The sequence below is a fragment of the Carex rostrata genome, chromosome 3, assembly GCF_964058835.1.
Source record: "Carex rostrata chromosome 3, lpCarRost1.2, whole genome shotgun sequence".
In the NCBI taxonomy this organism is placed as follows: domain Eukaryota; kingdom Viridiplantae; phylum Streptophyta; class Magnoliopsida; order Poales; family Cyperaceae; genus Carex; species Carex rostrata.
This window is the reverse complement of record NC_135920.1, coordinates 15,743,904-15,815,992: the sequence shown is the minus strand read 5'-3', so window position 1 is coordinate 15,815,992 and position 72,089 is coordinate 15,743,904. Positions and strand designations below refer to the sequence as shown.

The window sequence follows — 72,089 nt, the reverse complement described above, 5'->3', positions numbered from 1 at the left end:
CCTTCAATTGGAGTGTTGTATACGGGTTGTAAATGCCCCATTATCTTGCAATCTAGAGACACGCCTAGAGTTCTCCAAATACCTTCAATTGAAATGTTGCATTAGGGTTGTAATTGCCATATTATCGTGACATATGTAGACACTACTAGAGTGCTCCAAACACCTTTAATTGGAGTGTTGTATTAGGGTTGAAAATGCTCTGTTACTTTGCCATATAGAGGCAATATTATAGTGGTCCAATCACCTTCAATTGGAGTGTTCTATACGGGTTGTAAATGCCCCATTATCTTGCAATCTAGGGACACTCCTAGAGTTCTCCAAACACATTCAATTGGAGTGTTGTATTAGGGTTATAAATGCCATCTATCTTGACATATGTAGACAGTACTAGGCTGCTGCAAACACCTTCAATTCGAATGTTGTATTTGGGTTGTAAATTCTCTATTATGTAGCCATAAAGAGGCAATATTAAAGTTCTCCAAGCACCTTTAATTGGAGTGTTGTTTTAGGGTTGTAAATGCCATATTATCTGGCCATCTGTAGACACTACTAGAATGCTCCAAACACTTTAAATTGGAGTGTTGTAGTCGGATAGTAAATTCTCTATTATGTAGCCATAAAGACGCATTATTAGAGTGCTCCAACTACCTCCAATTGGAGTGTTGAATTAGGTTTGTAAATGCCCCTTCTTCTTGCCATCTGGATAAACTACTAGAGTGCTCCAAACACCTTCAATTGGAGTGTTGTATTAGGGTTGTAAATGCTCTATTACTGTGCCATATAGAGGCAATATTAGAGTGCTCCTAGCACCTTCAATTGGAGTGTTGTATTAGGGTTGTAAATGGTCTATTATCTTGCCATATGGAGGCAATATTAGAGTGCTCCAAGCATCTTCAACTGGAGTGTTGTATACGGGTTTTAAATTCCCCATTATCTTGCAATCTAGGGACACTCCTAGAGTTCTCCAAATACCTTCAATTGGAGTGTTGCATTAGGGTTGTAATTGCCATATTATCTTGACATATGTAGACACTACTAGAGTGCTCCAAACGGCCCCCCCAAGCTTTGTTTGTTGGATAGGATATCCTTCAAGAACTTGGCATAAGTGGGCATTTGAGTTAGAGCTTCGGTGAATGGAATCGTGATGTGCAACCCTTTAAGAACTTCGGCGAATTGTATGTTTAGTCTGGTTTCAGCTAGTCTTTGAGGGAAGGGAACAGGTGGCTTGTATGGAGGTGATTTCTCAGTCTCCCCCTTTTTCTGATTCTTGGACCCTCCTGATGCGGGTCGCAGCTCTTGAATGCGGGTCGCTTCCATTGGATTTTCTATCAGTGACGTGGGTTTTGTTGATCCTATTCGACCAGGACTCACTTCTTCAGGGTTTAACGCGGGTCGCGTCAATGGAATGCGGGTCGCGTTAGATGGAATCTGCTCAGTTGGGTTGGTTGGTTCTTTGTATTGAGTCCCACTTCTCAAGGTGATTGCCTTTGCCTCTCCTCTGGGTTTGGTTCCGGTTAAGCAGGTAGCTTTCCAGGTTGGGGTTGGCTCGAGGCTACTATGTAACTCAACTGCTCAAGCAATTTGTTCTGAGTAGCTATTTGAGTGGACATAGATTGCATTTGATCCCACATAATTTGATTCATTTTCCCTTGCTCATGTGTGAAGTTTGTCGCATAGGGAGGCACATATGGTTTGGAAGGGCCAGCTTGAGGTACTCGATTGTTCTGATTGGGGAATGAAGCATTTTGGTAAAAGTTCCTGTTGTTGCCTCCTCCCGAAGAGTTGTTCCAATTGGTGTTGCTAGATGAAGGATTGTTGAGAGAGTTGTTATGGTTGGAAGGGTTGGTGAAAGAGGGTTTGGGAGCATTGTTGAATGGTGCAGGATTGTTTTGATTCCACTTCCAATTTTGTTGTTCAATAGGATCCTTGGAGTAAGAACGGTTGAAGGGAGGTTTCGGAAAGAAGGAAGGTTCATTGTTGATGGAGTTAACCTGGTCGATCTCCTCTTCAGCTTGCACCAATGAACATTGCTCATAAGCGTGCCTTTCATCACCAGACATGACACATGCTTGCGGCTGCTGCTCGACTGCTTTCACACTTAGCTTGTCCATTGCCCTTTGCATAGCATCCAACTTGGCGGTTAGAGCCGTGATTTGATCAACTTCATACTTGCCACCACCTCCTGGTCGGGTATTGTCTCGGCCAGACCATTGTTGATTCTGTGCCATGTTGTCAATCAGATGCATGGCTTCAAGAGGCTCCCTTGACATAAGCGCTCCACCTGCAACTGCATCAACAGAAGTGCGAGTGCTCTCAGTTAGGCCATCATAGAAGGTTTGAATCAACAACTAATCAGGAATACCATGGTGGGGACAAGAGTATTGCAATTCCCTAAACCTTTCCCATCCCTCATTGAGGGGTTCGTCAGACCTTTGCCTAAAACTGGTCAGTTGGTTCCTTACCTTGGCAGTTCTTTTGTGGGGGGGAAACCTAGTGAGAAAAAATTTAGATAACTCCCTCCAATTGGTAATAGAATCCCTTGGTAACGACCCTAACCATTTCTTGGCCTTGTCCCTAAGAGTAAAAGGAAATAAAGCAAGTTTTGTGTAATCAGTTGTTACCCCATTGGTCTTGATGGTTGTGATACATTCTAGGAAGGTTTGGAGATGAGCATGCGGATCCTCGTGATCCATGCCATTGAAGACATTCTGTTGAACCATGTTTACAACTCCTGGGTTGAAGTTCGGTTGCTGCCCAGGTATCCTTGGTAATCTGATTGCACCTCTGACATCCCCAGCCCTTGGTACATTGAACTCTCGCAAGGTCCTTGGCATGAAGACATCCATATCGTCGTCAGACTGGTCGGTCAGGACATCCCTTTCTCTAATTTCTCTTTCTCTGGCACCTGCTTCCCTATCTTCCCTGCTTGGATGCTCTGACATTGTCTCTGTCACGCGAGTCGCGTCCACCTCAATGCGGGTCTCGTCAAGTATGATGTTAGTCGCGTTGGCTTGGACCTTGGTCGCGTCCAGAGGTGGCTGAGCAGGATCAATGTCAGTTGGAGGAGTTTCGTCAAAAACTGGTCCTTTGCTCCTCAGGGAGTAGTTGCTTCTGGTCGTCAATTGATAGCTATCTGTAGAAGGAGGTAAGAATGCCAGTTTTGTAAATGAGAAAAGTAAAAGTAAGGATACAGATTAAAATCTAGATTAACTTGAATAAGCAAAAACCTAGAAAGGAAATAATAGCCGTCCCCGGCAACGGCGCCAAAAACTTGTTCGCACAAAAGTATGCTATACACAAAGTTTCAGGTATCGATCCTCAGGGACGGTACAATTCTATTCTAGATCACTACTTATCCCAGTTAAGTACTGGAAGTTACAAGTTTGGTTTGAATTCGTTTCAAGTTTCTAAATTCAATAACAGAAGATAACAGAAAATAAATGTTAGTTCAAATCGATTTTAAAATGGAGTTTCCAGGGTTTCAGATTTCATCCTCAACCTTGCCTCTCTGGACCTTCACGCGACTTGCATGCTTTCACATGCGACCTTTGTGATGCGACCCGCGTTGTCCTCAAGTGAATGCAGCATTGAACTCGTTTCTGAGTTATTCACTTGTGTAAGGATCTATTGACCATACCTAAAGTTCCTGAACATCAACTCTCGTTTATTGGCTTAATGAACCTAGTAAGGAATTACAATTTCACCTTCTTAGATCTACAACCTCAAACTTTCGTTTACTAGTATTCAATCTAAGTCATTTGTTCGGTTTGCTAAAGGTATCCACTATCTCTCAATAGATGGAAATCTCACCTCTCGGTTCAATTGATCTATCTTTTTAGATCTAAGATCTACCTCAAGTACTTGATCAAATTGCAAGAAATATCAAGGTCAAAGTATTAGAAGAGATGTAAGAAACATTCAACAATAGACAACAAGATTAAATCAAACAATCTCAATCAAGCAATGGAAGAATAATACTCAATCAAATGAACACAAGAACAACTCAAATTCAAATTCAATGCATTACAAACAAAGTTTTAGATTACATCAACCCTAAAAATAAGATAGATCTACTCAAGCATCATAAAGAAAAAAAATAAGAGAATAAATCATAATAAAACCGAAGAAGGAATTGGATCTAAGAAGAATCTTCCAATCTTCACTCCTCAGCTCCTCCTCTTTCTTGAACGACACTCCAAAGGCCTTGAGATTTGAATTCTTGAATTTCTCCCCCCCCCCCTTTTCCCACAGTGGCAGATGGTTGTGTATTTATAGCTTTCCAAAAACAAATACTTCAAATTTGGGCCTTTACTGGGCTTCATTGGGCTCCCGTTGTCTGCTCTGGAAAATCTGGACGCGAGTCGCGTCACCAGTGATGCGACCCGCATTGGAGCCTGTCTGATGCACCTCGCATCTTGTGGTAGCGCGACCTGCGTGATGCGACTCGCGTGGGCAGTGAAGCGGGTCGCGTCAAAGTTTCAGAATGCAAGCAACTTCCTTGATTTGGCCAGTTTGTCTGCAAAATAAAAATGAAAGCACAGCAGTACCACATTCTATTGATATTCAATTTAAAAGACGCTATTTGATGGTTTGAAATATAGATTTTGGTACGGGAATTGGTCAGAACAATAGATCAAATATGGTGACATCATATACGGGTTGTAAATGCCCCATTATCTTGCAATTTAGGGACACTCCTAGAGTTCTCCAACCACCTTCAATTGGAGTGTTGCATTAGGGTTGTAATTGCCATATTAACTTAACATATGTAGACACTACTAGAGTGCTCCAAACACCTTCAATTGGAGTGTTGTATTAGGGTTGTAAATGCTCTATTACTTTGCCATATAGAGGCAATATTAGAGTGCTCCAAGCACCTTCAATTGGAGTGTTTTATACGGGTTGTAAATGCTCCATTATCTTGCAATCTAGGGACACTCATAGAGTTCTACAAACACCTTCAATTGGAGTGTTGTATTAGGGTTATAAATGCCATATTATTGGAGTGTTGTATTAGGGTTGTAAATGCCCCATTATCTTACCATCTCGATAAATTACTAGAGTGCTCCAGACACCTTCAATTAGAGTGTTGTATTCGGGTTGTAAATGCTCTATTACTTTGCCATATAGAGGCAATATTAGAGTGCTCCTAGCACCTTCAATTGGAGTGTTGTATACGGGTTGTAAATGCCCCATTATCTTGCAATCTAGGGACACTCTTAGAGTTCTCCAAATACCTTCAATTGGAGTGTTGCATTAGGGTTGTAATTGCCATATTATCTTGACATATGTAGACACTACTATAGTGCTCCAAACACCTTCAATTGGAGTGTTGTATTCGGGAAGCAAATTGCTCTATTATCTTCCCATATCGAGGCAATATTAGAGTTCTCCAAACACTTTCAATTGGAGTGTTGTATTAGGGTTGTAAATGTCATATTATATTGTCATTTGGAGAAACTACTAGAGTGCTCCAAACACGTTCAATTGGATTTTTGTATTAGGGTTGTAAATGCCCCATTATCTTGTAATCTAGGGACACTCCTAGAGTTCTCCAAACACTTTCAATTGGAGTGTTGTATTAGGGTTGTAAATGTTGTATTATCTTCACATATGTAGACACTACTAGAGTGCTCTAAACACCTTCAACTGTAGTGTTGTATTCGGGTAGTAAATGCTCTATTATCTTGCCATATAGAGAAACTATTAGAGTTCTCCAAACACCTTCAATTGGAGTGTTGTATTAGGGTTATAAATGTCATATTATCTTGTCATCTGGAGAAACTACTAGAGTGCTCTAAACACAATTGGAGTGTTGTATTCGGGTAATAAATTCTCTATTATGTAGCTATCAAAAGGCAACATTAGATTGCTCCAAGCAATTTCAATTGGAGTGTTGTATTAGGGTTGTAAATGCCCCCATTATCTTGCCATTTGTATAAACTACAAGACTGCTCCAAACACCTTTAATTGGAGTGTTGTATTATGGTTGTAAATGCTCTATTACTTTGCCATATAGAGACAATATTAGATTGCACCAAGCACCTTCAATTGGAGTGTTGTATAAGGGTTGTAAATGTTTCATTATCTTGCAATATAGGGACACTCCTAGAGTTCTCCAAACACCTTAAATTGGAGTGTTGTATTAGAGTTGTCAATGCCATATTATCTTGACATATGTAGACACTACTAGAGTGCTCCAAACACCTTGAATTGGAGTGTTGTATTCGAGTAGCAAATGCTCTATTATCTTGCCATATAGAGACAATATTAGAGTTCTCCAAACACCTTCAATTGGAGTGTTGTATTGGGGTTGTAAATGCCCTATTATCTTGCCATCTGGAGAAACTACTAGAGTGCTCCAAACAAGTTTAATTGGAGTGTTGTATTATTGTTGTAAATGTGCCACTATCTTGCAATCTAGGGACAATCCTAGAGTTCTCCAAACACCTTCAATTGGAGTGTTGTATTAGGGTTGTAAATGCCCTCTTACTTTGCCATATAGAGGCAATATTAGAGGGCTCCAAGGACCTTCAATTGGAGTGTTGTATACGGGTTGTAAATGCCCCATTATCTTGCAATCTAGAGACACGCCTAGAGTTCTCCAAATACCTTCAATTGAAATGTTGCATTAGGGTTGTAATTGCCATATTATCGTGACATATGTAGACACTACTAGAGTGCTCCAAACACCTTCAATTGGAGTGTTGTATTAGGGTTGAAAATGCTCTGTTACTTTGCCATATAGAGGCAATATTATAGTGGTCCAATCACCTTCAATTGGAGTGTTCTATACGGGTTGTAAATGCCCCATTATCTTGCAATCTAGGGACACTCCTAGAGTTCTCCAAACACCTTCAATTGGAGTGTTGTATTAGGGTTATAAATGCCATCTATCTTGACATATGTAGACAGTACTAGGCTGCTGCAAACACCTTCAATTCGAATGTTGTATTCGGGTTGTAAATTCTCTATTATGTAGCCATAAAGAGGCAATATTAAAGTTCTCCAAGCACCTTTAATTGGAGTGTTGTTTTAGGGTTGTAAATGCCATATTATCTGGCCATCTGTAGACACTACTAGAATGCTCCAAACACTTTAAATTGGAGTGTTGTAGTCGGATAGTAAATTCTCTATTATGTAGCCATAAAGACGCATTATTAGAGTGCTCCAACTACCTCCAATTGGAGTGTTGAATTAGGTTTGTAAATGCCCCTTCTTCTTGCCATCTGGATAAACTACTAGAGTGCTCCAAACACCTTCAATTGGAGTGTTGTATTAGGGTTGTAAATGCTCTATTACTGTGCCATATAGAGGCAATATTAGAGTGCTCCTAGCACCTTCAATTGGAGTGTTGTATTAGGGTTGTAAATGGTCTATTATCTTGCCATATGGAGGCAATATTAGAGTGCTCCAAGCATCTTCAACTGGAGTGTTGTATACGGGTTTTAAATTCCCCATTATCTTGCAATCTAGGGACACTCCTAGAGTTCTCAAAATACCTTCAATTGGAGTGTTGCATTAGGTTTGTAATTGCCATATTATCGTGAAATATGTAGACACTACTAGAGTGCTCCAAACACCTTCAATTGGAGTGTTGTATTAGGGTTGAAAATGCTCTGTTACTTTGCCATATAGAGGCAATATTATAGTGCTCCAATCACCGTCAATTGGAGTGTTCTATATGGGTTGTACATGCCCCATTATCTTGCAATCTAGGGACACTCCTAGAGTTCTCCAAACACCTTCAATTGGAGTGTTGTATTAGGGTTATAAATGCCATATATCTTGACATATGTAGAAAGTACTAGGCTGCTCTAAACACCTTCAATTCGAATGTTGTATTCGGGTTGTAAATTCTCTATTATGTAGCCATAAAGAGGCAATATTAAAGTTCTCCAAGCACCTTTAATTGGAGTGTTGTTTTAGGGTTGTAAATGCCATATTATCTGGCCATCTGTAGACACTACTAGAATGCTCCAAACACTTTCAATTGGAGTGTTGTATTCGGATAGTAAATTCTCTATTATGTAGCCATAAAGAGGCAATATTAGAGTGCTCCAACTACCTCCAATTGGAGTGTTGAATTAGGTTTGTAAATGCCCCATTTTCTTGCCATCTGGATAAACTACTAGAGTGCTCCAAACACCTTCAATTGGAGTGTTGTATTAGGTTTTAAATGATCTATTACTTTGCCATATAGAGGCAATATTAGAGTGCTCCAAGCACCTTCAATTGGAGTGTTGTATACGGGTTGTAAATGCCCCATTATCTTGCAATCTAGGGACACTCCTAGAGTTCTCCAAATACCTTCAATTGGAGTGTTGTATTAGGGTTGTAAATGTTCTATTACTTTGTCATATAGAGGCAATATTAGAGTGCTCCAAGCACCATCAATCGGAGTGTTGTATACAGGTTGTAAATGCCCCATTATCTTGCAATCTAGGGTCACTCCTAGAGTTCTCAAAAGACCTTCAATAGGAGTGCTGTATTAGGTTTATAAATGCCATGTTATCTTAACATATGTAGACACTACTAGAGTGCTCCGAACACCTTCAATTCGAGTGTTGTATTCGGGTAGTAATTCTCTATTATGTAGCCATAAAGAGGCAATATTAAAGTGCTACAAACACGTTCAATTGGAGTGTTTTCTTAGGGTTGTAAATGCCATATTATGTTGATATATGTAGACACTACTAGAGTGCTCCTAACACCTTCAATTGGAGTGTTGTATTCGGGTTGAAAATGCTCTGTTACTTTGCCATATAGAGGCAATATTATAGTGGTCCAATCACCTTCAATTGGAGTGTTCTATACGGGTTGTAAATGCCCCATTATCTTGCAATCTAGGGACACTCCTAGAGTTCTCCAAACACCTTCAATTGGAGTGTTGTATTAGGGTTATAAATGCCATCTATCTTGACATATGTAGACAGTACTAGGCTGCTGCAAACACCTTCAATTCGAATGTTGTATTCGGGTTGTAAATTCTCTATTATGTAGCCATAAAGAGGCAATATTAAAGTTCTCCAAGCACCTTTAATTGGAGTGTTGTTTTAGGGTTGTAAATGCCATATTATCTGGCCATCTGTAGACACTACTAGAATGCTCCAAACACTTTAAATTGGAGTGTTGTAGTCGGATAGTAAATTCTCTATTATGTAGCCATAAAGACGCATTATTAGAGTGCTCCAACTACCTCCAATTGGAGTGTTGAATTAGGTTTGTAAATGCCCCTTCTTCTTGCCATCTGGATAAACTACTAGAGTGCTCCAAACACCTTCAATTGGAGTGTTGTATTAGGGTTGTAAATGCTCTATTACTGTGCCATATAGAGGCAATATTAGAGTGCTCCTAGCACCTTCAATTGGAGTGTTGTATTAGGGTTGTAAATGGTCTATTATCTTGCCATATGGAGGCAATATTAGAGTGCTCCAAGCATCTTCAACTGGAGTGTTGTATACGGGTTTTAAATTCCCCATTATCTTGCAATCTAGGGACACTCCTAGAGTTCTCAAAATACCTTCAATTGGAGTGTTGCATTAGGTTTGTAATTGCCATATTATCGTGAAATATGTAGACACTACTAGAGTGCTCCAAACACCTTCAATTGGAGTGTTGTATTAGGGTTGAAAATGCTCTGTTACTTTGCCATATAGAGGCAATATTATAGTGCTCCAATCACCGTCAATTGGAGTGTTCTATATGGGTTGTACATGCCCCATTATCTTGCAATCTAGGGACACTCCTAGAGTTCTCCAAACACCTTCAATTGGAGTGTTGTATTAGGGTTATAAATGCCATATATCTTGACATATGTAGAAAGTACTAGGCTGCTCTAAACACCTTCAATTCGAATGTTGTATTCGGGTTGTAAATTCTCTATTATGTAGCCATAAAGAGGCAATATTAAAGTTCTCCAAGCACCTTTAATTGGAGTGTTGTTTTAGGGTTGTAAATGCCATATTATCTGGCCATCTGTAGACACTACTAGAATGCTCCAAACACTTTCAATTGGAGTGTTGTATTCGGATAGTAAATTCTCTATTATGTAGCCATAAAGAGGCAATATTAGAGTGCTCCAACTACCTCCAATTGGAGTGTTGAATTAGGTTTGTAAATGCCCCATTTTCTTGCCATCTGGATAAACTACTAGAGTGCTCCAAACACCTTCAATTGGAGTGTTGTATTAGGTTTTAAATGATCTATTACTTTGCCATATAGAGGCAATATTAGAGTGCTCCAAGCACCTTCAATTGGAGTGTTGTATACGGGTTGTAAATGCCCCATTATCTTGCAATCTAGGGACACTCCTAGAGTTCTCCAAATACCTTCAATTGGAGTGTTGTATTAGGGTTGTAAATGTTCTATTACTTTGTCATATAGAGGCAATATTAGAGTGCTCCAAGCACCATCAATCGGAGTGTTGTATACAGGTTGTAAATGCCCCATTATCTTGCAATCTAGGGTCACTCCTAGAGTTCTCAAAAGACCTTCAATAGGAGTGCTGTATTAGGTTTATAAATGCCATGTTATCTTAACATATGTAGACACTACTAGAGTGCTCCGAACACCTTCAATTCGAGTGTTGTATTCGGGTAGTAATTCTCTATTATGTAGCCATAAAGAGGCAATATTAAAGTGCTACAAACACGTTCAATTGGAGTGTTTTCTTAGGGTTGTAAATGCCATATTATGTTGATATATGTAGACACTACTAGAGTGCTCCTAACACCTTCAATTGGAGTGTTGTATTCGGGTTGAAAATGCTCTGTTACTTTGCCATATAGAGGCAATATTATAGTGGTCCAATCACCTTCAATTGGAGTGTTCTATACGGGTTGTAAATGCCCCATTATCTTGCAATCTAGGGACACTCCTAGAGTTCTCCAAACACCTTCAATTGGAGTGTTGTATTAGGGTTATAAATGCCATCTATCTTGACATATGTAGACAGTACTAGGCTGCTGCAAACACCTTCAATTCGAATGTTGTATTCGGGTTGTAAATTCTCTATTATGTAGCCATAAAGAGGCAATATTAAAGTTCTCCAAGCACCTTTAATTGGAGTGTTGTTTTAGGGTTGTAAATGCCATATTATCTGGCCATCTGTAGACACTACTAGAATGCTCCAAACACTTTAAATTGGAGTGTTGTAGTCGGATAGTAAATTCTCTATTATGTAGCCATAAAGACGCATTATTAGAGTGCTCCAACTACCTCCAATTGGAGTGTTGAATTAGGTTTGTAAATGCCCCTTCTTCTTGCCATCTGGATAAACTACTAGAGTGCTCCAAACACCTTCAATTGGAGTGTTGTATTAGGGTTGTAAATGCTCTATTACTGTGCCATATAGAGGCAATATTAGAGTGCTCCTAGCACCTTCAATTGGAGTGTTGTATTAGGGTTGTAAATGGTCTATTATCTTGCCATATGGAGGCAATATTAGAGTGCTCCAAGCATCTTCAACTGGAGTGTTGTATACGGGTTTTAAATTCCCCATTATCTTGCAATCTAGGGACACTCCTAGAGTTCTCAAAATACCTTCAATTGGAGTGTTGCATTAGGTTTGTAATTGCCATATTATCGTGAAATATGTAGACACTACTAGAGTGCTCCAAACACCTTCAATTGGAGTGTTGTATTAGGGTTGAAAATGCTCTGTTACTTTGCCATATAGAGGCAATATTATAGTGCTCCAATCACCGTCAATTGGAGTGTTCTATATGGGTTGTACATGCCCCATTATCTTGCAATCTAGGGACACTCCTAGAGTTCTCCAAACACCTTCAATTGGAGTGTTGTATTAGGGTTATAAATGCCATATATCTTGACATATGTAGAAAGTACTAGGCTGCTCTAAACACCTTCAATTCGAATGTTGTATTCGGGTTGTAAATTCTCTATTATGTAGCCATAAAGAGGCAATATTAAAGTTCTCCAAGCACCTTTAATTGGAGTGTTGTTTTAGGGTTGTAAATGCCATATTATCTGGCCATCTGTAGACACTACTAGAATGCTCCAAACACTTTCAATTGGAGTGTTGTATTCGGATAGTAAATTCTCTATTATGTAGCCATAAAGAGGCAATATTAGAGTGCTCCAACTACCTCCAATTGGAGTGTTGAATTAGGTTTGTAAATGCCCCATTTTCTTGCCATCTGGATAAACTACTAGAGTGCTCCAAACACCTTCAATTGGAGTGTTGTATTAGGTTTTAAATGATCTATTACTTTGCCATATAGAGGCAATATTAGAGTGCTCCAAGCACCTTCAATTGGAGTGTTGTATACGGGTTGTAAATGCCCCATTATCTTGCAATCTAGGGACACTCCTAGAGTTCTCCAAATACCTTCAATTGGAGTGTTGTATTAGGGTTGTAAATGTTCTATTACTTTGTCATATAGAGGCAATATTAGAGTGCTCCAAGCACCATCAATCGGAGTGTTGTATACAGGTTGTAAATGCCCCATTATCTTGCAATCTAGGGTCACTCCTAGAGTTCTCAAAAGACCTTCAATAGGAGTGCTGTATTAGGTTTATAAATGCCATGTTATCTTAACATATGTAGACACTACTAGAGTGCTCCGAACACCTTCAATTCGAGTGTTGTATTCGGGTAGTAATTCTCTATTATGTAGCCATAAAGAGGCAATATTAAAGTGCTACAAACACGTTCAATTGGAGTGTTTTCTTAGGGTTGTAAATGCCATATTATGTTGATATATGTAGACACTACTAGAGTGCTCCTAACACCTTCAATTGGAGTGTTGTATTCGGGTTGAAAATGCTCTGTTACTTTGCCATATAGAGGCAATATTATAGTGGTCCAATCACCTTCAATTGGAGTGTTCTATACGGGTTGTAAATGCCCCATTATCTTGCAATCTAGGGACACTCCTAGAGTTCTCCAAACACCTTCAATTGGAGTGTTGTATTAGGGTTATAAATGCCATCTATCTTGACATATGTAGACAGTACTAGGCTGCTGCAAACACCTTCAATTCGAATGTTGTATTCGGGTTGTAAATTCTCTATTATGTAGCCATAAAGAGGCAATATTAAAGTTCTCCAAGCACCTTTAATTGGAGTGTTGTTTTAGGGTTGTAAATGCCATATTATCTGGCCATCTGTAGACACTACTAGAATGCTCCAAACACTTTAAATTGGAGTGTTGTAGTCGGATAGTAAATTCTCTATTATGTAGCCATAAAGACGCATTATTAGAGTGCTCCAACTACCTCCAATTGGAGTGTTGAATTAGGTTTGTAAATGCCCCTTCTTCTTGCCATCTGGATAAACTACTAGAGTGCTCCAAACACCTTCAATTGGAGTGTTGTATTAGGGTTGTAAATGCTCTATTACTGTGCCATATAGAGGCAATATTAGAGTGCTCCTAGCACCTTCAATTGGAGTGTTGTATTAGGGTTGTAAATGGTCTATTATCTTGCCATATGGAGGCAATATTAGAGTGCTCCAAGCATCTTCAACTGGAGTGTTGTATACGGGTTTTAAATTCCCCATTATCTTGCAATCTAGGGACACTCCTAGAGTTCTCAAAATACCTTCAATTGGAGTGTTGCATTAGGTTTGTAATTGCCATATTATCGTGAAATATGTAGACACTACTAGAGTGCTCCAAACACCTTCAATTGGAGTGTTGTATTAGGGTTGAAAATGCTCTGTTACTTTGCCATATAGAGGCAATATTATAGTGCTCCAATCACCGTCAATTGGAGTGTTCTATATGGGTTGTACATGCCCCATTATCTTGCAATCTAGGGACACTCCTAGAGTTCTCCAAACACCTTCAATTGGAGTGTTGTATTAGGGTTATAAATGCCATATATCTTGACATATGTAGAAAGTACTAGGCTGCTCTAAACACCTTCAATTCGAATGTTGTATTCGGGTTGTAAATTCTCTATTATGTAGCCATAAAGAGGCAATATTAAAGTTCTCCAAGCACCTTTAATTGGAGTGTTGTTTTAGGGTTGTAAATGCCATATTATCTGGCCATCTGTAGACACTACTAGAATGCTCCAAACACTTTCAATTGGAGTGTTGTATTCGGATAGTAAATTCTCTATTATGTAGCCATAAAGAGGCAATATTAGAGTGCTCCAACTACCTCCAATTGGAGTGTTGAATTAGGTTTGTAAATGCCCCATTTTCTTGCCATCTGGATAAACTACTAGAGTGCTCCAAACACCTTCAATTGGAGTGTTGTATTAGGTTTTAAATGATCTATTACTTTGCCATATAGAGGCAATATTAGAGTGCTCCAAGCACCTTCAATTGGAGTGTTGTATACGGGTTGTAAATGCCCCATTATCTTGCAATCTAGGGACACTCCTAGAGTTCTCCAAATACCTTCAATTGGAGTGTTGTATTAGGGTTGTAAATGTTCTATTACTTTGTCATATAGAGGCAATATTAGAGTGCTCCAAGCACCATCAATCGGAGTGTTGTATACAGGTTGTAAATGCCCCATTATCTTGCAATCTAGGGTCACTCCTAGAGTTCTCAAAAGACCTTCAATAGGAGTGCTGTATTAGGTTTATAAATGCCATGTTATCTTAACATATGTAGACACTACTAGAGTGCTCCGAACACCTTCAATTCGAGTGTTGTATTCGGGTAGTAATTCTCTATTATGTAGCCATAAAGAGGCAATATTAAAGTGCTACAAACACGTTCAATTGGAGTGTTTTCTTAGGGTTGTAAATGCCATATTATGTTGATATATGTAGACACTACTAGAGTGCTCCTAACACCTTCAATTGGAGTGTTGTATTCGGGTTGAAAATGCTCTGTTACTTTGCCATATAGAGGCAATATTATAGTGGTCCAATCACCTTCAATTGGAGTGTTCTATACGGGTTGTAAATGCCCCATTATCTTGCAATCTAGGGACACTCCTAGAGTTCTCCAAACACCTTCAATTGGAGTGTTGTATTAGGGTTATAAATGCCATCTATCTTGACATATGTAGACAGTACTAGGCTGCTGCAAACACCTTCAATTCGAATGTTGTATTCGGGTTGTAAATTCTCTATTATGTAGCCATAAAGAGGCAATATTAAAGTTCTCCAAGCACCTTTAATTGGAGTGTTGTTTTAGGGTTGTAAATGCCATATTATCTGGCCATCTGTAGACACTACTAGAATGCTCCAAACACTTTAAATTGGAGTGTTGTAGTCGGATAGTAAATTCTCTATTATGTAGCCATAAAGACGCATTATTAGAGTGCTCCAACTACCTCCAATTGGAGTGTTGAATTAGGTTTGTAAATGCCCCTTCTTCTTGCCATCTGGATAAACTACTAGAGTGCTCCAAACACCTTCAATTGGAGTGTTGTATTAGGGTTGTAAATGCTCTATTACTGTGCCATATAGAGGCAATATTAGAGTGCTCCTAGCACCTTCAATTGGAGTGTTGTATTAGGGTTGTAAATGGTCTATTATCTTGCCATATGGAGGCAATATTAGAGTGCTCCAAGCATCTTCAACTGGAGTGTTGTATACGGGTTTTAAATTCCCCATTATCTTGCAATCTAGGGACACTCCTAGAGTTCTCCAAATACCTTCAATTGGAGTGTTGCATTAGGGTTGTAATTGCCATATTATCTTGACATATGTAGACACTACTAGAGTGCTCCAAACGGCCCCCCCAAGCTTTGTTTGTTGGATAGGATATCCTTCAAGAACTTGGCATAAGTGGGCATTTGAGTTAGAGCTTCGGTGAATGGAATCGTGATGTGCAACCCTTTAAGAACTTCGGCGAATTGTATGTTTAGTCTGGTTTCAGCTAGTCTTTGAGGGAAGGGAACAGGTGGCTTGTATGGAGGTGATTTCTCAGTCTCCCCCTTTTTCTGATTCTTGGACCCTCCTGATGCGGGTCGCAGCTCTTGAATGCGGGTCGCTTCCATTGGATTTTCTATCAGTGACGTGGGTTTTGTTGATCCTATTCGACCAGGACTCACTTCTTCAGGGTTTAACGCGGGTCGCGTCAATGGAATGCGGGTCGCGTTAGATGGAATCTGCTCAGTTGGGTTGGTTGGTTCTTTGTATTGAGTCCCACTTCTCAAGGTGATTGCCTTTGCCTCTCCTCTGGGTTTGGTTCCGGTTAAGCAGGTAGCTTTCCAGGTTGGGGTTGGCTCGAGGCTACTATGTAACTCAACTGCTCAAGCAATTTGTTCTGAGTAGCTATTTGAGTGGACATAGATTGCATTTGATCCCACATAATTTGATTCATTTTCCCTTGCTCATGTGTGAAGTTTGTCGCATAGGGAGGCACATATGGTTTGGAAGGGCCAGCTTGAGGTACTCGATTGTTCTGATTGGGGAATGAAGCATTTTGGTAAAAGTTCCTGTTGTTGCCTCCTCCCGAAGAGTTGTTCCAATTGGTGTTGCTAGACGAAGGATTGTTGAGAGAGTTGTTATGGTTGGAAGGGTTGGTGAAAGAGGGTTTGGGAGCATTGTTGAATGGTGCAGGATTGTTTTGATTCCACTTCCAATTTTGTTGTTCAATAGGATCCTTGGAGTAAGAACGGTTGAAGGGAGGTTTCGGAAAGAAGGAAGGTTCATTGTTGATGGAGTTAACCTGGTCGATCTCCTCTTCAGCTTGCACCAATGAACATTGCTCATAAGCGTGCCTTTCATCACCAGACATGACACATGCTTGCGGCTGCTGCTCGACTGCTTTCACACTTAGCTTGTCCATTGCCCTTTGCATAGCATCCAACTTGGCGGTTAGAGCCGTGATTTGATCAACTTCATACTTGCCACCACCTCCTGGTCGGGTATTGTCTCGGCCAGACCATTGTTGATTCTGTGCCATGTTGTCAATCAGATGCATGGCTTCAAGAGGCTCCCTTGACATAAGCGCTCCACCTGCAACTGCATCAACAGAAGTGCGAGTGCTCTCAGTTAGGCCATCATAGAAGGTTTGAATCAACAACTAATCAGGAATACCATGGTGGGGACAAGAGTATTGCAATTCCCTAAACCTTTCCCATCCCTCATTGAGGGGTTCGTCAGACCTTTGCCTAAAACTGGTCAGTTGGTTCCTTACCTTGGCAGTTCTTTTGTGGGGGGGAAACCTAGTGAGAAAAAATTTAGATAACTCCCTCCAATTGGTAATAGAATCCCTTGGTAACGACCATAACCATTTCTTGGCCTTGTCCCTAAGAGTAAAAGGAAATAAAGCAAGTTTTGTGTAATCAGTTGTTACCCCATTGGTCTTGATGGTTGTGATACATTCTAGGAAGGTTTGGAGATGAGCATGCGGATCCTCGTGATCCATGCCATTGAAGACATTCTGTTGAACCATGTTTACAACTCCTGGGTTGAAGTTCGGTTGCTGCCCAGGTATCCTTGGTAATCTGATTGCACCTCTGACATCCCCAGCCCTTGGTACATTGAACTCTCGCAAGGTCCTTGGCATGAAGACATCCATATCGTCGTCAGACTGGTCGGTCAGGACATCCCTTTCTCTAATTTCTCTTTCTCTGGCACCTGCTTCCCTATCTTCCCTGCTTGGATGCTCTGACATTGTCTCTGTCACGCGAGTCGCGTCCACCTCAATGCGGGTCTCGTCAAGTATGATGTTAGTCGCGTTGGCTTGGACCTTGGTCGCGTCCAGAGGTGGCTGAGCAGGATCAATGTCAGTTGGAGGAGTTTCGTCAAAAACTGGTCCTTTGCTCCTCAGGGAGTAGTTGCTTCTGGTCGTCAATTGATAGCTATCTGTAGAAGGAGGTAAGAATGCCAGTTTTGTAAATGAGAAAAGTAAAAGTAAGGATACAGATTAAAATCTAGATTAACTTGAATAAGCAAAAACCTAGAAAGGAAATAATAGCCGTCCCCGGCAACGGCGCCAAAAACTTGTTCGCACAAAAGTATGCTATACACAAAGTTTCAGGTATCGATCCTCAGGGACGGTACAATTCTATTCTAGATCACTACTTATCCCAGTTAAGTACTGGAAGTTACAAGTTTGGTTTGAATTCGTTTCAAGTTTCTAAATTCAATAACAGAAGATAACAGAAAATAAATGTTAGTTCAAATCGATTTTAAAATGGAGTTTCCAGGGTTTCAGATTTCATCCTCAACCTTGCCTCTCTGGACCTTCACGCGACTTGCATGCTTTCACATGCGACCTTTGTGATGCGACCCGCGTTGTCCTCAAGTGAATGCAGCATTGAACTCGTTTCTGAGTTATTCACTTGTGTAAGGATCTATTGACCATACCTAAAGTTCCTGAACATCAACTCTCGTTTATTGGCTTAATGAACCTAGTAAGGAATTACAATTTCACCTTCTTAGATCTACAACCTCAAACTTTCGTTTACTAGTATTCAATCTAAGTCATTTGTTCGGTTTGCTAAAGGTATCCACTATCTCTCAATAGATGGAAATCTCACCTCTCGGTTCAATTGATCTATCTTTTTAGATCTAAGATCTACCTCAAGTACTTGATCAAATTGCAAGAAATATCAAGGTCAAAGTATTAGAAGAGATGTAAGAAACATTCAACAATAGACAACAAGATTAAATCAAACAATCTCAATCAAGCAATGGAAGAATAATACTCAATCAAATGAACACAAGAACAACTCAAATTCAAATTCAATGCATTACAAACAAAGTTTTAGATTACATCAACCCTAGAAATAAGATAGATCTACTCAAGCATCATAAAGAAAAAAATAAGAGAATAAATCATAATAAAACCGAAGAAGGAATTGGATCTAAGAAGAATCTTCCAATCTTCACTCCTCAGCTCCTCCTCTTTCTTGAACGACACTCCAAAGGCCTTGAGATTTGAATTCTTGAATTTCTCCCCCCCCCTTTTCCCACAGTGGCAGATGGTTGTGTATTTATAGCTTTCCAAAAACAAATACTTCAAATTTGGGCCTTTACTGGGCTTCATTGGGCTCCCGTTGTCTGCTCTGGAAAATCTGGACGCGAGTCGCGTCACCAGTGATGCGACCCGCATTGGAGCCTGTCTGATGCACCTCGCATCTTGTGGTAGCGCGACCTGCGTGATGCGACTCGCGTGGGCAGTGAAGCGGGTCGCGTCAAAGTTTCAGAATGCAAGCAACTTCCTTGATTTGGCCAGTTTGTCTGCAAAATAAAAATGAAAGCACAGCAGTACCACATTCTATTGATATTCAATTTAAAAGACGCTATTTGATGGTTTGAAATATAGATTTTGGTACGGGAATTGGTCAGAACAATAGATCAAATATGGTGACATCATATACGGGTTGTAAATGCCCCATTATCTTGCAATTTAGGGACACTCCTAGAGTTCTCCAACCACCTTCAATTGGAGTGTTGCATTAGGGTTGTAATTGCCATATTAACTTAACATATGTAGACACTACTAGAGTGCTCCAAACACCTTCAATTGGAGTGTTGTATTAGGGTTGTAAATGCTCTATTACTTTGCCATATAGAGGCAATATTAGAGTGCTCCAAGCACCTTCAATTGGAGTGTTTTATACGGGTTGTAAATGCTCCATTATCTTGCAATCTAGGGACACTCATGGAGTTCTACAAACACCTTCAATTGGAGTGTTGTATTAGGGTTATAAATGCCATATTATTGGAGTGTTGTATTAGGGTTGTAAATGCCCCATTATCTTACCATCTCGATAAATTACTAGAGTGCTCCAGACACCTTCAATTAGAGTGTTGTATTCGGGTTGTAAATGCTCTATTACTTTGCCATATAGAGGCAATATTAGAGTGCTCCTAGCACCTTCAATTGGAGTGTTGTATACGGGTTGTAAATGCCCCATTATCTTGCAATCTAGGGACACTCCTAGAGTTCTCCAAATACCTTCAATTGGAGTGTTGCATTAGGGTTGTAATTGCCATATTATCTTGACATATGTAGACACTACTAGAGTGCTCCAAACACCTTCAATTGGAGTGTTGTATTCGGGAAGCAAATTGCTCTATTATCTTCCCATATCGAGGCAATATTAGAGTTCTCCAAACACTTTCAATTGGAGTGTTGTATTAGGGTTGTAAATGTCATATTATATTGTCATTTGGAGAAACTACTAGAGTGCTCCAAACACGTTCAATTGGATTTTTGTATTAGGGTTGTAAATGCCCCATTATCTTGTAATCTAGGGACACTCCTAGAGTTCTCCAAACACTTTCAATTGGAGTGTTGTATTAGGGTTGTAAATGTTGTATTATCTTCACATATGTAGACACTACTAGAGTGCTCTAAACACCTTCAACTGTAGTGTTGTATTCGGGTAGTAAATGCTCTATTATCTTGCCATATAGAGAAACTATTAGAGTTCTCCAAACACCTTCAATTGGAGTGTTGTATTAGGGTTATAAATGTCATATTATCTTGTCATCTGGAGAAACTACTAGAGTGCTCTAAACACAATTGGAGTGTTGTATTCGGGTAATAAATTCTCTATTATGTAGCTATCAAAAGGCAACATTAGATTGCTCCAAGCAATTTCAATTGGAGTGTTGTATTAGGGTTGTAAATGCCCCCATTATCTTGCCATTTGTATAAACTACAAGACTGCTCCAAACACCTTTAATTGGAGTGTTGTATTATGGTTGTAAATGCTCTATTACTTTGCCATATAGAGACAATATTAGATTGCACCAAGCACCTTCAATTGGAGTGTTGTATAAGGGTTGTAAATGTTTCATTATCTTGCAATATAGGGACACTCCTAGAGTTCTCCAAACACCTTAAATTGGAGTGTTGTATTAGAGTTGTCAATGCCATATTATCTTGACATATGTAGACACTACTAGAGTGCTCCAAACACCTTGAATTGGAGTGTTGTATTCGAGTAGCAAATGCTCTATTATCTTGCCATATAGAGACAATATTAGAGTTCTCCAAACACCTTCAATTGGAGTGTTGTATTGGGGTTGTAAATGCCCTATTATCTTGCCATCTGGAGAAACTACTAGAGTGCTCCAAACAAGTTTAATTGGAGTGTTGTATTATTGTTGTAAATGTGCCACTATCTTGCAATCTAGGGACAATCCTAGAGTTCTCCAAACACCTTCAATTGGAGTGTTGTATTAGGGTTGTAAATGTCATATATCTTGACATATGTAGACACTACTAGAGTGCTCCAAACAACTTCAATTGGAGTGTTGTATTTGGGTAGTAAATGCTCTATTATCTTGCCATATAGAGACAATATTAGAGTTCTCCAAACACCTTCAATTGAAGTGTTGTATGAGAGTTGTAAATGCCCTATTATCTTGCCATCTGAAAAAACTATTAGAGTGCTCCAAACACCTTCAATTGGAGTGGAGTGTTGTATTTGGGTGAATCAATGTACCTCTGAGAGCGTGTGCGTGCTACGTACTTTCAAAATAGAAAAATATTATTTTTAGCCTGCCTCATTATTATATAAACATCTAAATGACATATGAAGGAAAACATACGTTATTTTGGGTTTTGGGCAGACTTAATCCATTTTGTTAGCAAAAATGCTCGTTTTTGTCCTTTTTATTTGGGAGGAGATTCGTATGATATGTGGATATATTTTGACTATTGGATCATAACAGAATTGGAAACGTCCTGTTTACAACAAATGGAGGGCAGATATTTATTTAATAAAGAAACTCAACTGCCAATCAGCTGCTCAAGCCCAATATTTCTCAAGCTGAGATGAGATTTATTATTGGAAGTGTATCCTCTGCGGAGTTTTTCTGTGCGGAGCTTTTAATCTGGTCTGTTCGTTTTGGATCGGATGGACCCGATTAAAAGCTCCGCAAATTTTGAGAATATTTTTTTTTAATTCGGGCAAGATCTGATCTGAAACAAAAGGACCAGATTAAAAGCTCCGCACGGAAAAACTCCGCATAGGATGCTATTCTATTAATAGGTTTAATAGGATTTTTTTTTTTACTATGAATTTTCTACAGAGATGGAACAAAATGACAAAAATTTTGCTTCAGAAGAAGAGTTAAAAGAAGCAAAGGAGTCACAAATGAAAAATAATTTTTCAGAAGAAGAATCTCCTTCAGATTATTCAGATTCTGAAAAATATTATTTTATGGATGATGTCCATTGATATTGCCATATCTAATATATTGTTTTGACCAATTTCCGTACCAAAACATGTATTTTGATCCTTTAAATAGCGTCTTTTACGTTGAATATATATAGAATGTGATACTGCTGCGCTTTCATTCTTATTTTGCAGATAAATTGGCGAAATCAGGCAAGTTTCTTACGTTCTGCGATTTTGACGCGACCCGCATCATGGCCAACGCGAGTCGCATCATACCCTGACGCTACCACAAGACGCGAGGCGCATCCAGTCCTTCGGGTCGCACTGCCAACCAATGTGAGGCGCATCAAACACACACTTTGATGCGGGTCGCATCATTGTTGACGCGACTCGCATCAAAGTTTCCCAGAGCAGAAGGCGGAGGCCCAGTGAAGCCCAGTATAGGCCCAAATTGGATGAGGTCATTTGGGGAAAGCTATATAAAGACCACCCTCTGCCACCAACGAAAGATTGGGAAAATTCCAGAAGTTTAAACTACCTAGCTCTTTGGAGTGTCATTCAAGAAAGGGAGATTTGGAGGGAAGATTTAAAGATTCCTCATAGATCCATTTTCTCATTCGGTTTTATCATGATTTCTTCTCTTATCTCTTTCTTTATGATGCTTGAGTAGATCATTCTTGTTTCTAGGGTTGATGTAATCTGAAATTCTGTTTGTAATGCATTGAGTTTGAATTTGAGTTCTTCTTGTGTTCATTTGCTTAAGTTTTATTCCTCCATTGCTTGAATGAATCTTGTTGTCTATTGTTGAATGTTTTTAGCATTTATTCACCGTCCAGAGTTGAATTGTACCGTCCCTGCAGATCGATACCTGATTGTACTATTGAATAGACAGTTGTGCACTTGCAACCCAATTCGAAAGCTAAATCACGGTTTAAAAGGGTATAGCTAGCTGTACCTGAAACTTTGTGTATATGCTTGCGTGTGAACATCCATTATCATTTTCGTGATTTTGATAGGAAATTAGCACACATCGTCGACCAAGTTGACAATTATACATTTCAGGCCCGCTTCTACGAGACTGATTCGATAGTGACGTGCTATCTATCTGATAAACTGTTGGATAATAATATCCAACCCTTGGTGGGGGGTCTGATAAGATTGGAATACTTGGAATACTACACTGGTCTTAGATCAAGGATATATTATATCATTCAAGTGATAAATTCTAAGATCAGAGAAGGACCTCCATGGGTATGGTACATGGTTCGCGCCGAAATAATCGGGGAGGATGAAGAAATGTATGAAGACGAGAGGGTACTCTACGCCATGCTAGAGTCTGAACAACTCGTCCCTTGTAAAGTCAAGGATTATTTTGTCGATACTTTTTTTCATCCTGGAGATATCGTCCTACTTGAAGTAAGCGAAACAAGTAGGTCATTTTATGATATTTTTGAAATTGTGGATCCTTTTGATTCCTCGGGAATTCTTTGAACTAAGAGTTTCAAATTTCGAAATATTTTTTATAATTTTTTTTTTTGTTTTTTTTTCCTATTGACAAATTCTATTTGATTGCTATAATATAAGTAATAGGAATCAATCTAACTTTTTCTATATATTAATGATTGAAATAATTTAACTGGCATTATCCTAATTTTTTTATTTTTCCTGATCGGAAAAATTATCCAACATGAAAAAAAAAGATAATTTTTTTTTATTTTATATGATGAAAGCGGAGATATTGTCTGAATTCCGCTGTTGTTTAAATCAAAACACAACCGAGCGGATATTTTTTGTAGAAATAGAGACTGGATGGATCCTGGCCTGTCTCGTCTCTAACGAGTTATAGAATTCGCCTATCGAAAGTGGCGATAGGGTCTTAATCGAATTCACACGAAAAGAAACATCTTTTGTATGGACAATGTGGTCCTTTTGTATAATTAAGCTTTTAGATCACCCAACAATGATCCTTTGAACCTAGATAAAAAATAGAAGCTACCCGTTTATCCCATGATTTTTTACATTTCTATTCGAAATCCACGAAAAAAAACAAAGCAAAAAAAAAAATCCACGAAAAGGACAAACGTTACATTTTTTTAATAAAAGATTTAAAAAAGGAATTTTCTATTGCTCAGAGTGCTTATGATAATATAAATTTAGAATACCAACAGAATCTTAAGCCAGAGGAACCAGAGGAGCCAGTTGATCCAAAGGATGTATTTGAGTCATTCGGTCATTTATGGACTGTGTGAAAATTGTGAGACATCCATTTACAAACAATATGCACAAAAAAACAAATATATTTGTCAACATTGTGGATATCATTTACGAATGGAGAGTTTTGATCGAATCGAATCTTTGATTGATGAGGGTACTTGGGATTCTATGGATGAGAATATGGTTTCTATTGATCCTTATGATCCCTGTGAGATAGAAAAAACCTTGCGTCTTCTTCAGACGATTCTTCAGAATTTATGAAATCACAAGAAGCAAAATAGTATCTTACCTGATATAAGAGAATCTGTGGATAAAATATTACAAATGTAGATAAAAGAGTGATTGAAGAGATCTATCTCCTTCTATCCAAATCAAATGGAGCATTTGATTTGGATAGAATAAGAAAGTAGTATATGAATCCATCCAACTTTTTGTGTATACTAATACTATATTGAAATAATTTAACTGGCATTATCCTGATTTTTTTATTTTTTCCTGATCGGAAAAATCATGCATGAAAAAGAAAGAAAAAAGATAGAAAAATTTGATTTTTTATGGTCAAAAATTCATTCACTCCTATTATTCCACAAGAAGAAAATAAGCGTTCTCAAGTATTCAGTTTCATCAATAAGCTAAAGAGGCTTATTAGAAATAGCAACTTGTCAAAAAAGTTTTACTATTCTGTAATAGTACGTACATGTTTTCAAAAAGACAATTATGATTCTTTGATTTGTTTTTTTCTTTTATGTTCATACAGCGATTTTTATAACTATATCCTAGATCGAGTACCCTTTGTAATAAGAAGGGAGGCCTCATGATGATACGGAATCTAGTGTACATAGTCGACCAAGTCGACAAACGTACGTTCCAAGCCCGCTTCTGCGAGACTGATTCGATAGTCACGTGCTATCTATCTCATGAGTTGTTTTACAAAAATATCCAACCTTCGGTGGGGGACCTGATACAATTGGAGTACAACTCTGGGCTTAGAGATGCGAAACGCCGCATCCAGAAAATTATAGCAATCTTGTATTCTTAAAAAAAACAAGATAAATTCAAAAAGGTCGCTATGCCCATCACGAGAGGGCTGTCCACCTTAAACAGACTTAATCGCGACTATGATTTCTTTACTATTACGTCTCAGTTCGGCATTAAGCTAGGACAACTCCTTTACTCAACCTTGGGTTTGAGAATGCTCCAAGATCTGGTGAATGTGGAGGCTTTCACTCTTGTTAGAGTCGTGTGTGAATTTTGCAACAAAATTGATCTCGAAAGATTCTATGAGAACTTCGAGGATTTGGTAGAATTTTTTCAACGCGATAATTCTCCCAAATAATTTGATTATCATCTATTATATATCTAAAAATTTAGAATACCAATAGAATCTTAAGCCAGAGGAGCTAGAGGAACCAGAGGAGCCAGTTGATCCAAAGGATGTATTTGAGTCATTCGGTCATTTATGGACTGTGTGAAAATTGTGAGACATCCATTTACAAACAATATGCACAAAAAAACAAATATATTTGTCAACATTGTGGATATCATTTACGAATGGAGAGTTTTGATCGAATCGAATCTTTGATTGATGAGGGTACTTGGGATTCTATGGATGAGAATATGGTTTCTATTGATCCTTATGATCCCTGTGAGATAGAAAAAACCTTGCGTCTTCTTCAGACGATTCTTCAGAATTTATGAAATCACAAGAAGCAAAATAGTATCTTACCTGATATAAGAGAATCTGTGGATAAAATATTACAAATGTAGATAAAAGAGTGATTGAAGAGATCTATCTCCTTCTATCCAAATCAAATGGAGCATTTGATTTGGATAGAATAAGAAAGTAGTATATGAATCCATCCAACTTTTTGTGTATACTAATACTATATTGAAATAATTTAACTGGCATTATCCTGATTTTTTTATTTTTTCCTGATCGGAAAAATCATGCATGAAAAAGAAAGAAAAAAGATAGAAAAATTTGATTTTTTATGGTCAAAAATTCATTCACTCCTATTATTCCACAAGAAGAAAATAAGCGTTCTCAAGTATTCAGTTTCATCAATAAGCTAAAGAGGCTTATTAGAAATAGCAACTTGTCAAAAAAGTTTTACTATTCTGTAATAGTACGTACATGTTTTCAAAAAGACAATTATGATTCTTTGATTTGTTTTTTTCTTTTATGTTCATACAGCGATTTTTATAACTATATCCTAGATCGAGTACCCTTTGTAATAAGAAGGGAGGCCTCATGATGATACGGAATCTAGTGTACATAGTCGACCAAGTCGACAAACGTACGTTCCAAGCCCGCTTCTGCGAGACTGATTCGATAGTCACGTGCTATCTATCTCATGAGTTGTTTTACAAAAATATCCAACCTTCGGTGGGGGACCTGATACAATTGGAGTACAACTCTGGGCTTAGAGATGCGAAACGCCGCATCCAGAAAATTATAGCAATCTTGTATTCTTAAAAAAAACAAGATAAATTCAAAAAGGTCGCTATGCCCATCACGAGAGGGCTGTCCACCTTAAACAGACTTAATCGCGACTATGATTTCTTTACTATTACGTCTCAGTTCGGCATTAAGCTAGGACAACTCCTTTACTCAACCTTGGGTTTGAGAATGCTCCAAGATCTGGTGAATGTGGAGGCTTTCACTCTTGTTAGAGTCGTGTGTGAATTTTGCAACAAAATTGATCTCGAAAGATTCTATGAGAACTTCGAGGATTTGGTAGAATTTTTTCAACGCGATAATTCTCCCAAATAATTTGATTATCATCTATTATATATCTAAAAATTTAGAATACCAATAGAATCTTAAGCCAGAGGAGCTAGAGGAACCAGAGGAGCCAGTTGATCCAAAGGATGTATTTGAGTCATTCGGTCATTTATGGACTGTGTGAAAATTGTGAGACATCCATTTACAAACAATATGCACAAAAAAACAAATATATTTGTCAACATTGTGGATATCATTTACGAATGGAGAGTTTTGATCGAATCGAATCTTTGATTGATGAGGGTACTTGGGATTCTATGGATGAGAATATGGTTTCTATTGATCCTTATGATCCCTGTGAGATAGAAAAAACCTTGCGTCTTCTTCAGACGATTCTTCAGAATTTATGAAATCACAAGAAGCAAAATAGTATCTTACCTGATATAAGAGAATCTGTGGATAAAATATTACAAATGTAGATAAAAGAGTGATTGAAGAGATCTATCTCCTTCTATCCAAATCAAATGGAGCATTTGATTTGGATAGAATAAGAAAGTAGTATATGAATCCATCCAACTTTTTGTGTATACTAATACTATATTGAAATAATTTAACTGGCATTATCCTGATTTTTTTATTTTTTCCTGATCGGAAAAATCATGCATGAAAAAGAAAGAAAAAAGATAGAAAAATTTGATTTTTTATGGTCAAAAATTCATTCACTCCTATTATTCCACAAGAAGAAAATAAGCGTTCTCAAGTATTCAGTTTCATCAATAAGCTAAAGAGGCTTATTAGAAATAGCAACTTGTCAAAAAAGTTTTACTATTCTGTAATAGTACGTACATGTTTTCAAAAAGACAATTATGATTCTTTGATTTGTTTTTTTCTTTTATGTTCATACAGCGATTTTTATAACTATATCCTAGATCGAGTACCCTTTGTAATAAGAAGGGAGGCCTCATGATGATACGGAATCTAGTGTACATAGTCGACCAAGTCGACAAACGTACGTTCCAAGCCCGCTTCTGCGAGACTGATTCGATAGTCACGTGCTATCTATCTCATGAGTTGTTTTACAAAAATATCCAACCTTCGGTGGGGGACCTGATACAATTGGAGTACAACTCTGGGCTTAGAGATGCGAAACGCCGCATCCAGAAAATTATAGCAATCTTGTATTCTTAAAAAAAACAAGATAAATTCAAAAAGGTCGCTATGCCCATCACGAGAGGGCTGTCCACCTTAAACAGACTTAATCGCGACTATGATTTCTTTACTATTACGTCTCAGTTCGGCATTAAGCTAGGACAACTCCTTTACTCAACCTTGGGTTTGAGAATGCTCCAAGATCTGGTGAATGTGGAGGCTTTCACTCTTGTTAGAGTCGTGTGTGAATTTTGCAACAAAATTGATCTCGAAAGATTCTATGAGAACTTCGAGGATTTGGTAGAATTTTTTCAACGCGATAATTCTCCCAAATAATTTGATTATCATCTATTATATATCTAAAAATTTAGAATACCAATAGAATCTTAAGCCAGAGGAGCTAGAGGAACCAGAGGAGCCAGTTGATCCAAAGGATGTATTTGAGTCATTCGGTCATTTATGGACTGTGTGAAAATTGTGAGACATCCATTTACAAACAATATGCACAAAAAAACAAATATATTTGTCAACATTGTGGATATCATTTACGAATGGAGAGTTTTGATCGAATCGAATCTTTGATTGATGAGGGTACTTGGGATTCTATGGATGAGAATATGGTTTCTATTGATCCTTATGATCCCTGTGAGATAGAAAAAACCTTGCGTCTTCTTCAGACGATTCTTCAGAATTTATGAAATCACAAGAAGCAAAATAGTATCTTACCTGATATAAGAGAATCTGTGGATAAAATATTACAAATGTAGATAAAAGAGTGATTGAAGAGATCTATCTCCTTCTATCCAAATCAAATGGAGCATTTGATTTGGATAGAATAAGAAAGTAGTATATGAATCCATCCAACTTTTTGTGTATACTAATACTATATTGAAATAATTTAACTGGCATTATCCTGATTTTTTTATTTTTTCCTGATCGGAAAAATCATGCATGAAAAAGAAAGAAAAAAGATAGAAAAATTTGATTTTTTATGGTCAAAAATTCATTCACTCCTATTATTCCACAAGAAGAAAATAAGCGTTCTCAAGTATTCAGTTTCATCAATAAGCTAAAGAGGCTTATTAGAAATAGCAACTTGTCAAAAAAGTTTTACTATTCTGTAATAGTACGTACATGTTTTCAAAAAGACAATTATGATTCTTTGATTTGTTTTTTTCTTTTATGTTCATACAGCGATTTTTATAACTATATCCTAGATCGAGTACCCTTTGTAATAAGAAGGGAGGCCTCATGATGATACGGAATCTAGTGTACATAGTCGACCAAGTCGACAAACGTACGTTCCAAGCCCGCTTCTGCGAGACTGATTCGATAGTCACGTGCTATCTATCTCATGAGTTGTTTTACAAAAATATCCAACCTTCGGTGGGGGACCTGATACAATTGGAGTACAACTCTGGGCTTAGAGATGCGAAACGCCGCATCCAGAAAATTATAGCAATCTTGTATTCTTAAAAAAAACAAGATAAATTCAAAAAGGTCGCTATGCCCATCACGAGAGGGCTGTCCACCTTAAACAGACTTAATCGCGACTATGATTTCTTTACTATTACGTCTCAGTTCGGCATTAAGCTAGGACAACTCCTTTACTCAACCTTGGGTTTGAGAATGCTCCAAGATCTGGTGAATGTGGAGGCTTTCACTCTTGTTAGAGTCGTGTGTGAATTTTGCAACAAAATTGATCTCGAAAGATTCTATGAGAACTTCGAGGATTTGGTAGAATTTTTTCAACGCGATAATTCTCCCAAATAATTTGATTATCATCTATTATATATCTAAAAATTTAGAATACCAATAGAATCTTAAGCCAGAGGAGCTAGAGGAACCAGAGGAGCCAGTTGATCCAAAGGATGTATTTGAGTCATTCGGTCATTTATGGACTGTGTGAAAATTGTGAGACATCCATTTACAAACAATATCCACAATGTTAACAAATATATTTGTCAACATTGTGGATATCATTTATGAATGGAGAGTTTCGATCGAATCAAATCTTTTATTGATGCGGGTACTTGGGATTCTATGGATGAGAATAAAGAGTGATTGAAGAGATCTATCTCCTTCTATCCAAATCAAATCCTCCATTTGATTTGGATAGAATAAGAAAGTAGTATATGAATCAATGCAACTTTTTGTGTATACTAATACTAGATTGAAATAATTTAACTGGCATTATCCTGATTTTTTATTTTTCCTGATCGGAAAAATCATCCATGAAGAAGAAAGAAAAAGATAGAAAAATTTTGTTTTTTTATGATGAAAGGACAAATTTTGTCCGAATTTCGCGGTTGTTTAAATCAAAACACAACTGAGCGGATATTTTTTGTAGAAATAGAGACTGGACGGATCCTGGCCTGTCTCGTCTCTGACGAGTTACAGAATTTGCCTATCGAAAGGGCGGATAGGGTCTTAATCGAATTCACACGAAAGGAAACCCCTTTTGTATGGACAACGTGGTCCTTTTGTATCGTAGAACTTCTTTATAATTAAAAATACTACGATACGATTAGTAATTTTCTAATTGCATAATATTGATTCAATTTTTTTATGTGTTTTGAAGAATTTTTATGGTAAGTCTCAACTCAATATGGACTGTTTTTAGAAAACTACATCTCTATGCAATATGAGATGTTCACTAGCTAAATAACACTATGAATATCACTAAGTAATATATATACTTATTATATATACTTCTTAATATATTTATATATTAAATATGCATTTTATTTCTAAAAAATAGATTAGGATATAAATTTGTTTGTTCTGTGATTGTATATTCAATAAAAAAAATATGAACTAAAGGATCTCGAAGGAAGGGTAAAAAGAAACAATTAAATGAAAGAGTGGTTAGAAAAATATAGAAAAATTCAAACTTTATTTTTTTATATTAAGAAAATTCCATCAGAAATAGAAAAGAAAAAGGAAATATCAAAAAAGTTCTGACAATTTGAAAATATTATTTATTTCATTTCCTAATTTTTAGTTATTTCGTTCTTACACGAGGAAGAACTTGAAGACCTTGTATACTTCTAATGTCGAATCATGATCAACAAAGACAGAAATCAAGGATTGGGTCGAACTCTTCTTGTTAAGGTAATAGCTATGAATAGTCATCTTCTACCCCGTACTTATTATGGGACATACAATGCATTAGAGGCGTATGATCATTCCGCTTGCATCGGGTTATTCTATTCCACCTCTTCTAGAGAAGAGAACTTTAAAATCAACTGATTTCTTACCATGGGTTTATACAAAATCTCTAGTCCGAGCATACGCAAAGGAGCCGTAGACAGTGAAATGAAATTCAATCCATGAAATAAATTGATCTATGGACGACATCATTGTTGTAAAGGTCGTAATGCCAGAGGAATCATTACCGTAAGGCATAGAGGGGGGGTCATAAGCGCTTATACCGTCGAATCGATTTTCGACGGAATCAAAAAAGCATATCTAGTAGAATCGTAACCATAGAATACGACCCTAATCGAAATGCATACATTTGTCTTATACACTACGGGAATGGGGAGAAGAGATATATTTTACATCCCAGAGGAGCTAGAATTGGAGATACCATTGCTTCTGGTACATAAGCTTTTATATCAATGGGAAATGCCCTACCTTTGAGTGCGGTTTGAACTATTGATTTACATAATTGGAAGTAACCAATTAGGTTTACGAAAAAAAACCTATAAATCGATCACTGATCCAATTGGAGTACCTCTATGGAATAGACCTCAATAGAAAACTGTTGAGTAACGGCAGCAAGTGATTGAGTTCAGTAGTTTCTCATAGAAAATTATTGACTCTCGAGATATGGTAATATAGAGAAAACTGTTTGAAGCACGCACAGAAAGGGTGAGGTTCCAATGAAAAAGGCTGAACCGAGACAAATCCAAACACTTATAAACGCGGATGGTACCAGAACCAACCCAAAATTTGATGAATCAAAAATGCTTAGTGAATTGGCCCGGTACATTACCCATAAAGAACAACCAATAAGTATGGGTAGTTGCATGAGTTTTTTCCAGTTATACATTAGGGGGTTAGGTCAACCAATGTACAAGAGGGTTCATTATAGAAAGATGGTTAGTGAAATAAAAAAATAGTTTACCTCTAAAAAAGATGATCTACGAGCTACATTTGTATACCAAAATAATAAGGTCTCAATTACATCAGATATATGGACTGCCGGTAAACATGGACTTGGGTACTCTTGTGTTACCGAGCATTGGATCGATGAACATTGGGTATTACAAAAAAAGATATTAAGTTTTAGAGTGTTGGATTTCCCGCACACTGCAAATGTAATTTTCAAATCCATTATTGAGGTTTTAGAAGAGTATAACCTTAAGAGGAATTTGGATAACAAGATTTTTTCTATCTCATTCGATAATGCTAGCAACAACCTAGCTTTCATTGGGATTTTTAAACGGTCACTAAACCAGATTATGAATGGTGAAATGTTTCACCAAAAGTGTGCTTGCCACATACATAACCTCGTCGTGAAGGCGGGTCTTAAAATATAAGCTGTAAATCTATTGATAATTAAATTTAAAAATGCTCTCAACCACGTTGTTTCAAACTAAGAAAGAAAACAACGGTTTGGGTCTTTGTGTGTCCACTATGGATTTGACAAGTTGAAAGTACCTTGGGATATAGATACCCGTTAGAACTCTACCTATAGGTTATTGAACCGATGCATTCCTTACAAAGTTGTCATAGGGGAGTTTTTGAGAAGCTCCACCCGCGAGGCACTACAATTGGAACTCACCGACGGAGAATGGGAGCAACTACAAAGGCTATGCAATTTCCTTGGAACTTTTTTACAGCAACCGTCCAACTATCCTGCTCGTACTCACCAATGTCATTTCAGTTGCTCAGACATCTCTATGACATCTCCAAGGTGTATTGTCATTTGGAACAAGCTGAAATCCACGATAAATTTCTTACATCAATCGTAGATGTCATGAAACAAAAGTTTCTAAAATATTGGGAAGATGTACCGCTCGTCGCGATTATCGCGAACTGCCTCAACCCGGCATACAAGAAGTTTTATACGATCAAAGTAGTTCAAAGGTACAAAGATAATCTACGTTTAGACAAAACCGGGGTGGAGGCTGATGTCTCGTAAACATATCTATATTCTGACCCATATATTGTATCGAAACCTGTGTTTAAAGCATTAAATCGGTCATATTTCATTAAAATATCCTTAGAATGTGGTACTGCTGCAAGTTTGTTCTTACTTTGCAAGAATGAGACGAAATCGAGGAGAATCTGGAATTTGAGAAGTCCTGACACGACCCGTGTAGCACCTTATGCGGGTCGTACCAACCTCGACTCAACCACAGACACGACTGCTAACTCGACTCCAGAAGTGACTGTAATATTCCGTTACATCGATTATTATTTTTATACCGATAAATTTAGGAACAAATAATAATTATATACATGTCTTGAGTTAGGATCACACGTGTGATTGTCCCTATAGAAAATATTGTAGGAACTCTCACAAAAATTCAAGTTGTAATTTTCAGATGGACAACTGTTAGTATTTCGATCACAGATCACTCATATCAATTCGGATTGGAATGAAATTTAATACCTCAAAATATAACTTCATGATCTACAACTTTCGTGTAGAAGACTATCCTAAATTCCAAACGTAGGATTCTCCATAAAATTATAAAGTCAGTAAATATTTCAGTTCGGAGACTGCAGACCTTTATCGATCATTTTTATCTTTTCTCCTCACTGGAAATTAGGATTAAGGTGAAACTAATTGCATTAGAACCGTAACAGAAAAACTTACAACTCTTACATTTTAACTTTCTTCAAATTTCGAACTTATAATTCCAGTTATTTCAATCTTAGAAGACAAACATTAAAACAAAATTCTGTCATGGGCTCAAACCCGAATTTACAACATGTTGGTCCACTAAACTCAAGCCCAAAAATCACAAATCATCTTCTAAACCTAACCCTACCTTATATAAAGCCTCTCCACAGCCACCCCCCTTCTTTTCCCTAACCCTAGCCGCCACAGCACCCTTTCCCTCATCATTTCGGATCTAAACCCCTGCTGGACCCAAACCGGCCAGCCAACTTCCGAAGAGAACCACCGCCTGTACGTCCGGATTTTGGAGAAGCAATCAACACGAGAGTTGTAGTGCTCGGCGTTACGGAACCGTGAGCGCTGGAATCATCCCAATCGGAGTCTCGACTGATGAGAACCGTCCAAAACAGTGACTGCTGCGCCTACCTTTCCTAAACTGCAAATTTCAAGTAATAAATTTATTCTTAGATTATAATAGTTCATGAATAAGTACATCTAATTATATTCTGAATTTTTATTTACTCTTAAGAATTTCTGAAATTATATTTAAAAGAAATATGAAAACTTTATTTTTAATGTATTGAGTTTATTATTCATATTATCCGAGATCATATAATTAATTTGATAGAGATTAATTTCTTTAAGTTTAATAAAAGTCTGGCAATTTCTTTATTTACAAATATTATTTTTAAATTATATTATAATCTGAAATCTTTGTTTATTAATATAATTTTCTTATTTATTATATTCTCTTTATTTAATTGGATTTTTTTTTTATTATATCTAACCAAACTTTTGGTCATGTTAAGGATTAAGGTACCAAGAGCAAGTCAATTATTTTATTTATAATTTCTTTCATTCTTGTAAAACTAGATAGAGATCATGTATCAAAGTATTTTAAACCGAATTTAATTTGTCATGATTTCTTAAAAAAAAAATATATAATATCTAATATGAGAGTTGATCGAAACAGTCAAATTAAGATCCTTGATAATTCTCTTAAATATAAGTAAACTAGAATTATTGACATATAATTAAAGGTTTTTACGAAATTAGAATTTAATTCAAACATTATTAATTAAATGTATGTTTATGTTTTAGATTCGATATTTAAAGCAATGTAAGAGATGATTAGGGATTCACTCAGATATCAGGTGCGGGTTTCCTAGACTTTATAAAACTATTTTACTTTCCTATTGTCATTCAACTGCTTGTTATTGTTGCATTAGTTGGATTTATGCATGTTGTTTTCGAACCATTCGTATGACTTAAGTAGACACAAATAAATTGCATGAAATGATAGGATTCATATATTGACCAATGGACTTGCATGAATAGGATGTATTGAGCATGGCATGAACAATGTGATTAAATAAATGTGTTTTTGAGAATGAACGAATATGGTAATTGAACAAGGGCCAATATGCTTGCATATTGGGATGTATACATTGGGTCTAGTGTTCGACTGGACCCCTCGATAACGTGACTGTAGGCGAAAGCGGTCCTGTCACGGGTCTAACCCTAGCGTCTGGCGGGAGTTACGCGGTTAGGGCGACAGCCCCCAGCGTCAGGCGGGAGTTCCGCGGTTGGGTTGGCGGTTTCTTTCGGCGTCGGGCGGGAGTTCCGCGGTCGAAGAAACAAGGAAATTAAGTGGTTTCTTCCGGCGTCGGGCGGGCGTTCCGCGGTCGGAGAAACAAGGAAAATAAGAAAATGAACAAGATTAACGGACTTTTCTTAAAGTAAATGAACGAAGTAAGTAACGATAATGCATTGCATTAGAAGAAGCATACACATTTTATTTTTGTATTTTCATATTTGTAAATATAAGTAAAGGTTTTATAAGCTCTGGGCTGGAACTGAATCCCGCACTGAGAGAAGGTTCGATCTCTCACCCGTTCCACTTTTATGTGGGTTCCAGGTACTGAAGAAGGAGGGTTCGAGCAAGGACAAGAGTGAGATTAAGCGGAAAGACCCATGATTGATAAATTGCCACATGTTATTTAGTTTTTGTTTCCATAATTCTATATTGATACATTGAGTCGGCATGGCAGTGTGGTGTTACTAGCCATGTCGACCGTGATCGTTTGTGAAAATTCTTTTGCTTATGAAATAAATGTGGCTTTATTTATATTTTTATTGATAATGTATGTGATGTGCATACGCCTTACGTAGAAATACGTGGCGGGTTGTCCCGGGGTGTGACAACTAAGTTGGTATCAGAGCCAGCACATACAATATCAATAATTAACCGCTGAGTGAGTGCGCATTAAGGTCTCGTCTTTAGAAATCCATAATTGATTTAACATCTGACCATATATATTAAGCGTACTATTTAGCGACTAAAGTAAATAAGAAATTATGAATTGAATAGGTCTAAATTTATTAAAGTATTCCACTAAATATCGGGTTAATGATTTGATTTCACTGGTCATTAATATACTAATATTAGTGTAAATATACTTGACTTTTTAGATCAAATTTTCAGGTTAAAATTAGACTTTAATTTAGTGATCAGGTAAGAAATTTAATTAATTTGATTAATTATGGCCCAAGATATTTTTCTTTTACTTTCATCACCGTATATAATATGGGAAATAAATAATTCCCAATCTAACTTTTAACTAGTTACTATATATGTTCTTTTGTCCTCATCATTTTTTTTCGTGAGGCGCATTAAATTCTTAATTCTTGAGCTACTTGATCATTAAAGAAAGGAAACAAAATATATTAAGTTTATTACCGAACAAATGGAATTTCGGACATTGGTGGGTCAAATCTTTTTAATAAAATTCTCCCGTTTTGCATTAATATTTAATACACACTTTGAATGTAGTGTAGATTATGATAAACACTATGGTACCTGTACAGTCCAAAAAAAAAAAAATGCAATGTCAACTTTTGGCATGCAAAAGACTATAAATTTTAAAGTTAAGCTTCTATAAAAAAAAAACTATTTACAATTTAATTTTTTACTCATTGCTTTAGAATATTACTGAGATAAACTTGCTTTTAAGCTAATATTACTCGGTCATTGTGCAATTTACAATTTTAATCAATAATAGATGGAATAATTGGAATAAATTCTTGATTGATCATAAACGTACTAAGATATCTTATTTTTATTATTTTGTTATATATTCAAAAAAAAAAAAATTTTATTAGCGTGACATATAGAAAATTTTGTAATTTGTATGTATATGCTATTTTCCTTTATGATCCATTTTTTATTTATTTTCTACATACAATATTGACATCTTTGGATATTAAGTTCTTTTGTTAATTTATTTTTATAAAACAATTATAAATCATCAATCTTATCTTATAAAACTATATAAATGGTGAGAGGACGCCTCAGAACCTGAATCAATGCTAACAATAGAGAAACCGTCCCACCCACTATCGATGCCCAAGCTGAAGCCAATCACTTGCAGACCCTCTTACAAGGTCTTGAGAGAGTCGCTCGAATTGCCATGGAATCAGAACAGAGAAGACATCGAGAAGTAGACCCATTCTTTCATCTCTACCGCTTATTCAATTCTCTTCATCCCCCAACGTTCGATGGGACAGGGGATTTTGCAGTTGCCGAAAATTGGATCGCCAATATCAAGGACAAATTCCAAATTCTTCGGGCCCCAGAGGAAAATAGAGTGGAACTAGCCACCCAACTTTTTGAAGGACACGCTCGATTCTGGTGGCAAGAAGCGAAGCGTCAGACCATAGGACCCGTGAATTGGGTAGAGTTTGAGAGACTATTTGAAGGAAGGTATATGGATATAAGGTCACGAGAACTACTTCGCCAGAAGTTCACTAGTCTTAAGCAGGGAATCGATTGTGTGACGGAATACAATTCCAAATTCGAAAACCTAATGAGGTACGCTCCTGACATTGTCCAAGATGAATTCCGCTTGAGGCAACAATACCTTGGTGGTCTAAACCCTCGCCTTGCCCAATTGATCGACATACCAGGAGTAGACAAGTTGCCTGATCTCATGTTGCGGGCTACTACAGCAGATTCCTATGAGACACACTTTAGTCAACTAAGCGGTGTTAGAAATATTAGACTAAGGACGGAGGATACTCCAAGGTCAACTCCAATTCGGTGTAATAACATCGGCTTGAGAACCAACTACTACCCCAACGAGAAACCTTGGTGCAACCATTGCCATAAACCTCACTTGAAAGAGCAATGCAGCTACGCCAATGGATTGTGTCACATATGTCTCAAATCGGGACATTTCGCTAGAGAATGTCCATACAAGCCTCCTCAAAGCAACATAATTCCGAATCGAGGAAACATGAGGCTAAGGACCACTAACAGGAGTAACTACACCAGAGTAACAACACCAGAATTTCACCAACTTGAGTTTAATTAGACTGGCGCAGCAAAAGCGTAGTGAAAATAGTTATGATGTTATATTTGAATTTTGAGGACAAAATTCATTTCTGAAGAGGGGAGGAATGTAGCATTTAGTCACAGTCAATAAAAGTAATTACGATTAGTGTTTGAATTTTGAGGACAAAATTCTTTTTAAGGGGGGAAGGATGTAATATTCCGTTACATCGATTATTATTTTTATACCGATAAATTTAGGAACAAATAATAATTATATAGATGTCTTGAGTTAGGATCACACGTGTGATTGTCCCTATAGAAAATATTGTAGGAACTCTCACAAAAATTCAAGTTGTAATTTTCAGATGGACAACTGTTAGTATTTCGATCACAGATCACTCATATCAATTCGGATTGGAATGAAATTTAATACCTCAAAATATAACTTCATGATCTACAACTTTCGTGTAGAAGACTATCCTAAATTCCAAACGTAGGATTCTCCATAAAATTATAAAGTCAGTAAATATTTCAGTTCGGAGACTTCAGACCTTTATCGATCATTTTTATCTTTTCTCCTCACTGGAAATTAGGATTAAGGTGAAACTAATTGCATTAGAACCGTAACAGAAAAACTTACAACTCTTACATTTTAACTTTCTTCAAATTTCGAACTTATAATTCCAGTTATTTCAATCTTAGAAGACAAACATTAAAACAAAATTCTGTCATGAGCTCAAACCCGAATTTACAACATGTTGGTCCACTAAACTCAAGCCCAAAAATCACAAATCATCTTCTAAACCTAACCCTACCTTATATAAAGCCTCTCCACAGCCACCCCCCTTCTTTTCCCTAACCCTAGCCGCCACAGCACCCTTTCCCTCATCATTTCGGATCTAAACCCCTGCTGGACCCAAACCGGCCAGCCAACTTCCGAAGAGAACCACCACCTGTACGTCCGGATTTTGGAGAAGCAATCAACACGAGAGTTGTAGTGCTCGGCGTTACGGAACCGTGAGCGCTGGAATCATCCCAATCGGAGTCTCGACTGATGAGAACCGTCCAAAACAGTGACTGCTGCGCCTACCTTTCCTAAACTGCAAATTTCAAGTAATAAATTTATTCTTAGATTATAATAGTTCATGAATAAGTACATCTAATTATATTCTGAATTTTTATTTACTCTTAAGAATTTCTGAAATTATATTTAAAAGAAATATGAAAACTTTATTTTTAATGTATTGAGTTTATTATTCATATTATCCGAGATCATATAATTAATTTGATAGAGATTAATTTCTTTAAGTTTAATAAAAGTCTGGCAATTTCTTTATTTACAAATATTATTTTTAAATTATATTATAATCTGAAATCTTTGTTTATTAATATAATTTTCTTATTTATTATATTCTCTTTATTTAATTGGATTTTTTTTTTATTATATCTAACCAAACTTTTGGTCATGTTAAGGATTAAGGTACCAAGAGCAAGTCAATTATTTTATTTATAATTTCTTTCATTCTTGTAAAACTAGATAGAGATCATGTATCAAAGTATTTTAAACCGAATTTAATTTGTCATGATTTCTTAAAAAAAATATATATAATATCTAATATGAGAGTTGATCGAAACAGTCAAATTAAGATCCTTGATAATTCTCTTAAATATAAGTAAACTAGAATTATTGACATATAATTAAAGGTTTTTACGAAATTAGAATTTAATTCAAACATTATTAATTAAATGTATGTTTATGTTTTAGATTCGATATTTAAAGCAATGTAAGAGATGATTAGGGATTCACTCAGATATCAGGTGCGGGTTTCCTAGACTTTATAAAACTATTTTACTTTCCTATTGTCATTCAACTGCTTGTTATTGTTGCATTAGTTGGATTTATGCATGTTGTTTTCGAACCATTCGTATGACTTAAGTAGACACAAATAAATTGCATGAAATGATAGGATTCATATATTGACCAATGGACTTGCATGAATAGGATGTATTGAGCATGGCATGAACAATGTGATTAAATAAATGTGTTTTTGAGAATGAACGAATATGGTAATTGAACAAGGGCCAATATGCTTGCATATTGGGATGTATACATTGGGTCTAGTGTTCGACTGGACCCCTCGATAACGTGACTGTAGGCGAAAGCGGTCCTGTCACGGGTCTAACCCTAGCGTCTGGCGGGAGTTACGCGGTTAGGGCGACAGCCCCCAGCGTCAGGCGGGAGTTCCGCGGTTGGGTTGGCGGTTTCTTTCGGCGTCGGGCGGGAGTTCCGCGGTCGAAGAAACAAGGAAATTAAGTGGTTTCTTCCGGCGTCGGGCGGGCGTTCCGCGGTCGGAGAAACAAGGAAAATAAGAAAATGAACAAGATTAACGGACTTTTCTTAAAGTAAATGAACGAAGTAAGTAACGATAATGCATTGCATTAGAAGAAGCATACACATTTTATTTTTGTATTTTCATATTTGTAAATATAAGTAAAGGTTTTATAAGCTCTGGGCTGGAACTGAATCCCGCACTGAGAGAAGGTTCGATCTCTCACCCGTTCCACTTTTATGTGGGTTCCAGGTACTGAAGAAGGAGGGTTCGAGCAAGGACAAGAGTGAGATTAAGCGGAAAGACCCATGATTGATAAATTGCCACATGTTATTTAGTTTTTGTTTCCATAATTCTATATTGATACATTGAGTCGGCATGGCAGTGTGGTGTTACTAGCCATGTCGACCGTGATCGTTTGTGAAAATTCTTTTGCTTATGAAATAAATGTGGCTTTATTTATATTTTTATTGATAATGTATGTGATGTGCATACGCCTTACGTAGAAATACGTGGCGGGTTGTCCCGGGGTGTGACAGTGACACAGGAATACAGGTTGTACAGACTTATGTACGGGTCATATCAGACAGATCCGGAAACATAACTGTTTTGGAAACAAATCCAGAAAGAAGGAAGATCGGTCCAGAGGCTACATAGACGGGAATTCTTGCACCTGGAGGAGGATTCTGAATCGGAGGAGCATATTCTAGGGTTTGGACTTGGTGGCTAAGCTTAGAGACAAAGTTGAGAAGCGAAAGACGTGAGTTTTCGACGGATCTTCTTAGTACTTCGGGTTTTGTCATGGTTGTTTCTTTTATTATTTCTTTTACTTGTTTTGGAACTATGTTTGAGTAGTTTTCTTTGTTTCTAGAGTTAAGATATATTCGAATGTTTTATTTTGCATGAAAGTTATTGAATTCTTGTGTTGAAATTTGTGTTTGATTGATTGTGTTTGATTTTAATTGCTTAAATTAAGTTGTTTGATTTTTATTTGTTTGTCACTAGATGCATGATCACATCTAAAGCGCATTCTCCCCTTTAAAATCTCTCAACCAAAACTAAGTGCAAGAGGTAGGTTTAGTGATCCGAAAGTTGAACATTTTCTCTTATCGACAGATAAGAGAATACCTTTAGAATACCAATCAACCAACTTGGTAATTCGGACCAACACGAAAGTCGAAGTCTAGAATCCGAAGAGGGTAAATATTGCAACTCCATACCAAGTTTTATGAACCAATATACGAGAGTTGAGGTTTAGAAATGTTAGGTCTGGTCAGTAGAACCCTACACGAACGAACAACACAAGGAAACAACAACTGGTGCATTAACTCGAAGTCAGTACGGGTCGGATAGGAAGCTATACGACCCGTACAGGGAGCTGTACGACCCATATCAGGGAGCTGTACGACCCGTATCAGGGACTGAGAGGCAGAACTGAGATGAGTCTGAAACCTTGGAAACGCCTTTTATTAATTGATTTAAACCAAGCTATTTACTTTCTCATATTTAATCATTGCTATTGAATTATTTAGGAAATTTAAACAACCAAACCAACTTTTTTTCACTTCTAGTACCTAACTGATTTAAGTAGAGTCCGGTTTAGATTTGAACCATCCCTGTGATCGATACCCGACAATATACTATTCGATAGGACTGTGCACTTGCAGTCTAAACCGAAGAGCGTGTTTAATGTTAAAAGGTACAGCTTGCTGTACTGAAACTTTGTAGCATACTTTTGTGTGAACAGAGGCATACGTGGATTCGAAGTTCGAAGAGATGTTTAACATATACATGTGTTTTTTAATCTTTATTATTTATAATATAAACATTATTTGTCCACTAATTTTTTTGAATTTTTAAATAGTTTCACTTCCAGGAGCACTAGCAGTGGTGGATTGATAGCAGATTTCTAGTCGGAGATCGAACCATAAATAACAAGCGAGATAGTGACATATATATCAATGCTCAACGAAAATTAACATGGACTTGACGTCATGACATGGTGGAGGAGGCATCAAAGGGCCTTTCCAACACTGGCGATGATGGCCCGCGACGTATTTGCCGTGCCCGTGTCAACCGTCCCTTCCGAAAGTTATTTTAGTTCGGCGAACAGGATCCTATCCGATAAACGCAGTAAGTTGGGTGCAAATGGTATAGGAATCAGAACTTCTAGATAGGTAGTGTCGGTATAAATTTCTAACCTCTTTTAATCTTTATGGTTATTTTTTAAATTATAAATTTCTAAACATTTCAATTTGTTTTAAAATTATTCATTTTAAAGAAGAATTACTAACAAAAAAAAAGTTAGAACTCCGCCTATGTTATTTTACATAGCCGGTCCCAAGCCCGGAATAAAGGAGGAGGGTAACTTTTATTTTTTAATCTATTGCTTTAAAATAATTCATAATTATTTTTAAAGTAATTGATTTAAGAAATTTTTTATTTATATTTTATTGTTTTAAAGTAATTGATTTAAGATTTTTTTATTTATATTTTATTTAACCTATTGAAAATAAATGAACGTTTACAAAATATATTATCAATTTAAAATGAACGTTTAGAAAATATATTATCAATTTAAAATGTAAACGAAAATTTTTGAGATATAAATAAATTATGAAACTATATAATTAGAATGAGAATTTGAAAATAAAATAAAATGACTCGTGTAAAGAAATAAATAAATACATTTGTACTTAGCCGAATAAACATACAAATTTTCGCAAGAATAATTTTTATATATAAGTTACAAATTTTATTTATGTAGGAATTATAAAGATGTGACTTGATAATTTTATGTATATATATATATATATATATGAGTTAGGCTGGGGTGCTATGGATAGCATAGTGGCCTCCCGTGCTACGGCTCAATATTCAAGTTTTCAAAATCCAAACGGTCGATCCGAACCGTTCATTGTTTAATCCATATTGAAATGTGCTTGGAGACCAAATTTTACATTTTTTGGAATTTTTTTGCTATTTATTAAGATGGTTTAAAAATCGCTTTTTTTATTAAAATTCTGCACCACTGGAAAACAGCGATTTCAAACCATCTTAATAAATAGCAAAAAAATTCCAAAAAATGTAAAATTTGGTCTCCAAGCACATTTCAATATGGATTAAACAATGAACGGTTCGGATCGACCGTTTGGATTTTGAAAACTTGAATATTGAGCCGTAGCACGGGAGGCCACTATGCTATCCATAGCACCCCAGCCTAACTCTATATATATATATATATATATATATATATATATATATATATAGGGTCCGGCTAATTTGCTGCCGGCAGCATTTTAGCCGGAGGTGCTGCCCCCTTTTTTTTATTTTTTGAGGTCCAAACAACAAATCCAAACCAGTAGATGTTTAATCTATATTATAATCTACTTGGAGATCAAATTTTACATTTGTTGGAATTTTTTTACTATTTATGAAGCTGGTTTGAAAACCGCTGTTTTCAGTAAATTTCTGCAGGATTGAAATCAACGGTTTTCAAACCATCTTAATAAATAGTAAAGAAATCCCAAAAAATGTAAAATTTGGTCTCCAAGTAGATTATAATATAGATTAAACATCTAACGGTTTGAATTTGTTGTTTGGACATCAAAAAATAAAAAAAAGGGCAGCATCTCCGGCTAAAATGTTGCCCGACCTTGAACTATTCAGATTTTAAAAGTCGAATTATAAACACGTAATAATATTTATACGACACTGTTAAAAAAACATAAAAAAACAGAATCGGACCGCCCTGCCCCTCAAGGGTACAACGGGCACGGGTATAGGATTGGCAGGGCACGGTTTTTGAAAAAAAAAACGGGATGCCCGGCTCAAGATACCCGTCTACCAGTGATACCCGTGCCCGACCTTCGCCCTGCCCCTACCCAAGAGCAATACCCTACATACAAGTACTAGTCACTTTTCCATTTATGGGAAATGAAGCGACTAATATACTTAATTCTATTGCAGTTAATTTCTTTGTGGACAATTAGACCCTGTTCGGCCGCGTTACTGTTTCCATGAATTTTTTTTTCTCACAGGAACAGTTTTTTTCAGTTCAATTCCTGTGCCCATGTCCATTCCTAATTGGAGGCCGAACAAGGCCTTAATGTTCCAATAAGGGTGGGTTTACAAAAACAATGAAGCGCAGGGTATCCCGTTTCCCAAGGCGCAACCAATGGGGGTAGGGTATACTCCACTCTATGGGAAGCTGACGACTGGGCCACGAGTGGAGGTCTAGAGAAGAATTATTTTCCTTTCTTTGCCTACTACAAGGATTGTGACATGACGGATATAAGAAGATGCATTACGAATTAATCCTAATAACAATTGGTGGGAGCGACCCGCTTACCGCCAACTCAACCCTCAACAAGCCCGGTTGTAAATATATCTGAACCGTCTGATCAGCTTTGAGATTCATGTAAATTAAATCCGCACTAAAATTAAAAACCCTTATGTTTTAGACGGGAGGCTGGATGGACTCCGTTTATAATCGGACGACTGATATCTATTAAATCAAAAGATGCTCTTTTGAGTTTTAATGCAAACGATGCGGACTCTTGGGAATCCATATCCTCTCAGGTATTGCAGAGGATCACCCTCACTTTAGGATTTGAGATTAAATTTCAACTAGTTTGGGATTCGGGTTACAATAAGGAGCTGTATTTTTGGACTTTGAGATTCGTGCCAAGTTAAAAAGAACGGTCCAGATCTAGTAATTGTAAAAGATTCCCTTATCATGTATTGGAGAGCATGTGAATTTGACTCTTGGTCTAAGTGCAGGCGTAGATATTGATATTGTTAACTCAAATATTTCATGGAAACTCTTTAGATATGCAAAGCACGAATCTCTCTCTCTCTCTATTTTTTTTTCTTTTTTTTTCTTTTGAACTAGAACCTTTTGTTTACAGCAGTAAATAACAATATGAAATTGCCGGACGGATAAAATATCACCAAGACACCAAATGATTAATTAAAAATAATCAAGCATAATTACTTATAATTAGAAATAATCGGTTTTTTAAACACTGCCAATGACGGTTTGATCACCATCAATGACTAATTGACCAATTAATCAATTTAAACGAATGTTTTTTACAACACTGGTTTTTAGAAGTTATCAGGAAAATATAAGATATTTATTAAAAAAATTAAATTTTACACTGATCACTACTAGAATTCACTCTTTTTTCATGCTCCCGAAAATGACTTTTTCCAAGATATTACCCTTGAAAAAAGCCCAAAAATCGCCATTTTCAAGAGCTACCCTTGAAAATACTACCGTTGATAATACCCTCCTTGGAAATAGTCAGTATTTCCAAGGGGACCGTTGAAAATACTCTTTTCTAGCTTTTTTCAAGAGACTGCCCTTGGAAAAAGGGCCGTTGGAAATACTTTCAAATTTGGCCACTGTCTACATTATTTTCAAGGGAAGCATCGTGGAGCCCACCAGATTATTTTCAAGGGGAGCATCGTGGAGCCCACCATATTATTTTTAAGGGGAGGGAACATGGGTCCCACTTGAACATTTCCAAGGGTGACACCCCTAGGACCCACTTGAGTATTTTCAAGGGCAGTTTATGGAGGACCCACCCCAGCAAATTCATGGCCAACAAAAGTGGGCCCCACCTGGTCAGATGTTGGTGCTATTATTTTAATGGGTCCGTACATGTTTTCCATGGATATACCCCTGAAAATACTAGCCTCCTATTTTTGGTACCATAATGCTTTCATTGGACAATCCTCCCGGTACCAACCCAATATTCATTTACAATCCCCAATTCACATTCAAACTGAGAACACATCTTACAAATCGATAAAAAATACATTGAGAAAAGAGATTGCAAAGCATTTAATAAGCATAATCATTAACATAGCATAATCAACACATTGTATCAAAATAAGGTGGAAAACCCTTTACAACACACTATTGTGTGCTTGAACATTGCTAATATAAACAAAATATACACACTATGCTATGAGTTCACAAAAATTCACATAATAAGTTACGCAAGACCCATTCACCTTGCGGATATGCTATACCTTGTAAATTCAAAAAAATCTAAACTTTCTGACACACTATAAGGCATGGTTCAGTTTGAAGGTAAATTGGCCCACCATTCGTCACCCCTTGCAATTTCTCCATTTCCAAGTGGAGCTTGATTCAATAGTGCTTGAAACGAGTCTCTCTGATTTGGTTGCATTGGAAAAGGAAGACCCTATGTATTACCAATTACCACATATATAGAGACAGCATGTTATATTTATTAGAGATTTTGCATGTACACCCTCAAAATAATTAATTTTTCAATTTAAGCATTGGGATCATTAATTGTACCTGAAAAGTAGGCAAACTCCTAGTTACACCTTGCTAAGTTCTAGAAATGTTCGGTTGAGCCTAAGTTTAACAATGCACAATGTATAATGTTATTGTACCTTTATTACCAATGCTTTGCTAGAAAACCACAACAGTGTCAGAATACGCCATATGATAATTGCAGAAATACCAAATGAGTTCATAGGTTAATGGTGGTACCTGAGTAGTAGGCAAATTCCCAATGACACCTTGCTCAGTTCCAGAACTGTTAACTTGAGCCTAAGTTTCACAATTCGAAAGGTTTAATGTTAGTATACATCCACAACAGTAGCAAATAAGCCTTACACAGCTTGCAACACTAATACATGAGTTGTAAATAATGCATATGATAGTTGCATAAATGCAAAAATGAGTCTGTTTAATGACTGGTAAGGCAAACATGCAACTGTGATGTGTAGGATGTGACTTGTTAATGCTTTAATTCAGGTTCGTTAGAACTGTGATGTGCAGGATGTGATCTTGTTAATGTTTTAAAATGCTATGGTTGAAACTGATAATTGTAGGATGTGTTTAATTTATGCATGTTGTGCTTTATCAATGTAGTGTACTTTGATTTCTAAGGATCTGTACATCTGCACAAAGTATGCATGTTGTGCTTTGTGCATTTATTTAATGAGGCTTTTGGTTGTGGATTAATCATGGAAATTGTTGGTGTGTAATAAATCAAAATTTATGCGTACAATGGGTACGCAAACAACAATATATATTTTATCCAACAATTACATGGCACTATTTTCGTTGGAATACCGACGGAAATAAGTGCAACTATCTATCAGAACCTTCTCGCCTATCTATTGCAACTATCTGTTGTCCATTCTCTCTTTGTGTGAAAACCTTGTCGCCGTTCTCAGCTTGCGAATGAAAACCCATCGCCTCTAATCCTATTTAGGTCGCCGTTCTGTGAGACCTGATAAAACCCCATCGCCATTTCTCTCTTCACGTGAACTTCCGATCACCCTCTCCCACCATCTTACCTTCTGTTGTGGTCTCATCCTCTTTGGTTACTGCATTTAGGTAGGTAACACTCACTCTATCTCCACTCTCAATCATTTCAAGAGAAAAAAAAGAGGAAATAAGGAAACAAATCTGTTTTTCTAGGACTAGAAAATAAACATTTGTGAATTTTTCCATTGTGACAGTAACTTGAATTTTTCTACTGTGACAGTAGGTTGCAATCCATGCACCAGTGAGCCATTTTAATGAATCAAACAATATAAAGTACTCATTTTAGAATACCATAACAGTATCAATGGTGAAACTACTCACTGTTTTGTGAAGAATCAAAACCTCAACCCTAGTAAAATATATACCCACCGTCATGTGAATCAAACACCAAGCCTTCATGTCACTCTCTATGTTATTGTACAGTTATTTAATGAACTTGAATTAATTTTTCAAGGTTACATCGAATGGCCACTGATAGGGGATGGATGTACAATGGCCGATCAAATACGGGAGGAACTCTTCAACCCGAATTCATGGCAGGTGTTGACGAATTCATCGCTTCTACTTTGACCTATCCTTCTGTTGTGAGTGTTGATGCAAGTGGAAATAAATGTATCCCATGTCCGTGTGAAAGATGTGACAATCTATACAACAAGGATATAGAAACCGTTCAGCTGCATCTTTATCAACATGGTTTTTGCAGTGTATATGATGTTTGGTACAAACACGGGGAGCCACATCCGAATTCAGTTAACAACCAACCTCAAAGTCCACCACCATCGAATAATGCCGATGATCGAATAAGTGACATGGTGAGGGATGCTGCTGGTCAAGAATTCAATTGGAATGAGGAGGAACCGGCTGGAGCGGCTAAGCAATTCTTCGACATGATGGCAGCATCAAAAAAACCACTATGGAAGTTTAACGCAACGGGTGAAATGAAATGCGAAAAACACACCGTATTGTCGGTTGTGTCACGTACCATGGCTGTCAAGTCTAAACACCAGATGAGCCAAAAGGCATTTAATGATGTGTTGGAAGTCATGAAGGAAACGCTTCCGCCGGGTGAAGAAATGCCCGAAAATTGGTACCAAGCGAGGCGATTGGCTGATGGATTGGGCATGGAGGCTCAGAAAATAGATGTATGCCCCAACTTTTGCATGCTATATTACAGTGAGGATAACAAGAAGAAGACACGGTGTGATGTATGTCTCGAACCAAGGTATAAGCCTCCCGGACCTAATAAAAAGGCTAAGCCTGTTGCATAAAAGCAAGTTCGCTATCTACCTATCACACCACGAATGCAAAGGATGTACATGACTGCATCATCTGCGAATAATATGAGATGGCACAAGGAAGGTGTGCGTCATAAAGCACCGATGATGGAGCACCCGGCGGATGCCGAGGCTTGGAAGTATTTTGCTGAAAAACATCCCACCTTCGCAGATGAGGTTAGAAATGCTTGGTTGGGGCTCACAACGGATGGATTCATGCCGTTCAACTCGAGTGCAGCTCCATATTCGTGTTGGCCGGTATTTGTTTTTCCGTATAACCTACCACCTGGGATGATAATGAAAGAGGAGAGCATGTTCCTCGCGCTACTCATTCCGGGACCAAAGCATCCGGGCCGGGATATTGATATATGTCTCGAACCTTTAATCGACGAATTGAACCGTTTGTGGTTAACTGGAGCATATACATGGGATGGGTATAAAAAGAGAATTTTCAAATGCATGCACAACTACTTTGGACGGTGAGTGATTACCCGGCTTATGAGATGCTATGTGGTTGGGATACAAAAGGCTGGTTGGGGTGTTTTTATTGCATGGAGAAGACAAAAGCTTTTCAACTTCAGTATGGTGGAAAAGCAACTTGGTTCGATGGTACAAGGTGCATGTTACCTCGGGATCACCCATTCCGTCGAGATAAGAAGAATTTCATAAAAGGTAGAGTCGAGAATGATCCGCCACCACCGAGATTGACGGGAGAGCAGCTGCTCGACATAGTGAGTTTGATCTCGCCTATTAAATGGGGTAAAGATGCACCATTATTTCAGATTGAGGGTTATGGTGTTACCCACCATTGGCAAAAGAAGAGTATCTTTTGGAGTTTACCCTATTGGAAAGACAATTTGTTGCAACACAATTTGGATGTGATGCATTTGGAGAAGAATTTCACTGAAAACTTGCTATACATGCTTTTAAGCATAGGTGGCAGAACCAAGGATAATGAAAAAGCAAGGAAAGATTTGGCTATATATTGTGATCGTCCCACCCAGCACCTAATCCCGGTGGATGGCCACCCGGGAAAGATGCATAAACCAAAGGCCCCCTTCGCACTCTCTCCATCTGATAAGGTGATTGTTTTAAAATGGCTCAAGGATGTAGTAAGATTTCCAGATGGCTACGCATCCAATTGGTCAAGGTTGGTTAATCTAAACACTAACACCTTTGTTGGACTTAAAAGTCATGATCTACACGTGTTCATGGAGCGCCTCCTCCCCGTCGCATTTCGAGACTTTGTCCCGGATGCTGTATGGGATGTTTTATGTGAGATTTTAGCCTTCTTTAGAGAGATTTGTGCGAAGGAAATTGATCCAAACCGTCTTGCGACATTAGAAGATGATTTCATTGTCACAATGTGCAAGGCGGAAAAAAATTTCCCACCGGGTTTCTTCAAATTCATGGAGCATCTTGCGTTGCATGTAGCATACGAGGCTAAAATGGGTGGGCTAGTATTGGCCCGTTGGATGTTTGCATGTGAAAGGTTCGTGTGGTTTGTAATTTCTTCTTATTTTACATAAATGAACACTAAACTTACCTATAGCTTCTATTTTTAAACCATAATAGTTTATCAAGGCGCTAACACTAAACAATTGTTGCATTTACAGGCGTAACAAAGAACAGCGGATGAGAGTCACAAACAAGGCACGGGTTGAGGGCTCGATCGTAGAGGCTACAATTGCCAAAGAAATTGGTACATTTTCCAAAGACTACTTTGCAGTAAATTCTAACATTGGCCAAGGAGTTGAAACAAGTAGACGTTTGGCGGGACAACTTTCAATATTCGATACTCCGACCCGTTGCATTGGCAGGAAAAGACGAAGGCCTCTCTCTAAAACAGATTTTGATGCGGCACACACTTATGTCATCCTTAATTGTCCGGAGATCTGTGAGAAGTACATGGGGTACAATCTTATAAATTTGTTTTTGATGATTTGAAAATTCTATTCTAAAACATATCAAAATCTAATATATTGACATATTCTAATATGCAGAGAGTTTGATACATGCATGCTCAACACCGGAGTAGCCGCAAGCTCGGTAGATCTCCCAAAAATTCGTCAAGAGGGCTTTGCAACTTGGTTACGTAACTCGTGAGGAAGGCGATTACTACATACGTATGGCGGGAATGAAGCCGAACAAAGAAGCTTGCTTCTACGAAGGTTGTGAAGTCGACGGGTATCGATTTCACACACAAAAGTATGGGCAAACCATGTCAACTAAAAGTAGCGGGGTTTGTATTAAAGGAGAGTGGGATTCAAACAACACACAAATCAATTACTATGGAATTCTCCAAGATGTCATTGAGCTACAATATGATGCCCACACAGTAATTCTCTTTAGGTGTGATTGGTTTGACATAATAAACGGTGTCAAGGTGGACCGCAAACATGGTATTGTTGAGGTTAAGCATACTTCTCGCCTTACAAATTACAAGCTGTTTGTGTTAGCGGCTCAAGCAACACAAGTATACTACCTACCTTATCCATCGCAAAAGGCCGAAAGACGCCAATGGTGGGTGACAATGAAAACAAGCCCCAAGTCGAGGTTTCGTTCCGAAGGAGATGATACAAACATTGAATTTTACCAAGAGGAAAGACCGGATAATCCAATTGAACCAACAATTGGGGAAGACATTGATTGGGATGGTATGATCATTCGAGAAAACGAGTTGGAGCTAGTGATAGATACGACGAACCTTCTGCCGGCAACATCAAATGAACTGCCGAGTTTGGCGAGGGACGAAAAAAACATAGAGGAGGATGAGAATGATGATGACATGGAGCAAAATGACGACATAGAGCACGATGATGGCATGGAGCAAGATGATGAAGTTGACCTAAACTCCGATGATCCCGATGAAGACTACTAATTGGTAAATCAACACACATATGTTTTATATTTTTTCATTTCACATTACTTTATACTTTATTAATCCGGTGTGCTTCATTTCCGTCGAATGCCTTTTCTAACCTTGTTCTCTTATTTTTTGTTTGTAACAAGTACATGTTGTCATTTGTCAAAGGGAGATATCATGTAATGCTGTTGTCGTTTGTCAAAAAAAATTGTATCTAAATTATATATGTTTGCACTAACAAAGACCTAATTAACATTTATGTTTTCAATCAAATGTTTCCTTCTATACAACTCAATTAAATAATGCTTGCTATTGTAATTTAATTTGGATAAACAATCAAAGGGACATCTCAAATAAACAGAAACGTTTCTGTCTCCAGGAACTAAACTTTTTCAACGGTGCTCTCATGGAAAAAAATATGATATTATTATCGTGTTATTTAGTAATCTTTTTATATAATTTAGTATTATTAATTGGAATTGTGGGTGTTTATTGTACTAGTTTTATTGTTGTGATTTTTTTTCATCATTCAAAGGGGCATCTCAAATAAACAAAAATGTTTCTGTCTCCAGGAGCTAAACATTTTCAAGGGTAGTCCCTTGGAAATATTATGTCTAACTATAAAATAATATAAACTGAATCAATAAAATATTTTCAAGGGTGTGCTCCAGCATTTCCATGGGCCTCAGCATAAAATAATATAAACTGAATCAACAAAGTATTTTCAAGGGTATTGTGCTCCAGCATTTCCATGAGTCTCACTATAAAATAATATAAACAGACTTACCAAAACATTTTCAAGGTAGTCCCTTGGAAATAATATAGGCTCTCAATAAAATATAGTATTCGTTCTGTTTAGCGGGTCATGGGTCATGCAAAAGTATTTCCAAGGGTGGATAGCAAGCATTTTCAAGGGTTGGCATCAGGGATTTCCATGCGTTACTATTTTCAATGGACTACCCTTGGAAATGGTTAGATGTGTCAGCAAACCCGATTTTATTTCCAAGGGCCCTTCCTACCTTTGAAAATACAGATGCTACCCTTGAAAAAAGCGAAAATTCTAGTAGTGGATAATTTTTGTTGGAATAATTTCCGTACTGTTAATTTAAAAGCAAATATTTTTCCCATAACAGTAAAATTATGTATGATGAGAACAATAAAATTATGTAGGTGAGAATATATGTAGAGTAATATAAAAAAAATTGTATCATCTTAAATTGTTTATAGCATCTTAGCCACATCAAATGCACTTACAATTGAGATGAATAAAGCCAAGATATATGAACACCGTCTGATCAAAATAAATAAGGAAAGAAAAGAAGATCAAACGGTTAATAAGGCGAAAATATTATTCTCACATGGCACGATTTAGTATGGCCTTTTCTTTTCTATTGATTTGTTTTAAGATTGCAAGCGAATTTTTTTTGTGTATAAACACAAAAATAAAATCATCATTAAGAATTGAAATTAAAATAATCTAAAAACAATAAGAATCGTATACAGAAAATCTGACACTATAATTGAGCTCGAAATTATAGTAACAAGATTCGTGCTAATAATTCGTTTTATTTTGTGACGGTGAATCGAACGCTGAATTATTTGGTTGACCGAACTTTGATTGAATAATTTGCGAATTTTTTCCGAATTATACAAATTATTCCCGAACTTCTTCCGAATTTTTCTAGAACATTTTTTTTATTTTTACTTCCGACTGAAATCTCTGATTTAGATAATTTTAAATTATTCCCGAATTATACTTAAATTATTTCCGAATCACGAATTTTTGATCCCGTCAAACCGAACCCAAATTATTCAATTGGCACTATCGAAATTCGACTTTCAAGATACGGTCAATCATTTTTTTAGCCAAATCAGACTATAGATAATTGTGAGTATATAGCCGGGGAACACTATCCTCTGTGGAGCTTTTAATCTAGTCTGTTCGTTTTGATCGGATGGACCAGATCAGATCTCAAAATTTGGGCCCCCTCTGATCTGGTCCGTCCGATCAAAACGAACGAACCAGATCAAAAACTCCACACAGCTCCGCAGAGGATACTCTCCCATATAGCCGGGAGAGGGGGTCCGGATCCCCTAAAGTAACCTAACTTTTGAGTTTTGAATTGGGACCGTTCGATTTGAATCCGATGCTCGAGATCGTATTGGGATTGGGATTCGTTGCTCGGAATGTGTGCCTCCACTTTGAACAGATTATTATGAATTCGAATCGAACAGTCCCGATCTAAAACTCAAAAGTTGGATTACTCCACTGGATCTGAATTCGGGAGAGGGGGTGTGTGTGTGTGGTCAAGTTTGATCATTATTTCATTTTTTCTCAATTTCAGTTCTCAAATGCTAATATTATTTTATTATTCTTTTCAGTGTTGTAAAAAACGCCTGTGACAGCCGATTAGTCGACCGATTAGTCGACCGATTAATCGGTGACGGTGGTCAAACCGTCACGCATATCCTTAAGGGAGGCATGTTTGCAGTGGAAAACGTTTAATCGGCCGTTTTACCGATTATTCCCGTTTATTCCAATTTATTTCAGTAATTTTTTTGTTCACATTGACTTCTTTTTTATGTGATAGTGTGTAATAATAAGTTTTATAAATCATGTATTGCAATTTTGTTTGTGCTTGGACATACATTCAATATTTTTTATATATGTTTTTTCTTCTTACTTACTTTAAAATTGATTAATTTTTCTTCTATTTATTTATCATATATTTTTCTTACTAATTACTGATGTAATTTTTTCAATTACTATGACATATTCATTTATGAAACTAATTTGTTATTATAAACTAAATTTAGTGATATCATGCATGTTGGAATGTTTCAGTTCTTTCGCATAATATGTTATTAGAATTTAAAAAAAGTTTAACTCTTAAATTTATTATTTCATTAAATAAATGTGCTACTGACACATGTCATGCATTAAAAAAAATAAGTGTAATGTCATGTTATAATAATGAAATTAAGTTAAATTAAGTTTATTTGATAAGTTTAATGAGTTAAATAAATTATGATATATATACATAAATTTAATAAAAACATTAAATTGTCGGCACAATTCCGATTAATCGACCGCATACCGATTAATCGCTTGGTGGTACTCCGTCTGTCCGACGACCTCATACCGTTATTTACAACACTGATTCTTTTAAACAAACATTTTTCAAGTACGGATCCATGTTGAAAAATTGAAAGTTAAATTTAGTCACATTCATTTTCAAAATTTATATACTTATACATAATTTTATATATAATTTAGAGTAAAATATTATATATACTGTAAAATTGATGTCATACTCACATAGAAATTTATATAATTGATCCCATTATGTGTTTGACCTTCATTGCTTCAATGTCTAACATTTGCTCTAATCGTAAAGACTTGATCAGGTACTGGTTATACATAATTTTTATATATAATTTAGAGTAAAATAATATGTCCTCAATTGTTGTCATCCCAAAATAGAGTCATTGACTTGGTCTTGTTATGCAACATGTTCTATGGTGGACATGGAGTGCCATGGTTGCTTGTCTTAAGAGCACATAGATTATTATAATCTTTACAGCATGCATATATGCAAGATAAGTTTCTTCTTTATATTTTTCTTTTCGTTCTTGTTGGACAAATGTGAAAAATGAAACTATTCCTGCTTCATAGTTCATTCCTTGTGCATATATGGCATGTATTGTATGGGGGGTTCTCACTCGATCTGAATTAACAAGCCATATATGCACACGCTTCAAGAAACCATTTTCTTAATGAGATGCTATTTTGACAAATTACTGTCTTACTTTAAATATCCCATCCCGATTTCATATAATAAACATTGTATTATGAGTTCTAATTTAATTGAGTTTACCAATTGTTAGATTCAATTCCAAGTGATGCGACACTATATAAGGAACTTGAAAATTTTGAAGGTCATCGGTATTTCCACTCGACGCTAAAAAATACCGTGATGAATTTTATCTTCCTTTTTTTCTTTTTCAATATCCTTTTCTAGCTGGCCTCAACTGTTGGAATCCCAAAATAGAGTTGTTGACTTGGACTTGTTTAGCAACAGGTTTTGTGGTGGACCCCGACTCTCATGGTTGCATGTCTCAATAGCAAATCGATTATTATAATCTTTAGGGCATGCATATATGCAAGATAAGTTTCTTTTTTATATTTTTCTTTCCCTTCTTGTTAGACAATTGTGAAAAATGAAACTAATCCTGCTTCCTCGTGCATATATGGCGCATATAGCTTGTCAATTCAGATCGAGCGAGAACCCCCATACAATACATGCCATATATGCACAAGTCTCAAGAGACCAATTTCTCAATGAGATGGTATTTGGACAAATTACTGTCTTTCTTTAAATATTCCTTCTCGTATAATAACATTGTATTATGAGTTCTAATTTTAATTATTTTACCAATTGTCAGGTTCAATTCAAAGCAATGGGACACTGGATAAGAAACTTGAAGATTTTGACGGTCATCGGTATTTCCACTCGACGCTGAAAAACACCGTGATGAATTTTATCTTCCTTTTTTTCTTTTTCAATATCATTTTCTTGCTGGCCTCAACTGTTGGAATCCCAAAATAGAGTCGTTGGCTTGGTTTTATTTTGCAACAGGTTTTGTGGTAAACCCGGACTGCCATGGTTGCATGTCTGAAGAGCACATAGATTATTATAATCTTTAGAGCATGCATATATGCAAGATAAGTTTCTTCTTTATATTTTTCTTTTTGTTCTTGTTAGACAACTGTGAAAAATGAAATTGTTCCCGCTTTCTAGTTCCTTCCTTGTGCATATATGACATATATTGTATGGGGGTTCTCGCTCGATCTGAATTAACAAGCCATATATGCCATGTATGCACACGTCTCAAGGGACAATTTTCTCAATAAGATGTTATTTGGACAAATTACTGTCTTTCTTTAAATATTCCTTCCAAATTTCGTATAATAACGTTGTATTTATGAGTTCTTATTTTAATGAGTTTACTAATTATCAGGTTCAATTCCAAGCGATGCGACACTATATAAGGAATTTGAAAATTTAGAAGGTCATCGGTATTTTCACTCGACGCGAAAAAACACTGTAATGAATTTTATCTTCCTTTTTTTCTTTTTCAATATCCTTTTTCTTGCTGGCCTCAACTGTTGGAATCTCAAAATAGAGTGGTTGAGTTGGTCTTGTTTTGCAATAGGTTTTGTGGTGGAACTGGACTGTCATGGTTGCATGTCTCAAGAGCACATAGATTATTATAATCTTTAAGGCATGCATATATGCAAGATAAGTTTCTTTTTTATATTTTTCTTTCCCTTCTTGTTAGAAAACTGTGAAAAATGAAACTATTCATGTTTCATACTTCCTTCCTTGTGCATATATGGCACATATAGCTTGTTAATTCAGATCGAGCGAGAACCCCCATACAATACATGCCATATATTCACACGTCTCAAGAGACCATTTTCTCAATGAGATGCTATTTGGACAAATTACTGTCTTTCTTTATATATTCCTTCTTCTAGATTTCGTATTATAACGTTGTATTATTAGTTCTAATTTTAATGAGTTTAACAATTGTCAAGGTCAATTCCAAGTGATGCGACACTGGATAAGAAACTTGAAGATTTTGACGGTCATCGGTATTTCCACTCGACGCTGAAAAACACCGTGATGAATTTTATCTTCCTTTTTTTCTTTTTCAATATCCTTTTCTTGCTGGCCTCAACTGTTGGAATCCCAAAATAGAGTCGTTGGCTTGGTCTTGTTTTGCAACAGGTTTTGTGGTAAACCCGGACTGTCATGGTTGCATGTCTCAAGAGCACATAGATTATTATAATCTTTAGAGCATGCATATATCCAAGATAAGTTTCTTCTTTATATTTTTCTTTCCGTTCTTGTTAGACAACTGTGAAAAATAAAATTGTTCCGGCTTCCTAGTTCCTTCCTTGTGCATATATAGCATGTATTATATAGGGGTTCTCGCTCGATCTGAATTAACAAGCCATATATGTCATATATTCAAGGGACCATTTTCTCAATGAGATGCTATTTGGACAAATTACTGTCTTTTTTTAAATATTCCTTCCAGATTGTCACACCAAAAAGGTATAGTACAATGTTTCAGTACAGCAAGCTGTACCTTTTAACCTTAAATACGCTCTTCGGTTCAGACTGCAAGTGCACAGTCCTATCGAATAGTATATTGTCGGGTATCGATCACAGGGACGGTTCAAATCTAAACCGGACTCTACTTAGATTAGTTAGGTACTAGAAGTGAGAAAATGTTGGTTTGGTTGTTTAAGTTTCCTAAACAGTTCAATTGCAATAATTAAATGACAGAAAATAAAGTTTGGTTTTGAATCAATGATAAAAGGCGTTTCCAGGGTTTCAGACTCATCTAAGTTCTGCCTCTCAGTCCCTAATACGGGTCGTACAGCTTCCTGTACAGGTCATATCAGGTGATACGGGCTGTACAGATTCCTGTCCGACCCGTACTGACTTCGAGTTAATGCACCAGTTACTGTTTCCTTGTGTTGTTCATTTGTGTAGGGTTCTACTGACCAGACCTAATGTTTCTAAACCTCAACTCTCGTATATTGGTTCATAAAACTTGGTATGGAGTTGCAATATTTATCCTCTTCGGATTCTAAACTTCAACTTTCGTGTTGGTACGAATTACCTAGTTGCTTGGTTGATATTCTAAAGGTATTCTCTTATCTGTCGATAAGGAAATGTTCACCTTTCGGCTATTATTTGGTTTCACCTTTCGGATCACTAAACCTACCTCATGTATTTGGTTGAGAGATTTTAAAGGGGAGAATGCGCTTTAGATGTGATCATGCATCTAGTGACAAACCAATAAAATCAAACAACTTAATCTAAGCAATTAAAATCAAACACAAATTCTAACACAAGAATCCAATAACTATCATGCAAAATAAAACATTCGATTAAATCTTAACCCTATAAACAAAGAAAACTACTCAAACATAGTTCTAAAACAAGTAAAAGAAATAATAAAAGAAACAGCCATGAAAAAACCCGAAGTACTAAGAAGATTCGTCGAAGAATCGCGTCTTTCGCTTCTCAACTTCGTCTCCAAGCTTAGCCGCCAAGTCCAAAACCTAGAATATGCTCCTCTGGTCTAGAATTATGTCCCCAGGTGCAAGAATTCCCATCTATGTACCCTCTGGACCGACCTTCCTTCTTTTCGGATTTGTTTCCAAAACAGTTCTGTTTCCGGATCTGTCTGATACGACCCATACAGGATCTTATCCGATCCATACAACTGTGTTTCTTCTACTCAGATTGTAGATATTCTCACGAGCTTTCCAAAAAGTGGTCGTACACTCAAACCGGAGTTACGAGTCAAAAGTTATGACTGTTTTAAGTTCGGATGCTGAAATTTCAGCATAATGTTGTCCGGCTCGGACAAAATGTTATCCAGGTCGGACAGAGGCTGACGCTACCCGCGTCAGGGTTGACGCTACCCTCCTCAGGAGTGATGCTACCCTCGTCAGGGGTGACGCTACCCTCGTCAGAGTCTCAGAATTCAGTAACTTCCATGATTTCGCCCGTTTTCTACAAAATAAGAATAAAAGCGTAGCAGTACCACATTCTATAGATATTCAATGAAATACGACCGATTTAATGATTTAAACACAGGTTTTGGTACAAAATACATGTCTGAATATAGATAAGTTTGCAAGATATCACAGATTTCGTATAATAACAATGTATTATGAGTTCTAATTTTAATGAGTTTACCAATTATCAGGTTCAATTCCAAGCGATGTGTCACACCCCGAGACAACCCGCCACGTATTTATACGTAAGGCGTACACACATCACATACATTATCAATAAAATTTATAAAATGCCACATCAATTTCACAAATAAAAGTCTTACAACAATAGCTAAAATAGTTCAACGGTGGTCACGACATACATGGTTACAAAAACGATAACAACCATGCATGTTGAAGTGTACCAATTTACTGGAAAATAAACAAACGAAAACAAGATAAACTTAAGTGACATTTATCCTAAACATAGATCCTTCCGCTTTCTTTTACTCATGAACTTGTCCGTAGGCCTCCTCTTCATTACCTGAAACCCATATAAATATGGAACGGGTGAGAGAACGAACTTTCTCTCAGTGCGGGATTTAGTTCCAGCCCAGAGTTTATAATACTTTTACTTTATTCTCACAAACATGAAAAGAAATATAATGCGTATGTATTTTCTAAATGCAATGCATCTTTTATCATTACTTCTACTTTCATATACTTTCACATTCAAACCTGCCTATCCAATGGGAAATCCATCCAACATTGGAAGGTCGCCACCCTACTGGGAAATCCAACCAACAGTGGAAGGTTGTCTCACTAGACGGGGAATCCACCCTACGCTAGGTCTTGACCCGCGACGGGAAATCCAAGCAACGCCACGTTAACGAGGGGTCCAGTCGAATACCAGACCCAATGTATACATCCCAATATGCAAGCATATCGGCTCCTGTTCACTTTCCTTATCCATTCATTTCACATACAATCATTTAATCACACAATTTATGCTATGCTCAACACATCCTACTTATGCAAGTCCATCGATCAAGGTATGAATCTTATCCTTTCATGCAATTTATGTTTTACTCATATTATACGAACGTTCGAAAACAACATGCATAAATCCAACTAATGTCATAATGATAAACAGTTGAATGACAACAGACAAGTAAGATAGTATTATAAAGTCTAGGAAGCCCGCACCTGTTTGCGTAGTAATTTCTTGACCGTTATCTACGTCTCTTAGTTCCTCAAGAATCGAACCTAAGAAATGAACATACCTCTAATTAATAATGTTTGAGTTCACGTGTTCTTATTTTCTAAGTTCCCTATTTATTATTATAGTCTTAACATCTAAATTTAATTTGTTTAATGCTTTGATATTATAATACTATTACGTCAAGCCAATTTAACAATTAAAAGAAGGAAAACAACCAAAACAATTTGACAATTTATGTTACGGATCATTTTAATTCACTTATTATATATCTTTGATAATTATAAATAAATAAACTAAGTCAAAAATAATTTGGATGATAAATCTAGCAACAAGTTTTCCACATGCATCACGAATTTGAGACCACATCCATTTAATATTTATTAAGAGAATAATGAGTATCTATCACAACAAGAATGAGACACCTTTCGCGAGGATAAAAAAGTAACTTTTTGCGACGGACTACTCTCATTCTTCAGCTTTTTCTTTTTGCGACGGTACTTTTCGCGAGGTAGTACCGTCATAAATTTGTTTTTTCTCTCGCAAAAAGTATCTACATTGTTGTAGTGTATAATCAAAAGGAATATATATTTTTGGTCTATTATAGAAAAATTACAACTTAATAATCAAGTATTTATCATTAAGAACGAAATTAAGATTTTTGATCGAAACTTTATTACTTGGAGTTTGCGGTTTAGAAAAGATACGCGCAGCAGTGACTGTTTTGGATGGTTCTCGCTGTTGAAGACTCCGATCGGGGTGAGGCCAGCGCTAACGGATCCGTATCTGCGAGCACTACAACTTCCGTCTTGCAGGATCCTTGAGATTCCGGACATATGGAGTGCAGGTCCCTGCGGAACTCGGCTGACTGGTTCAGCTCGGTTTTCTGGTTTAAGTATGAACAGCAGCCACGGTTTTGGCCATATCTCGGTGTTGGAAGCTCGGATCGAGATGAATCTAGCGCTCGATCGTCCGTATCTTCGATCACTACAATTCCCGTGTTGAAGTCTAGTTCATATTCTGAACGTACAGATGGTAGTTCTTCGTGGAAGCTGACTGGACGGTTTGGATCCACCAGGGGTTCGGATCTGATTTGGGGGAGAGGGGAGGGGGCAGTGGAAGCTAGGGTTTGAGGGGGGGGTTTATATACATGTGAGATTGGGGCTTCCTTCTACTTTTGGGTTGGGCTGAAATGGGCCTTTATGGGCCATAGTCAATTTGGACTAAGAACATAAATCTGTTTCTGTTGCTTTAAATTTGCATCTTCACAGATTGACAATACTGGAATTATGGATTCGGAATATGAAATTATTTTCCACATAAGTGTTGTAGGTTTTTTTGTTATGGTTCTAACGCAATTGGTTTCACTTTAATCGGAATTTCTAGTGATGAGAAAAGATAAAAAGGGTCGATGAAGGTCTGCAGTTTCTGGACAGAAATTTTTATTGACTTTACAATTTTATTGAGAATCCTATGTTCGGAATTTTTGGTAGACTTCTACATGAAGGTTGGAGATCATGAAGTTATCTTTTTAGGTATTAAATTTCATTCAAATGCTAATAATTATGAGTGATCTGTGATTATAACACTAACGGTTGTTCATCTGAAAATTTCAATTGAAGTTAATTTTGGAAGGTTGTCAAAAGAGATAGTTCATGCAGTTTTTAAATAAGGTTTTTATTAAATATCATACCTAAAATAGCGTGGCGTTACACGATGTGACACTGGCTAGGGAACTTGAAGATTTTGAAGGCCGTTGGTATTTCCACTCGATGCGGAAAAACACTGTGATGAATTTTGTCTTCTATTTTTCTTTTTCAATATCATTTTCTTACTAGCCTCAACTATTGGAATCCCAAAATAGAGTGGTTGACTTGGTCTTGTTTTGCAACAAGTTTTGTGGTGAACCCTAGATTGTCATGGTTGCATGTCTCAAGAGCACATAGATTATTATAATCTTTAGATTACCGAACTGGTACTGGTACCAATGACGTAGCATGCATGTTTTACCGAACTGGTACTGGTACAAGGACAGTATCAAACTGGAACTGGTACAGTACTGATCTGGAACTATGCTGACAGGTACTATTTATAGTATTGATTTCTAGTGGACTATGCTGAGTACAGGGTAGATCAATAGAGACAAACCTGTATGCAAGATTTAAGTGTGATTCAATCAAGATTACCGTCACTGCTCAGTACCAACATGGTAACATCCATATCTTTCTTTTTCTTTTTCCTTTATTACAATTTTGTGAAGCTAATTGAACCATGATTACATGCTGGTATTTACATGTCAATAACTGAAACTGAATTTAATCCATCTCTTTTTTTTTCTTTCTTTCACTAGGAACCATGACAGCAAGGTCGCGAAATGACATACTTGCCCTCATAGTAGACGCTGGTCGGCACCTAGAAAAACGTGAACTAGTAAATGAAATCTCGTCAGAATCAGATCCTGATGTATCAATTGTTCTTTTGGAATCGATTAAAAAGGCTCAAGAAACTAGCAATCTCAAATTCATACTAGAGGACAATGCACCTGTGGATCCTTGCCTCACTTTTAATTCTAACAATGATTGAGAATTTATGAGAACTACCGTACTTGATGCTCTAAACATCCCAATTTTAGACTCGATCACAAGCTTGACTTTGGATTTGGATTTAGAGAGGCAAGATGTTTGCTATATGGATGGATCTTGGAGGAAGCAGTGGTAGATTGTATTTTGAAGGTTTTACTTTTCCAATTTTTAGAAGCTATATATTAAATTGTATTTCTAGAGGACCTACTTGGAAAAGTTGAAGATGTATCTCAGTTGATGGGCTAGTGTATCAGGTTAAAAGGGGCATTCAGGGGATACTGATATTTACTGGTATTGGCGTAGATTGAAGGAAAATAGCATAAATGCGGTTTCTCTTGCATATATAATATGTAACTTTTTTGGTTCAATGAAAAGGATGGTCTAACTCTACGGGCATCATATGTAATATATAACTGTATGATTCGAAATTAATTTGATGATACATGTATAAAGTTCGCAACTCTTGTATGATTCAAAATTAGTTCATTATATTTAATAAAATATTAAACAAGTGAGAAATATAACAATTCAATAAAATTTGTCATATTTGTCATATGTTGAGAAATATAGCAAGCTGCCCAAAATCGTGTGCTTATAACAATTCCATAAAAAAAATTACCAAACTAGACCAATTGGAATACCCTCATGTGCTTGTGCTTATAGTAGAGACCCTTCGTATTCAAATCTGTGGAGAACTTTTCTAAAGCAGAAGGGTTCAAAATTATAATTGTTAGTTTATTTACTATAATAAAAAATGGCGTACATTATTAATAGAATAGAAAATAATATATTGTAATAAATAAAAAACAAATTCTTCTCTTAATAAGTCTCTTACTATAAAAGAACATGTTTCCATAAGATGCTTAAATCCATCAGTTGTCATTGCAACATTTAGATTCTCCTCAAAAGCAAATAATACATCCTCATTAAGAGAGAGTATAATGTAACGGCTAGTTTTATTTGTCTTGTAAGTATAAATAGGGTCACTTGTAATCAAAAAAATAATATTACAATATAGAGTAATTATAATATCCCCCACCTATCCATTCCCCAACTAACTAACTTTCTATTTTAACTATAACTACCATTTCTAACAACATTTATTTCTTTCCTCTTTCTCTCTTCTTCTTCCACCTCCATCTTCCTTTTCCACCTCCATCTCCTTCTCCCACCTCCACCTTTGTCTCCCTCTCCCACTTATGCCTCCGCCTTCCTCTCCCACCTCCGCCTTCACCTCCATTTTTCCATCGATAAGCTATTTCCCTCTCTCACCTCCCACCTTCTCTCACCTCAAAATAGTAAATACGGTAAGCTCCCTCCCTCTCATACCTCCACCTCCTCCTCCGCCTCCATTTTTTCCATCTATGCCTGCAGCTCCCGCTCCAATGGACGTTCTGCCGGAAATCATCCGTCACTCCATCCCAATCAAGCACGCCTCTGCCGGGTAGAATACTTCAACATGTATGAATGAATACTTCAACGTGTATGAATGAATACTTGAGCACACCTCTGCCGGGTCAGATCCACCACTGTCGACCATATCAAAATAATTTTGTATCTGTGCATGCAATTAATCTCTTTCATGTCTATGTTCTCTTTCTTCATAAAGTAGAGAGTTATTTGCAAAGAACAAAGCTTTATTAATGATGAATTAAGCCACTGTGTATTAAGAAATGATATAAAAAAAAATTTGAAAAAAAAAGAGGTATATGAATGAATACGTCAATGTGTATGAATGAATACTTAATATCTTAGGTATGAATATTTGCATGACAAGATATGAATACTTGTGCAACGGATAACTCGAAAGTATGTCATCATGTATCTCATTTGAAAGATAAAATTGTGTAGTAAACATTCGTGATTTTAGATTTGCAAAATTCCTTACAAATCGTCAGAAATATTTTTTAAATTGCACAGAGAAGAAAAAATCATCTCTAAAAACGTGTAAAAGATGGATGAGTGATGTGTCCAGTTTTTGTATTTACACTTGCACGACGAGGATGCATACTTTCACGATGAGATATGAATACTTGTGCAACGGACAACTTGAAAGTATGTCATCATGGATCTTATTTGAAAGATAAAATTGTGTAAAAAACATTCGTGGTTTTAAATTTGCAAAATCCTCACAGATCGTCAGAAATGTTGGTTAGATTGAATGGAGAAAAAAATCACCTCTAAAAACGTGTAAAAGATTGATGACTGATGTGTTAAGTTTTTACATTTGCACTTGCACAATGAGAATGGATACTTTCTCGATGAGAATGAATACTTGTGCAACGGACAACTCGAAAGTATGTCATCATGGATCTCATTTGAAAGATAAAATTATGTAGAAAACATTCGTGGTTTTAGATTTGCAAAATTCCTCACCGATCGTTAGAAATATTGATTACATTGAACGGAGAAAAAAAAATCACCTCTAAAAACGTGTCCAGTTATTTTTTGAAAATACTTAATATCTTAGGTATGAATACTTAATGTGTTATAGATGAATACTTAATGCATTATATATGAATACTTGCGCGCGCCAGTTGTAAAATAGTTCAAATATTAGATGGTCCCCAAATAGTAAGTGATCCCCCTAGGTAGTTAGAGCATCTACATCCGTAAAACTCTTGGAGTTTCTAAATAACTGTTAACCTATTTTTAGAAATTTTGTCTCTGAAAGTTTCTAAACCCCCACATCCCTGAAACTAAAATTAGAGTTTCTTAATTGCCACATCAACAAATAAATTACAAGAGAGAAGAATTTCAGCGAATTATTTGGCCACGTCAGAGTTTATAAAGGGTTTCTTATTAAGAAACTTTGGAGCAAAATTGCTAAATAAGAAACCCATCTGCATCCCTGAAACTGGTTTAGAAACTACCATATCAGATTAGAAACTCCAAGAGTTTCAGAGATGTAGATGCTCTTAGTAGTTATTCAAGTAGTTAATGACTAGGGGATAAATGGTAGATTGTTACGGGAGAATAGCTAGGTGCTCCCTACAATATAATATGCTTTTTTTTTTAAAAATCTCTCTTTGTCTTACAAAAAAATAACGGTAGACTGCAAGAGGAAAAATCATTTAAAACATCCTCACTTTTGGGATTTAGAACCAATGAAATCAAATCATAATACCAATTAATATCTTCGTGGACTGGTACACTCCTAAATAAATAAGTAGACCGACCGAGCTGGCCCAAGCCCAATAGGCCCAACGCGTGACGATTGCAGCAAATCTGCTTTGGTCTTCATATCGCAAGCTGCTCGATCACTGAGGCGACTTTGGTCTTCCTCGACGACATAATTAATTTCCTTCTAAAGCATCGTAAACTCCGCAGGTCACTTCGTTAGCTCCACAGAAGGCAATATTGAAGGCGATCAAGATTTGCCGTTTTGAGAGTCGCAACACTAGTTCGGCCGCTCCGCTCCGCCTCACCTCGCCTCCATCCCTTCTTGTCTGCCGGATCCATCTCGTCTCGCTTCATTCGAGCAGATGACTCTGTTTAAGAGTTTTGTCGCTCGTCGCCTCGTCTCTATTTTTCAGGTTCGACTGAGGGTTTTGTATATTCGTTTCCACCCTCGTAGTATCTACTATAACTATATATATGAATAAGGTACGCGTTTTTATGATTGTTGCTGATGACGAGATTGCAAAGAGATGTCTCCTTCCTCCTCTCTTCTTCTTCTTCTTCTTCTTCTTCTTCTTCTTCTTCTTCTTCTTTCCATTCTTCTTCTTCCATCTCTCTGAGTGGTGACTATCCTAGACCGGTTGATTCAGTTCCCGGTCCGGTTTGATTCAGTGCATTTTCGGCTGAGCGGTGACTGTCCCGGTCCGATCAGATTCAGTGCCCTTCTCTTTCTCCTCTCTAAGTGGTGACTGTCTCAGTCCGGTTTGATTCAGTGTCTCTCGGCTGTGCATTCCTCTGGGCGGCGTCGATTTTGGAAAGAATAAGACGTTTCGTCCTCAAGGAAGGACTCGATACGGCATACTCCACCAACCATGCAACTCGAAAAATTACTGTTGTGTCTATATTCCCAGAGAAGAAAGTCGGAAGGCCCACCTACTTGCTAATCGGGCGTGAATAGACCAATTTGCATTCTCTGGCTTCACATATATGTTATTTTCTGACATAGCAAATTAGATGATTTTACAAGTAGCTCAATGTATAGGTTTTCATATTTTTCTATTTTAATAAAAAAACCTCTATGTAATAGATATCTTGTATATCATTGGATTAATGCAATCGCCTACGGGCTTTCAACCAAAAAAAACAAAATTAATTTCCTTCTTCACCAAAATATTTTATCGAAATATTAGGATTGGGGATTTTAAATTATAAATTAGGTTTCGAAACCGAATTCGATCGACTAGATTAATTATAGTTGAATTAAATTAAATCAAAGTGAGTAGGTAGTTAGAATGAGTTAATTAGGTAGAGCACCTTAAAATCACCGTAATTCACAAATAATTATTGGAAAATTTTACAAAATGCCCATCCATCAAGAAAGATCAAATAAAATACCCCCTCACTAAATTTCTTGACAAAATGCCCTTGAAGGACCCAAAGTTACCCTCCCTCCCTCTCCCTCTCCCTCTCTCTCCATATTACTCCCTCTCTCTCCACGTTAATTACTCTATTAAATTTGGAAACTTTTTTTTTGGGGAAAGTGTCAAATGAAGAAGGCTGAAGGCGCCATTATTGTTATTTTTTTTCTTACCACATTTAATTTCTTAGATATCATGCATTTTTAATAACTTCAAATATTTGCATTTGACTTACTGATAAGTTATGTTTCGTTTTATTTTTAAGTTATGTTTAAATTTTAATTTATTTGAATTTCTGTCTTTTTCTTCTTTGACTGACGACTCTTGGTTTGATGATCCATCGTAATCTAGACTATTTCAAATATCATCTAATATCTCATGTACAGATTTGTAAAGTTTTATATATTCAGTATAAAATTTATTTTGTAAAATATTTTTAACATCTTAATCTTTTTAACAATTGTTGTATTGTAGTATTAATTTATTCTATAAAATATTTTGGATTAACATATTAATTTTTATAATATAGACATTTTACATATAGTTTATTCAATACAAAAAGAATAACAAATGAATATATTAAATATATACATTCTACATACAATTTATTCAGAGGAAAAAAAATCATAATGTGGCTTATACAATTATAAAAAATATATCATATCACATACTAGGAACAACTAAGTGAGATACTCATGCTTCAAAAAAACGTACTAATTATGTATATTTTTCTTAAAAATTGGTAGTTCATTCAACTTTGTCTTTCACATATATAAAATCCAAAACAATTACTAATTAATACCAACAATACGAAAGAGTACAATAAAATAAAACAAAAAATTGCTAGAAATGGCAAATCATAAATATAAACTACCGCCTTAACCTTATGTGCTTGTATCAAACTTTCGAACTTTCTGCAATAAAAAATATATATTTAAAAAGTTATAATATAAAGTGAACAACTTCATATTAAAATGATAAAGTAGTAATTAATAAACTCCAAATAATAAAAAAAATCTCACATTAGATTAATGTTTAGCATATTAAGTTGTCAGCAGTAGATGAATACTCAAGTTGTGGCACCTGCATGATCATATAATTTTATTAGTAAAAAAATTAATATTTGAAACAAATGCAATGAGAAAATGCTTATTACCTCTAGTTTTGTGAAGTTGTTGACACTTTTTTTTGTTATGACCAAGCTCCTTGCAATGCCCGCATTTACGTTTTGTTGTAACAGTTGTTTCTCTCACATCCATTGAATTATGTATACGAGTTGACTTAGGACGGCCCTTTTTTTTCCTAAGTTCGGAAGGGAGCACAGTTGGTCCTTCAATGCTTGGCCAAAATCTCTTGTCCGGTACAGGATGAAACTAGATTGAGTATGCATTTCGATACATCTCAGTGAAATACCAATCATTACAAAGTGTATGAAAGTTTGTTTTGTGCCATTGATCACCACAACAAGCCAACATATGACTGCAAGGAAGGCCGATAAGTCAAAATGCCTGACATACACAAATTGATGACCTCCCATTTATTGTTACCGAGTATTTTGAGGTTCCAGTATTAACCTCGTAATCACAGGGGCCAAACCGACATACTTGATACCCGCGGGATGCGATTTTTCGAGGGCGAATTTGGTCAATAACTTTAGGGCACAACTGGGTTGTCATCTTTCTTCCTTGCTCACTGCGCTCAACAAAATCTTGGTTTACTCTATAAAAGGTAGCAGCAACAAATGCAGTGACAGGTAGTGATCGAGTACCTCTAAGTACCGAGTTAAGGCTCTCAGGCCAATTGGTGGTCATAACACCATATCTTCTTCCACCATCAAATGCTAATGCCCAATATTCACGGTCGTCATTTATTTTCTCCTCTATCCATTTCCAAGCATTCTCACACTCAGTTTTTAATTTCTCTTTCAGTCTATTAAACTCTACAATCTCATTTACACAACCAATTATGTAAAATTTATCCAAACTACTTTATCAATAATACTTGCCTTCTTAAGGTTTGCTTTTATATGACGCAAACACCAACGATGAGCATGACCATCATCAGGAGAAAATACTCTACGAACCACCTCTTTATTACCAAAAAAACGATCAGATATGATGCAAACCTTCCTTTCACGTATAACAAAATCTCTTAATGACTGAAGAAACCACTCCCAATTATCTCCATTTTCTTTGTCACAAATAGAAAAGGCTATTGGATAAAGCCCCCCATTAGCATCAATACCTGTAGCAATTAATGCACATCCCTCGTATTTGCCATACAAATGAGTACCATCAACACTTACCACCGGCCGACACTTTTTCCAACCCTCTATCGAAGGGCCAAAAGCCCAAAAAACTCGCCTAAATTGTTGTACACATGTTCCTGTAAAGGGAGGGTTCATGGTCCAAACAGTACCTGGATTTGAAGCTTGCATCATAGATAAGTATCTTGGTAAATCAGAAAAAGACTTCTCCCAACTACCGTATATAATTCTTAACGCTCTGCTGCGTGCTTTCCATGCCAAATCGTAACTGATATCTATCTTCTAATTATCCTTAATCTTGAGTCGAATTTCCTTGACACTCATTGATTGCGATGCTCTCATTGATGGAAGTATCTTCTCACAAATTAAAGCAGATGTGCAATTTCGGTGCATACTGTTACCTATTGGAATAACACAATTATGAGACCCATTGTATTGACTAACCAAAAAGTATGTAGCTCCTTTCGGCCTGTGTGCGTGCAACCTCCAACGATAGTCACTTTGAACACAAACACAAGTATAACGGCAAGTGTCAGATTTCTTCACTTTCATTTGAACATAGTGGGTTACATGCCATTCTCCAAGTGCCCTCAATAAAGCATTTTTGTCAGAAAATATTAGTCCTTTCCACTCTCCGTTTGCATTTGCCGGGCCATGCGTGGCAAACTGACACTCGTTAGCCAAGTCTTCTATCTCGTACGTTGCCAACCAAGAATTATTAGCATTGAAAGACATCGGGTTGTTGACAAACTCACCGTCCACCTCTAGACTTTTGTTTGTTTGTATTGCAGCAGCTATGCTTGCGAGACCACCATCATGTTCAATTTCTATCTCTTCATCAACATTATCATCAGAATCAGAGCATTCTTCCTCTTCAGAATATTCGCTTTCATCACTGAACGATTCGAATGACAATGCATCAGCCATGATCCTACATGTACAAAAAATATATTAAAACAGTGCATTATCATTTCACATATTCATTATAATTTTTGTAATCAAATAAATACATATAATTTTCTCTCTATTACCATAAATTTAGATTTCTGATGTTTTGATTCCTTATACACAGAGTTATACAAAGTTACACATTAAAGAGGTTCGCAAAATATAAATTTGAGTATATTGAAGATTAACTGTGCATATAAACTCAAGTACTTATTACAATAGAGCTTATTCATTTAATTAATCCTGAAACAGCAACAATAAACTACCACACAATAGAAGTAAGCTCTCAGCAAATTAACAATTGGATTTCATGCATATTATTTTATGTCATGCTAAATAGTTAGGAATACCAGTTTATTTATTTCATTTATCATTCATCTTTTTTTTTTGTTCAACCCTAAAATTAAAAATAACTATATGTGAAAGACAGGTACGCACAACCGATGGCATGTGAAACAGTAAAATAGAAAATAGTTGAGGCTTATTTCAGTGTCTATTTTCTTAAATTTTGTTAAATAATATATTTGCAAATAAGAAACTAAAAAATTCATCCAAAATTCAACTTAAAAAATTATCTACTTAATCAAACTCAACTAAATAATTTTGATAAAAAAAAACATACAAGTTAATTCCAAGAAGATCTTATCAGCAGTTCACAACAAATAGGGCATACAAAATATATTAACCGGCTTTCTTCTGAATTGTTGTGATGAACTTTAGCCAACTGAAAAGTAAAAAAAGAAACGAAAAATTCAAACATTAATTTTCTATAAAATAAGAGGACCCATGCCATGTGATGCGCACATATATGCTCTGATCTAGTCTAAGTAGAAGTTATTCAACAATATCTTCTCACTA

The 72,089-nt window shown here is 36.6% G+C and overlaps 2 protein-coding genes and 2 long non-coding RNA genes across 4 annotated transcripts; 3 read left to right on the top strand and 1 right to left on the bottom strand.

Moving 5' to 3' along the window:
• The first annotated feature begins 34,200 nt into the window (after window positions 1–34,200).
• On the top strand, window positions 34,201–36,165 carry LOC144551714 (uncharacterized). The gene is made up of 3 exons (XR_013510862.1): window positions 34,201–34,418; window positions 35,071–35,123; window positions 35,888–36,165. It is a non-coding gene; the product is annotated as an uncharacterized LOC144551714 (long non-coding RNA).
• Window positions 36,166–37,439: 1,274 nt separating this feature from the next.
• On the top strand, window positions 37,440–38,342 carry LOC144551894 (uncharacterized). The gene has a single exon (XM_078299993.1). It carries the CDS (start codon window positions 37,440–37,442, stop codon window positions 38,340–38,342), a length of 903 nt encoding a protein of 300 aa, XP_078156119.1.
• A 941-nt stretch (window positions 38,343–39,283) lies between these two features.
• On the top strand, window positions 39,284–40,972 carry LOC144551816 (uncharacterized). Its single transcript, XR_013510879.1, has 3 exons — window positions 39,284–39,415; window positions 40,068–40,120; window positions 40,885–40,972. It is a non-coding gene; the product is annotated as an uncharacterized LOC144551816 (long non-coding RNA).
• A 28,544-nt stretch (window positions 40,973–69,516) lies between these two features.
• LOC144551892 (uncharacterized) lies at window positions 69,517–71,210 on the bottom strand. The gene is made up of 3 exons (XM_078299992.1): window positions 70,685–71,210; window positions 70,061–70,435; window positions 69,517–69,956 (listed from the first exon to the last, which is right to left on the bottom strand). Exons 1-3 carry the CDS (start codon window positions 71,208–71,210, stop codon window positions 69,517–69,519), a joined length of 1,341 nt encoding a protein of 446 aa, XP_078156118.1.
• Window positions 71,211–72,089: the final 879 nt, after the last annotated feature.

Excerpts from the sequence above, each read along its gene's own strand:
- LOC144551894 (XM_078299993.1), top strand. The coding sequence starts at position 37,440 with ATGGAATCAGAACAGAGAAGACATCGAGAAGTAGACCCATTCTTTCAT.
- LOC144551892 (XM_078299992.1), bottom strand. The coding sequence starts at position 71,210 with ATGGCTGATGCATTGTCATTCGAATCGTTCAGTGATGAAAGCGAATAT. Across the intron at positions 70,436-70,684 it reads TAATTGTGTTATTCCAATAG|GTACTGTTTGGACCATGAAC; the intron begins GTAACAGTATGC and ends CTTCAAATCCAG. Across the intron at positions 69,957-70,060 it reads TGATGATGGTCATGCTCATC|AGTTTAATAGACTGAAAGAG; the intron begins GTTGGTGTTTGC and ends ATGAGATTGTAG.